The following is a 72,089-nucleotide window of genomic DNA, read 5'->3' as shown; positions in this document are numbered from 1 at the left end:
CTGCGTTGAACCGCCGACTTGCTGGGCGGCCCTCACCCCCGCTGCTGCCCCGTCGAGTCGCCACGCCACTGCTCGTTGAACCGTTCCTGCAGTAGCAGTGTTCCGACCTGCCACTGTGAGCTGCTTACGAGCTGCCGTCTTGTTCACCTCCGCCATTATCGACCCGTCGGCCGCCCCGATGCCTCTGAGACGCCGCGACTCTCGGGCTACAAATCGTCGCCTTAAGCCCCTACTACCGTTGAGAACCTTTGCCTAGCCCCGCCGGGTGCTCCGCTAGCACCGGTCCTTCGCATCACCGAGCCTCCTTTTGCTTGAAGCTGCCGAGGCCGTAAGCCCGTAACTGGTCGGCGCCCCCGTTGAACCGCCGCTACTCTCCGCCTCTGTGGTGATCCAGAGCCTCTGGAGCGGCTTATACTATTGTTGAGTCGCCACTCCGGGTTGCCTCCATCGCTGCGCCTTGATTGAGCTGCCTGGAATCGCCACACTCCTCTGTCTTGCTGGGGGATTACTCGAGCCACCTCGGTCCGCCACGGGCAAGCCACCCCGCCTTGGAGCTGCTTCACTGACCCGCCGGCGCGGTCTTGAGCCGCCCCGCCGGCTGCGTTTTGCTTTATGCCGCCCCTGCTCGAGGGCACCTTGCACCTTGCCGCCTGATGTTGAGCTGCCGTGGTTATCTGCCCATCTGGATAAGAAAAAACAACAAGAAGGGCCGGGTTGGACGAACATAAAGATCAAACGCAATTCAGGAACAACACTGAAAAGTTATCTATGGATGTTACATACAGATTATCTGTCGTCCCGGCGGATCAGGTGATATCCATCTAAGTCTACTTTATTAGTATATATTATTTTTCTTCGAGAACAATTAATCTCGTTTGTGTAAATTCTTATGCAGAATTCATAATTGCAAAGGAGACCATCAAACTATGGCCCTTGCATACATCGATGGATCAATGGAGAGGGTCATCTATAACCCGTCGAGATTCAACATATTTCAGCAATCCGCTGTTAAACTATATGCCGGTTCATATCACGGTCAAATATGGAGAGTCTCAAGCCAACTCCTCGATTAGTCTTAAGACTCGGGGGCTATGATGACATGACTCAGTAAATGTTGCCAGTTTGAGCAGATTCAAGAACCCCGGGTCATTGGAGGAAAGATAACCTCGTCCCGGAGACTACTGCCATATTGATGACAATTTAAAGGCCGCCAGAAATTGCCGGCTCAAAATGAAGGATTCCGGTTTAAAATCCGGCTCAAGGGAAATCTATTTCCCACAAAGCTCTGAAGCTCTCAATATCCGGTTCAAAATTCTGGCTCAAGAAGAATTTGTCTCTCGCGAAGTTCGAGTTCTCAGGAAAAATGGAAGGTTGCCAAAGAGAACTTGTTGTCATGATACGCGGTTCAAATATGGGTATCCTGCCTTACGGGCTCATCTTATTGGTCACTTGGGGGCTTCCTGCTCATTGAGCATAGCTGTGAATATCCCTCTTGATCCGGCGCAATGCCACACTTCAAAAAAGGTCACATGGGGGCTTCCTGCTCATTGAGCATAGCTGTGAATATCTCTCTTGATCGGATCAATGCCACACTTCAAAAAGGTCACTTGGGGGCTTCCTGCTCATTGAGCATAGCTTTGAATACCCTCTTGATCGGCTCAATGCCACAGGTCACTTGGGGGCTTCCTGCTCATTGAGTGTAGCTGTGAATATCCCTCTTGATCGGCTCAATGCCACAGGTCACTTGGGGGCTTCCTGCTCATTGAGCATAGCTGTGAATATCCCTCTTGATCGGCTCAATGCCACAAGCCATTTGGGGGCTTCCTGCTCATGGAGCATAGCTGTGAATATCCCTCTTGGTCCGGCTTATACGCCCTAAAGCACGTGGGGGCTTCCTGTTCAAACATAGGTGTATTCACCAAAGAGAACATAGCGTTACTACCCTCGTGAGCTGGCATGGAACACCAGGTCTATTCACCGAAACCTTACGAGTTCTCCTGCTTTGTAGAAACTGCCACTCCGCCCAGGTAATCCCGGAATGGCAAGCTGAACTCTTGACAGTCAATCTTACATAGACCCTGAACTTGTCAAGGTTAAAATGGCGGTCATGTGAGGCCGGATTCACAAAGTGTAAAAGGTTAACTCAGTGGTTTGGCGGCCCCATGAAAGCCTTGGAGCTTTAGGCTTGGCGGCCTATGAAAGCCTCGTTTTCTCGATTTTGATTCGTTATCTTTTTCTGAGCATTTTTTGGATTCATGTATTTATGCCATATTAACATATGGCTTGAGACAATTCAGGCCATGAAGACTTCATCCTTATGGATCATACTTGAGCATATCTAGAGTTTTGATAACCCGGACTCGCTTTGCACTATAAGTCGCCAGTATATGATAATAGCCCAACTTGGCTGGATTTTCATGATGATATTGAATGATTGAGGTTTTCATACCGGATTATATTATTCAAATAGCCAACATGGCTGGATTTTTATTATGGTTATCAATAACCAGTATTATGATAAGGTTTTCAAAGTCGCTTTAGCACAATGGCTATTATTTATCAATGGATATGATTTATTCTATGATGAAAGGAATAGTCCCGAGTCGCTACAAGCTTACGACCCGGCACTTGGGGGCTACATTATTCAAGTTGAGATTACATAAAATATGTAAGTCCCATGTCACTGCCAGCATGCACCATGGCACTTGGGGGCTAATGCAAGATCATTCTTTTTACTTGCCTTATTGAATACCCGACTCATCACATCGTAATGAGCGGGCCCTTGGGGGCTACCAATTGCTCCTATCAAAAATTCAAGGTACACAAGTCTTAATCCATTATATTGAAAGGTCCACTACTCAGTTGGTAAAGTACAAAGCTCTTAACCTTGTGGACGTGGGTTCGAGCTCCGTGGTGAGGGTTACATCATATGATATTATTTTCAATGAATTACATATAAAGTCCCAGCTCAGTATTATATTACTAAGCTGGCCCTTTGGGGCTACACGTTGCTGCTTGAATCTACATGATGATACATACAAAGTCCTTGCTCATTATTGCATAATGACCCGGCCCTTGGGGCTACACAGGTTGAATTTTTTATGAGCATAAGGCAACTACAAGTCCCAGGTTGCCGCAAGCATGACAACCCGGCACTTGGCGACTACATATGTGGCATATTCAGTTTGGACTAGTGATTGAGGTGAACAACCTGGATTTCTTCAAGGTTGCAACATTTATATTGAAGCAAGTCTTAAGCTGTTACTACGCTCCCTTCTTAATACTTGGGGGCTATGATGACCCACAAGTGTAGGGGATCTATCGTAGTCCTTTCAATAAGTAAGAGTGTCAAACCCAACGAGGAGCAGAAGGAAATGACAAGCGGTTTTCAGTAAGGTATTCTCTGCAAGCACTGAAATTATAGGTAACAGATAGTTTTGTGGTAAGATAATTTGTAACGGGTAACAAGCAATAAAAGTAAATAAGGTGCGGCAAGGTGGCCCAATCCTTTTTGTAGCAAAGGACAAGCCTGGACAAATTTTTATAATGAGAAAAGCGCTCCCGGGGACACATGGGAATTATCGTCAAGCTAGTTTCATCACGTTCATATGATTCGCGTTCGTTACTTTGATAATTTGATATGTGGGTGGACCGCTGCTTGGGTACTGCCGTTCCTTGGACAAGCATCCCACTTATGATTAACCCCTATTGCAAGCATCCGCAACTAAAAATGAAGTATTAAGGTAAACCTAACCATAGCATGAAACATATGGATCCAAATCAACCCCTTACGAAGCAATGCATAAACTAGGGTTTAAGCTTCTGTCACTCTAGCAACCCATCTTCTACTTATTACTTCCCACTTCCTTCCTCTAGGCCCAAAGAATGGTGAAGTGTCATGTAGTCGACGTTCACATAACACCACTAGAGGAGAGACAACATACATCTCATCAAAATATCAAACGAATACCAAATTCACATGACTACTAATAGCAAGACTTCGCCCATGTCCTCAGGAACAAACGTAACTACTCACAAAGCATATTCATGTTCTTGATCAGAGGGGTATTAATATGCATTAAGGATCTGAACATATGATCTTCCACCAATTAAACCAACTAGCATCAACTTCAAGGAGTAATCAACACTACTAGTAACCCAAAGGTACCAATCTGAGGTTTTGGTACAAATATTGGATACAAGAGATGAACTAGGGTTTGAGAGGAGATGGTGCTGGTGAAGATGTTGATGGAGATTGGCCCCCTCACGATGAGAGGAGCGTTGGTGATGACGATGGCGATGATTTCCCCCTCCCGGAGGGAGGTTTCCCTGGCAGAACAGCTCTGCTAGAGCCCTAGATTGGTTCCGCCAAGGTTCCGCCTCGTGACGGCGGAGTCTCGTCCCGAAAGGTTGCTTATGATTTTTTCTCGGACGAAAGACTTCATATAGCAGAAGATGGGCACCGGAGGGCCACCAGGGGGCCCACAAGGCAGGGGCACGCCCAGGGGGTAGGGCGCGCCCCTCACCCTCGTGGCCAGGGTGTGGGCCACCTTTGGTATTTTCTTCGCTCAGTATTTTTTATTATTTCCAAAAAAACTTCCGTGGAGTTTCAGGAGTTTTGGAGTTGCGCAGAATAGGTCTCTAATATTTGCTCCTTTTCCAGCTCAGAATTCCAGCTGCCGGCATTCTCCCTCTTCGTATTAAACCTTGTAAAATAAGAGAGAATAGCCATAAGTATTGTGACATAACATGTAATAATAGCCCATAATGCAATAAATATCAATATAAAAGCATGATGCAGAATTGACGTATCAACTCGCCCAAGCTTAGACCTCGCTTGTCCTCAAGCGGAAGCCGAAATCGAAAAATATGTCCACATGTTTAGAGATAGAGGTGTCGATAAAAAACTAAAATACGAACATGAGGGCATCATGATCATTCTTGTAATAGCAACATATATATATATATATATTCTCATATGATTTCTTATGCTCAAGTAACAATCTATTCACAATGTCAAGTATGAATCAGAAACTTCATTGGGAACTAACAAACTATAATCTCAGTCAATGAAGCAATTGCAATTTATCATAACATGGGCGAGAGTCAATATAAGAGCTTTTCAGCAAGTCCACATACTCAACTATCATATAATCTTCTACAATTGCTAACACTCATGCAATACTTATAGTTATGGAGTTTCAATCGTTCACAGAGAAAGACAGGGGCTTATAGTGTTGCCTCCCAACATTTTACCTCAAAGGTAATGTCAACAATAATAGTTCATGCTAACTTACATCCAGTTGGATATATATATATCAGGATCTTTCCAACATGAGGTGCTTGCCAAAGGATAAAATGAAAAAAGGGAAAGGTGAGGATCACCTTGACTCTTGCATAATGTAAAATACATAAAGTAAAAGATAAGCCCTTCGCAGAGGGAAGCAGAGGTTGTCATGCGCTTTCAGGTTTGGATGCACAAAATCTTAATGCAAAAGAACGTCACTTTATATTGCCACTTGTGATATGAACCTTTATTAGGCACTCCGTCGCTTTTATTACTTCCATATCACACGATCGTATAAAGCTTATTTTCTCCCACATTAACAAGTCATACATATTTAGAGAGCAATTTTTATTGCTTGCACCGATGACAACTTACTTGAAGGATCTTACCCAATCCATAGGTAGGTATGGTGGACTCTCATGGCAAAACTGGGTTTAAGGATATTTGGAAGCACAAGTAGTATCTCTACTTGGTGCAAGGAATTTTGGCTAGCATGAGGGGGAAAGGCAAGCTCAACATGTTGGACGATCCATGACAATATACTTTAACTAAGATGTGAGAAAACATAACTCATTACGTTGTCTTCCTTGTCCAACATCAACTCTTTAGCATGTCATATTTTAATGAGTGCTCACAATCATAAAAGATGTGCAAGATAGTATATTTATATGTGAAAACCTCTCTTTCTTTATTACTTCCTATTAATTGCAACGATGACCAAAACTATGTTTGCCAACTCTCAACAACTTTTAATCATCATAATCTTTATATGTGAAGTCATTACTATCCATTAGATCAATATGAACTCTTTTATATCCTTTTTGTTCTTTCTATTTTCTCAAGATCATAGCAAGATAGCAAAGCCCTCGACTCAACACTAATCTTTATTATATATAGCTCACGGACTCGATTACATAGAGGGATCACAAAGCAAAACTCAAAACTAATTCATACTAAAACTTTATTCTACTAGATCAAAATATTACTAAAAGGATCGAACTAATTAAAACGGTAAAGATAGGAGTGTGATGGTGATATGATACCGGGGCAACTCCCCCAAGCTTGTCAGTTGCCAAGGGGAGAGCCCATACCCATGTGTTTATGTCCTCGGAGGTGGTGAAGAAGGAGTTGTTGATGATGTAGGATTTTTCCTTAATTTGCGCTTGAGAATGGAATTTTGCTCCCTTAGATCATCGATCTCCTGCTCAAGGCTTAATATCCTTTTGCATAGTTCCTGTTTGTTTTCCTGCAAGAGACGAAAAGGGATAAACTCGATCTTGGGTTTCTTCGACTTATCAGGGAGGCTTGACTTTTTGAACTCCACATGCATGTCCCCAGGTTGAGGTAAGGGGACTTCATCTTCATCTGAGCTCGTCTCCTCCTTTCCCTTAGGCTCGTAGTCTTCTTCTTCCTCAGTGGTCCAGCCACAATGCTCCAAGTCCCCGTAGACCTTAGGGTCTGTAAGGTAATCAGCCACATAGCTTTCTCCCTCCGAATCCTGGGATGACATATTGCTCTAATCTGCAGAAGAAACAACTCGAAACAAAGACAGAAGATGTTTGCATGATACGGTGGTCAAAGCCTTCGGGAGATTATATAATGAATTTTTTTACCGACCAAAAGAAGTATTGTGCAAGAAAACGGAGTCTGGAGAGCACACGAGGTGCCCACGAGGCAGGGGGGCGCGCCCAGTAGGGTAGGGCGCGCCCTCCACCCTCGTGGATGCCTCGTGTCCTCCCCGGACTACTTATTTTCCTATTTTCTTAAATATTCCAAAACGGAGAAAAATTGCTATTAGAATTGTTTTGGAGTCGTTTTACTTACCGTACCACATACCTATTCCTTTTCGGAGTCTAAAACGTTCTGGAAAGTGTCCCTTATGTATTCCTCCGGGGTTACGGTCTCAAGAATATTAGTTTCAACATTTATAGGATTACCTGAGATATAATGTTTGATTCTTTGACCGTTCACCACCCTCGGACATGTGCCTTTGAAGTTGTTGATTTTTATGGCACCGGAACGATAGACCTCCTCGATAACGTAAGGTCCTTCCCATTTAGAGAGAAGTTTTCCTGCAAAAAATCTTAAACGAGAGTTGTATAGCAACACATAATCACCTACATTAAACTCACGCTTTTGTATGCTTTTATCATGCCATCTTTTAACTTTTTCTTTAAACAGTTTGGCATTCTAATAGGATTGGGTTCTCCATTCATCAAGTGAGATAATATCAAATAACCTCTTCTCACCAGCAAGTTTGAAGTCATAATTGAGCTCTTTAATGGCCCAGTATGCTTTATGTTCAAGTTCGAGAGGTAAGTGACATGCTTTTCCATAAACCATTTTATATGGAGACATACTCATAGGATTCTTGTATGCAGTTCTATAGGCCCATAATGCATCATCAAGTTTCTTGGAACAATTCTTTCTAGATCTATTAACAGTCTTTTGCAAAATTAATTTGAGCTCTCTATTACTCAACTCTACTTGACCACTAGACTGTGGGTGATATGGAGATGCAATTCTATGATTAACATCATACTTAGCAAGCATTTTACAAAAAGCACCATGAATAAAATGTGAACCACCATTAGTCATGAGATATCTAGGGACTCCAAACCTCGGAAAAATAATTTCTTTAAGCATCTTAATAGAGGTATTATGATCAGCACTACTAGTTGGAATAGCTTCTACCCACTTAGTAACATAATCAACAGCAACTAAAATATGTGTATATCCATTAGACGCAGGAAAAGGTCCCATATAATCAAAGCCCCAAACATCAAACGGTTCAATAACAAGAGAATAATTCATAGGCATTTCTTGACGTCTACTAATATTACCAATTCTCTAACATTCATCACAAGACAAGACAAACTTACGAGCATCTTTGAAGAGAGTAGGCCAATAAAAACCAGATTGCAATACCTTATGTGCAGTTCTATCTCCAGCGTGGTGTCCTCCATATGGTTCGGAGTGACACTTGTGTAGGATCTGTTCCTGTTCATGCTCAAGTACACAACGTCTAATACACCATCTACTCCTTCTTTATACAGGTGTGGGTCATCCCAAAAGTAATGTCTTAAATCATAAAAGAACTTTTTCTTTTGCTGGTATGTGAAACTAGGTGGTATAAATTTAGCAACAATGTAATTAGCATAATCAGCATACCATGAAGCAGTACGAGAAGCATTTATGACTGCTAATTGTTCATCAGGAAAGCTATCATCTATAGGTAGTGGGTCATCAAGAACATTCTCTAACCTAGACAAGTTGTCCGCAATGGGGTTCTCAGCTCCCTTTCTATCAGTAATATGCAAATCAAATTCTTGGAGCAGTAGAACCCATCTAATAAGCCTAGGTTTAGCATCTTTCTTTTCCATAAGATATTTAATAGCAGCATGATCAGTGTGAATAGTTACTTTAGAATCAGCGATATAAGGTCTGACCTTATCACATGCAAATACGATTGCTAAGAATTCTTTTTCAGTAGTAGCATAATTTCTTATCAACTCTTTGTCCTAGAACAGCCCCTACAGCATAATCGCTAGCATCACACATATTTTCAAAGGGTAAATTCCAATCAGGTGGCTGAACAATAGGTGCAGAATCAAAGCTTTCTTAAGTATTTCAAATGCTTCTACACAATCATCATCAAAGACAAAAGGAATATCTTTTTGTAATAGATTAGTCAGAGACCTAGAGATTTTAGATAAGTCCTTAACGAACCTCCTATAAAAACCGGCATGACCAAGGAAACTTCTTATACCTTTAATGTCCGTGGGACATGGCATCTTTTCAATAGCATCAACTTTAGCTTTATCAACTTCAATACCTCTTTCAGAAATTTTATGCCCCAAGACAATGCCTTCATTAACCATAAAGTGGCACTTTTCCCAATTGAAAACAAGACTAGTGTCTTCGCATCTCCGCAAAACTCGATCAAGCTTGCTCAAGCAATCATCAAAAGAGGATCCATAAATGGAGAAATCATCCATGAATACCTCAAAAATCTTTTCACAAAAGTCAGAGAATATAGCCATCATGCATCTTTGAAAGGTAGCAGGTGCATTACATAAACCAAAAGGCATATGTCTATAAGCAAAGGTACCGAAAGGGCAAGTAAAGGTAGTTTTTGATTGATCGTCCGCTGACACAGGTATTTCAGAGAAACCAGAATAACCATCTAGAAAGCAGAAATGTGTGTGTTTGGATAGTCTTTCTAGCATTTGATCAATAAAAGGTAAAGGGTAATGATCTTTCTTAGTAGCTTTATTTAATTTACGGAAATCAATTACCATCCTATAACCTGTAATAATTCTTTGCGGAATCAATTCATCTTTATCATTAGGAACAACAGTAATACCTCCCTTCTTAGGGATGCAATGGACAGGGCTTACCCAATCACTATCAGCAACGGGATAAATTATACCTGCCTCAAGGAGCTTTAGTGTCTCCTTTCTTACCACTTCTTTCATTTTAGGATTTAACCATCGTTGATGATCTCTAACTGGTTTGGCACCTTCGTCCAATTTAATTTTATGTTGGCATAGAGTGGGACTAATGCCCTTAAGATCATCTAGAGTATATCCAATAGCAGCACGATGCTTCTTCAGAGTTTTCAATAATCTTTCCTCTTCCTCCTTTGAAAGGTTAGCACTAATAATAAGAGGATATATCTTCTTTTCATGAAGATAAGCATATTTAAGATTATCAGGTAACGGTTTAAGCTCAAATACGGGATCACCCTTGGGTGGAGGAGAATCCCCTAGGATTTCAACAGGCAAGTTCTGTTTCAAAATGGGGCCCTGTTTAAAGAATACCTCAACTATCTCCCTTCTTTCATTCATAAACATATCATTTTCATGGTCTAGCAAATATTGTTCTAACGGATCAGTAGGAGGAACGGCAATACACTACAAAAAATACACTTCCGTGATGATACGTGTTTGTCATAGTAGGTCGCATTTTTTGTCATGCATGTACATCCATGACGATTTTATGACAGAATCAAGATAGTCATACCTGTGCTGTGGTAGAAGTGTTCCATGACATTACCAAAATTATCATCACGGAAGTGTCCACTTCCATGACGATAAATCGCGCGTCATAGAAGTGCTTTCGTCAAGGGTGACCGACACGTGGCATCCACCGTAACGGAACGCCGTTAAGCTATCGGGTCGGGTTTTGGATCCGATAATCCGTTAATAGCCCCGACCAATGGGGATTTTCCACGTGTAAAATCATCATTGGCTGGAGGAAACACGTGTCGGCTCCTCGTTGGGACAGATGTCATCCATTCATTAGACAGAAGGCGCCTATGATACGTCGACACGTGGCACGGCCCAATAGAGGCCCATTCCTGTGAAAAGCCGGCCCGTTTGACTTGGTCAAAAGGTGGCGGGCCGGCCCATGGAAAGCCTCTTAACGGCATGTTCGCATATAGCCCATTTACAGCCCGCTAACCCAAGGCCCATTACGCCCTATCTGAATTAGGCCCAGTAGCTTCATCTGGGCCATCCAATATGATTCCAGCCCATTTTCACTTCTGGCCCATGTATGGCCCATGACGTCTTCCGGCCCATATGAGGCCCTTTGTAACTCTTAGCCCATTAACGGCCCGTGGTGAAACTGGCCCGCGGTGAACAGTGTATCACTTTATACCCATTAACGGCCCGTGGTGAAACTGGCCCGTAATGAACAGTGTATCACTTTATACCCATTAACGGCCCGTTATTCCGTTGGGCCGTTTCCAGCCCATGTTATCTTTCGTCCTTCTCAGAGCCCATTTACTCTTGGGCTCATTTCCAGCATTTGTTTACTTACGGCCCGTTACTGTCATTTTCTGCTTGTGGGCTAAATTCTGCCCGAGGTTACAGTCGGCCCGTTTTGTGGCCCGTTAATACGTTGGGCCATTTTCATAGCGTCATCAAATACGGCCGATTAACGACGGCCCGTTATGGTCGCCCCATGAACAGACGATTCCAACTCTAGCCCGTTTACGGCCAAAATGCGGTCTGTTATTGGCCCATGTTTGGCCAACCAATCATACGGCCCGTACAAGGCCCATTGATGATACGGCTTGTAGAAGGCCCATTGTGTCTACGACACATAGAAGGCCCATTGTTTCTACGGCCCGTAGGAGGGAAATGGTAACTATAGTAAATATGTAGCCCATGGTTATTGTGGCCTAGTTTTAAAAAGTAGGTTATTGCGGCCACTAGCAAACCGCGGAAAAAGAACTGCACTGACTACAAGCAAAGAAATAAATAAGACAATAAGGAAATAAATAAGCAAGCAACTTACGCTAGGCTATCATGGCTATTACACATATTACATCCACTGGGCATCAAAGTTCGCCACCAGTGCAAATATAGGGAACACAGCAGCATATAAATGCCGCAGCAAAACAAGTCCAGAACTGAAACCACTTCAGAAGAGCTCAAGAAACAATATCCTGGGTACCCATAATGCTGGCAAGATGCTTAGCAAGCTTATTAACTTTCTCTTGTTTGGCGCTGAAGTCCTCCAGCACTTCCTCAGTCCTTCGGCTTCCTGTCGCATAACATCTGATTGATGTCTTTCAACTTGAAGTTGAGACTCAAGAAATCGAACTGATTCAGGCAACGAGTTCGAAGAGCTGGTGCCAGCAGTAGTAGCCAGTAACTCGAACACTACATCAAGACAGGACTTTGGGGTTGTCTCAGTGTCTTCAATATAGTTTTTATCAGTTTTCTTGGAGACCAACAGGGATGTCTTACTACCTTAAACCTTATCTGCATTACTTCCTTTACCATTGCTTAACGGGGTACTCTTCTCCAATATTTTATCCGCCTTCTAAAAGAGAAACAAACAAACACATCACAGGTTTACAATGTAGTATATGAAACTCATTTTGGTAAACCAGTTTAGTAGTAAGGTGGACAGGATAACAGCATGAAACAAACATATATCTATGTAGTATGGTCACTGTATGGTCTATATCATTCTAGTTTATGTTGCCAAATCAAGATAGATACAGTTCGAATCATATCTATTTAAGACAACGCAGCATAGATAGAATATAAGTGTGGGAAACTACACAGCAATAACAACACTTGTAATGTGCATGGCATGAGAACATAACTGTTTATTCAATTGAAACTGAAATCAACATAGAGCAAGTTACAACAGCAAACAGCCAAACACGTTGAAGAAACAGGTTTAAAACATACTTGTTGCGCCATTGGAGTTTTAATTGCATCCTTCAAATTTGAAATTAGTTCGTATGAGTAAATACAGTGATGCAAGAGCAAAGTAGTATGAACCATAGCTACGGAACCTGACCTGAGAACAATTCTTCTTCTGCTTTAAGCATTGACTTGGGGTTCGGAGTGGTGGTCCTCGTGCTTTGGGCACGGCAGTTGCCTTACTAACTGCTCGTGTTTGGGTGCTCTGTGGTGGAGATGGTGCTGCGTCAACAGGAACTGGGTGTCTATCTGCTGGGGTTGGGGTTAGAAGGGGTGTAGCTGGTTCTCTGTCCAACTGGGTAGGGGTACAATCTGCATGAGTGTGGGTTATGTGTGGTAGGGCTGGTTCTTGGGCAAGTACAACCGTGGTTCTATCTGCATCGACAGGTAGCACGATCTTTTCTGAAGACCATGTTTTTACTCCCATAGATACTGCCATCACTCCCTCCAATTGAAATGGCTGATAAACAAGAAAAGTAATTGAATGTACAGACATTGTAAGATAGACAGGTGCAATGGATAGTAGGGAAGAAAACAGGGCATGAAATAATTCACATTTATGTTGTCTAACCAAATAGAATAGTAGGACATAATTTCACATATATGATGGCTAATTAAACAGGATAGCATGACACAATTTCACATGTATGATGGCTAACTAAACAGGATAGAATGACATACTTCAAAATATGATGACTATGTAAACAGGATGACATGATATAACTATACGATGTGTCTATTAAAGGGGTTGGCATGCCATAAATCACAAACATGCCATCGATGGAAACATGATAGCATGATATAATTCACGGATAGAATGACATAATTTAAAATATGATGACTATGTAAACAGGATGAGATGATATAACTATATTATGTCTTTAGAAAATGGGTTGGCATGCCATAATTCAGATACATGCTGTCTATGTAAACATCATGGCATGACATAATTCAAATATATAATTTATATACTAAGGAAGTGAGCAGAAGGCAATCGCATATATGATGTGTCAACTAAGGAGATGGCATTCAATATTGTGTATATGATGTAAAAACTAAGCATTGCAATACAACATATGCATGATATGAGTAATATAACCCTGCCAAGTTTGAGCATACACCTCAGGGGGATAATAGGACCGGTCATCTGCCTCTGAATCCTCCTCTGAAGAGCTATCTGTAACCAGCAAGATATCTGCTTCAGCAGGTAGCATTGTCTGCTCTGAAGACCTTGTTTTCACTCCAGATTTCTCCATCACCAATTCAAATGGTTGATGCACAGGAAGAGCAGTTGAATATACAAACATTGTCGACAAAAGCAATGAGAAATAAAAAAAAGGACGGCATGATATAATTCACATATATGACGCTTGCTTAAACAGCATGGCATTGCATAATTCACATACATAATGCCTTGCAACAAGATAACATTGCATAGTTCACATATATAATGTCTTGCAACAAGATGGCATTGCATAATTCACATATATGGTAATTAGACACTAAACAGGTGGCATTCACACAAAGCATGTCTAAACTAAGCAAATGACATAGCAATGCAAGATACCATACGCACGATATGAGCAACATAACCCTGCCAAGTTAGAGCATGCACCTCGGGGGGGAAATATGACTGGTTATCTGTCTCTGAATCCTCCTCTGAGGAGCTATCGGTAACCAGCAAGACATGCGCTTCGTCAGATAGCATTGTCTGCTCTGAAGACCTTGTTTCCACTCCAGATTTTTCCATGACCGTGTCGAATTGCTGATGCACAGGAAGAGTAATTGAATGTACTAAAATTGTTGACAAATTTAACAAGTAATGAAAAATGATGGCATGATATAATTCACATATAAGATGACTGGCTAACCAGGGTGGCATTGCAAAATTCACATATATGATGCCTGGCTAAACAAGATGGCATTGCATGATTCACATATACGATAAAGAAACTAAATAGATGGCATTGACACAAAGCATGTCTAAACTAAGCAGATGACATCTTTAATGTATACAGTAAGCAATGCAAGGCACCATATGCATGATATTACGAACATCAGGATGCCAAGTTAGAGCGAAGACCTCATGGGGTAAATAGGAGTGGTCTTCTCCTTCTGAATCCCCCTCAGAACAGTTATCTTCCTCTTGATTACGATCCGAAATGGGTGGAGGGGGGCTGCCTTTGCGCCCACCATGGAACGACGTCTGCATGAAATTTTATTGCCACGCAAGGCTCGTCTCTTTTGCTCAACATGATCATTTCCGTTGTGTACAATAACTGGCATGCATAGGAATAAAACATAGTGAGATTATGTAAGGAGTGCATGCACAAATCTAGAGTGATGGTAGCAAACTGTGGATAGACCCAAAACCAATGATAGCAGGCAGATAATAGCTTTAGTTAAAAAATACAGATAATGGCTCCTTTAATGTTTGTTTGCACCCAACATGAAACTCATAGTAGACACCCGAGATTATAGTAGACACATAGTACTGATTGCTGCCCCAATATGTACCCCACAACCATTTAAAAACTCAAGTTTCAGCATTAGTTTGGACCTGACTCGGAGTCTAATAGGTGAACACGACGATAATGTAGCATGTCATCATATTAAGCGACGCATAACGTAAGCAGACACGGAAGAGTGCGACCTGTCTTGCGGACCCGTGTAGTCCTCATGGTCATCTGCTCAGTTGATGATGGTAATGCAGTTGTCGTGGCTGCCGGCGGTGGGGAAGAAGATCTGAGGCGGCGAAAGACAGTCTGGAGAGCGGATCCCTGCTGTGGTGAACCCTTCCGTCGTTGGAGCAGCTGAGTTTGGGTGGAACACAGCGCCGCAGGAGCAGGACAAACCACACAAGGTTTTCTTTGACACATATCTGTAACAGAAGTAATTGAGTAAGGGCTTGTTTGAATTTGAGGATTCTAACAATGCAGGGATAGGAAATAGACAGGAATAGGATAGGAATGCACGTGCAAAACAGAGAATTTAAAAACACAGGATTTCTGCCAATCTATGTGTTTGATTCACAACAATTGGAAGATCACAGGATGCAAAAAAGCATGGTGAGATTAAGTCAAACCACAAGAAAATGTACGGTCATAATGCTATTATGCTACTATCTCTTAGTCTTGTGCTTGATGAATAGGAATATGAAAAGGAGGACAAGTGGAAATTAGAATTCCTACGGTTTTTCTTTCAAGGAGACACTAAAGGAACAAATCCTACAATTTTCATTTGCTCCATTCCTTTGCACCAAATTCATGAAAAGTAGTACCATAGGAAACTTTCCAATTCCTATGTTTTTCATTCACTTTTCCTTTCAAGCACTGGCGATTCTAGTAGGCAGGCTTGAGCAAGGAAAATCCTACAGTAAAAAAATGTTCTTGTGCTACTTCTATTACTTAGGACCCAGGCCACTGCCATACTAGCTCAACTCCCAGGCCCATCGACAAATGCACAGCTCAAACGCGCAGAGATAAATAATGATGGCGTTCAAGAGAGTCCATCACGGATAGCTAAGTTGCCTGGTACCTCACTGCTTGTCATATAGTAGGATAAAATAATCGTATTTTGCCGTTACTACGAGTGCTCAGTGGACAATACATATAACATGTAGAGTAAAAAAGAGATGCAACAAGTGTATGACAATGTTAACCTGAGTGGAATTCTAATAGCATCTCCAATACATGATGTAAAATACATAACCACAAAGTGCTAGATTTAAAATACATCAGCCGCTCATCTCTGAACTTAACTGTCGAAACTGAATTTAACTGTCGAAACTGAACTTAACTGTCGAAACTGAACTTAACTGTCGAAACTGAATTTTGCTGTCGAAACTGAACGCACTAGCAACGTGAGGCTACACGTCGGTCGACTGACTTTTTCATCTCTTGTCAGCCAATTTTGCAGCCATTGGATACGAAATCAAGGGCCTGCCATTCATCTTCAACCTCCACCCCCAGAGCGCCAGCCACCACCGGCCAAACAGCAGCCCCCCGCCGCCCGCGGCCGGCGGTGCGCCGCCCCGCCCGCCCCGAAAACACTCCCCACAGGCGGTCCGCCGCAGTCCCGGCCATCCCTCTAGGCCCCCCCGTGCCGAGCATTTTCTCCGGCGATCCCCACGCCACCGCCCCGCCAACGCCTCGCCACCGCCGGTGACCACCGCCCCCACCCTGAACCCTAAGATAGATAGTTGGGTACCTCTCCGGAGAGCCCCCCTCCCCGCTACGGCTGGTTCTTCCTTCACCCCGGCGAGCCCCCCCCCCCCCACCCCCTGAAAATTGACTGACCCAAAAGTCGATTCAGTCGACTGAAGTGTAGCTAAATCGGAGCAGCATCGTGATACGTCCATTTTGCATCATGCTTTTATATCAATATTTATTGCATTATGGGCTGTTATTACACATTATATATCAATACTTATGGCTATTCTCTCTTATTTTACAACGTTTACCATGAAGAGGGGGAATGCCGGCAGCTGGAATTTTGGCTGGAAAAGGAGCAAATATTTGAAACCTATTCTGCACAGCTCCAAAAGTCCTGAAACTCCACGAAACATGTTTTTGGAATTTCTAAAAAATATTGAGTAGAAGAAACACCGCAGGGGGCCCACACCCTGGCCAGGAGGGTGGGGGGCGCGCCCCCCCTTACTGGGCGCGCCCCCTGCCTCATGGGCCCCCTGGTGGCCCCCCGGTGGCCATCTTCTGCTATATGAAGGCTTTTACCCTGGAAAAAATCGTGGGCAAGCTTACGGGACGAAACTCTGCCGCCACGAGGTGGAACCTTGGTGGAATCAGCTGCTCTGCCGGGGAAACTTCCCTCCGGGAGGGGGAAATCATCACCAACGATCCTCTCATCGGGAGGGGGTCAATCTCCATCAACATCTTCACCAGCACCATCTCCTCTCTAAACCCTAGTTCATCTCTTGTATCCAATCTTGTATCAAAACCACAAATTGGTACCTGTGGGTTGCTAGTAGTGTTGATTACTCCTTGTAGTTGATGCTAGTTGTTTTATTTGGTGGAAGATCATATGTTCAGATCCTTAATGCATATTAATACCCCTCTGATCATGAACAAGAATATGCTTTGTGAGTAGTTACGTTTGTTCCTGAGGACATGGGTGAAGTCTTGCTATTAGTAGTCATGTGAATTTGGTATTTGTTCGATATTTTGATGAGATGTATGTTGTCTTTTCCTCTAGTGGTGTTATGTGAATGTCGACTACATGACACTTCACCATTATTTGGGCCTAGAGGAAGGCATTGGGAAGTAATAAGTAGATGATGGGTTGCTAGAGTGACAGAAGCTTAAACCCTAGTTTATGCGTTGCTTCGTAAGGGGCTGATTTGGATCCACTAGTTCAATGCTATGGTTAGGTTTACCTTAATACTTCTTTTGTAGTTGCGGATGCTTGCAATAGTGGTTAATCATAAGTGGGATGCTTGTCCAAGTAAGGGCAGTACCCAAGCACCGGTCCACCCACATATCAAATTATCAAAGTACCGAACGCGAATCATATGAACGTGATGAAAACTAGCTCGACGATAATTCCCATGTGTCCTCGGGAGCTCCTTTCTAATTATTAGAAATTGCCTAGGCTTATCCTTTTCTACATAAAGGATTGGGCCACCTTGATGCACTTTATTTACTTTCATTGCTTGTTACTCGTTACAATTTATTTTATCACCAAACTATCTATTACCTACAATTGCAGTGCTTGCAGAGAAAACATTACTGAAAACCGCTTATCATTTCCTTCTGCTCCTCGTTGGGTTCGACACTCTTACTTATAGAAAGGACTACGATAGATCCCCTACACTTGTGGGTCATCAATACTCTTTTCTGGCGCCGTTGCCGGGGAGTGTAACGCTTTTGGTGAGTGGAACTTGGTAAGGAAAAATTTATATAGTGTGCTGAAATTTTCTGTTACTTGTCACTATGGAAACTAATCCTTTGAGGGGCTTGTTCAGGGTATCTTCACCCCGACCAGAAGAGCAAACAGTTGCTCCTCAACCTACTGAACTTTATGAAAATATTTACTTTGAGATTCCTTCGGGTATGATAGAGAAACTGCTAGCTAATCCATTTGTAGGAGATGGAACATTGCATCCCGATTTACACCTTATCTTTGTGGATGAAGTTTGTGGATTATTTAAGCTTGTAGGTATTCCCGATGATGTTGTCAAAAGGAAGGTCTTCCCTTTATCTTTGAAGGGAGATGCATTGACATGGTATAGGCTATGTGATGATACGGGATCTTGGAATTATAAACGGTTGAAATTGGAATTTCACCAGAAGTTGTATCCTATGCATCTTGTTCATCGTGATCATAATTACATATATAATTTCTGGCCTCGCGAAGGAGAAAGCATCGCTCAAGCTTGGGGGAGGCTTAAATCAATGTTATATTCATGCCCCAATCATGAGCTCTCCTGGTAAATGATTATTCAAAATTTTTATGCTCGGCTTTCTCTCAATAATTGCTACATGCTCGATACTTCCAGTGATGGTTCTTATATGCTGAAGACTATTGATTTCAAATGGTATTTATTGGAAAGAATTAAACGCAACTCTAAAGATTGGGGTTCCAACGATGGTAAGGAGTCAGGTATGACACCTAAGTTTGATTGTGTTAAATCTTTTATGGAAACTGATGCTTTTCGTGGATTTAGCGCTAAATATGGACTTGACTCTGAGATAGTAGCTTCTTTCTGTGAATCTTTTGCTACTCACGTTGATCTCCCTAAGGAGAAGTGGTTTAAATATAATCCTCCCACTGAAGTAAAAGTAGTTTCACCTATTACAGTTGAAGAAAAGACTATTACTTATAATGATCCTATTGTTCCTACTACTTATGTTGAGAAACCACCTTTTCTTGTTAGGATAAAAGATCATGCTAGAACTTCAACTGTGGTTCGTAAGAGTAATACTAGAACATATACACCTCCTGAGCAAATTAAAGTTGAACCTAGTATTGCTATGGTTAAAGATCTCTTGAATGATAATATAGATGGGCATGTTATTCAGTACCTAGGTGAAGCTGCTAATATCGCTAAACCCGATGCTAAGATACATAGACCTGTCATAGGCATGCCTGTTATTTCCATTAAAATAGGAGATCATTGATATCATGGTTTATGTGATGTGGGTGCTAGTGCTAGTGCAATACCCTATGACTTATATAAAGAAATTATGCATGATATTGCACCCTCTGAAATGGAAGATATTGACGTTACTATTAAGCTTGCCAATAGGGACACTATTAAGCCATTTGGTATTGTTAGAGATGTTGAAGTCTTGTGTGGGAAAACTAAATATCCTACTGATTTCCTTGTACTTGGTTCCCCACATGATAGCTTTTGTCCTATTATATTTGGTAGACCTTTCTTGAATACTGTCAGTGCTAGGATAGATTGCAATAAAGATACCATCACTGCTGGCTTGGGGGATTCGGAACATGAGTTTAATTTCGCTAAATTTCATAGACAACCCCGTGATAAAGATTTACCTAGTAAAGATGAAATTATTGGTCTTGCTTCTATTGTTGTGCCTCCTACTGATCCGTTAGAACAATATCTGCTAGACCATGAAAATGATATGTTTATGAATGAAAGAAGGGAGATAGATGAAATATTCCTTAAACAGGAACCTATTCTGAAACATAACCTTCCCGTTGAAATTCTTGGGGATCCACCTCCACCCAAGGGTGATCCTATGTTTGAACTCAAACCATTACCTGATAATCTTAAGTATGCCTATCTTGATGAAAAGAAAATATATCCTATTATTATTAGTGCTAACCTTTCAGAGTAGGAAGAAGAAAGATTATTGAACACACTGAAGAAGCACCGTGCTGCTATTGGATATACTCTGGATGATCTTAAGGGCATTAGTCCCACGTTATGCCAACACAAAATTTCAGTTGAGAAAGATGCCAAACCAGTTAGAGATCCTCAACGACGATTGAATCCCAAGATGAAAGAAGTGGTAAGAAAGGAGATACTAAAGCTCCTTGAGGCAGGTATAATTTATCCCGTTGCTGATAGTGAATGGGTAAGCCCTGTCCATTGCGTTCCTAAGAAGGGAGGTATTACTATTGTTCCTAATGATAAAGATGAATTGATCCTGCAAAGAATTATTACAGGTTATAGGATGGTAATTGATTTCCGTAAATTAAATAAAGCTAATAAAAAAGATCATTACCCTTTACCTTTTATTGATCAAATGCTAGAAAGACTATCCAAACATACACATTTCTGCTTTCTAGATGGTTATTCTGGTTTCTCTCAAATACCTGTGTCTGCCGAAGATCAATCTAAAACTACTTTTACTTGCCCTTTCGGTACTTTTGCTTATAGACGTATGCCTTTTGGTTTATGTAATGCACCTGCTACCTTTCAAAGATGTATGATGGCTATATTCTCTGACTTTTGTGAAAAGATTTGTGAGGTATTCATGTATGATTTCTCCGTTTATGGATCCTCTTTTGATGATTGCTTGAGCAACCTTGATCGAGTTTTGCAGAGATGTGAAGACACTAGTCTCGTCTTGAATTGGGAAAAGTGCCACTTTATGGTTAATGAAGGCATTGTCTTGGGGCACAAGATCTCCGAGAGAGGTATTGAAGTTGATAAAGCTAAAGTTGATGCTATTGAAAAGATGCCATGTCCCAAAGACATAAAAGGTATAAGAAGTTTCCTTGGTCATGCTGGTTTCTATAGGAGGTTCATTAAGGACATTTCTAAAATCTCTAGGCCTCTGACTAATTTATTACAAAAAGATGTTCCTTTTGTCTTTGATGATGATTGTGTAGAAGCATTTGAAACACTTAAGAAAGCTTTTATCACTGCACCTATTGTTCAGCCACCTGATTGGAATTTACCTTTGGAATTATGTGTGATGCTAGTGATTATCCTGTAGGTGCTATGCTAGGGCAAAGAGTTGATAAGAAATTGAATGTTATCCAGTATGCTAGTAAGACTCTTGATACTGCCCAGAGAAATTATGCTACTACTGAAAAAGAATTCTTAGCAGTCGTGTTTGCATGTGATAAGTTTAGACCTTATATTGTTGATTCCAAAGTTACTATTCACACTGATCATGCTGCTATTAAATATCTTATGGAAAAGAAAGATGCTAAGCCTAGACTCATTAGGTGGGTTCCCTTGCTCCAAGAATTTGATTTACATATTATTGATAGAAAGGGAGCTGAGAACCCCGTTGCAGACAACTTGTCTAGGTTAGAGAATGTTCTTGATGACCCATTGCCTATTAATGATAGCTTTCCTGATGAACAATTAGCGGTCATTAATGCTTCTTGTATTGCTCCTTGGTATGCTGATTATGCTAATTACATTGTTGCTAAACTTATACCACCTAGTTTCACATACCAGCAAAAGAAAAAGTTCTTTTATGATTTAAGACATTACTTTTGGGATGATCCACACCTTTATAAAGAAGGAGTATATGGTGTTATTAGACGTTGTGTGCCTGAGCATGAACAGGAACAGATCTTACGCAAGTGTTACTCTGAATCCTATGGAGGACACCACGCTGGAGATAGAACTGCACACAAGGTACTGCAATCTGGTTTTTATTGGCCTACTCTCTTCAAAGATGCTCGTAAGTTTGTCTTATCTTGTGATAATGTCAAAGAATTGGTAATATTAGTAAACATCAAGAAATGCCTATGAATTATTCTCTTGTTATTGAACCGTTTGATGTTTGGGGCTTTGATTATATGGGACATTTTCCTGCCTCTAATGGTACACACATATTTTAGTTGCTGTTGATTACGTTACTAAGTGGGTAGAAGCTATTCCAACTAGTAGTGTTGATCATAACACTTCTATTAAAATGCTTAAAGAAGTTATTTTTCTGAGGTTTGGAGTTCCTAGATATCTTATGACTCACGGTGGTTCACATTTTATTCATGGTGCTTTTCGTAAAATGCTTGCTAAGTATGATGTTAATCATAGAATTGCATCTCCTTATCATCCTCAGTCTAGTGATCAAGTAGAATTGAGCAATAGAGAACTCAAATTAATTTTCCAAAAGACTGTTAATAGATCTAGAAAGAATTGGTCCAAGAAACTTGATGATCCATTATGGGCCTATAGAACTGCATATAAAAATCCTATGGGTATGTCTCCTTATAAAATGTTTTATGGAAAAGCTTGTCATTTACCTCTTAAACTTGAACATAAAGCATATTGGGCTATTAAAGAGATCAACTATGATTTTAAAATTGCCGGTGAGAAAAGGTTGTTTGATATTAGCTCACTTGATGAATGGAGAACCCAAGCCTATGAAAATGCCAAGCTATTCAAAGAAAAAGTCAAACGCTGGCACGACAAAAGGATACAAAAGCATGAGTTTAACGTAGGAGATATGTGTTATTATTCAACTCTCGTTTAAGATTTTTTGTAGGAAAACTTCTCTCTAAATGGGAAGGTCCTTACGTTGTCGAGGAGGTCTATCGTTCTGGTGCCATAAAATCAACAACTTCGAAGGCACTAGTCCGAGGGTGGTAAACGGTCAAAGAATTAAACACTATATTTCAGGTAATCCTATCAATGTTGAAACCAATATTATTGAAATCGTAACCCCGGAGGAGTACATAAGGAACACTTTCCAGAATGTTCCGGGGCCCGAAAAAGAATAGGTATGTGGTACGGTAAGTAAACCGACTCCAAAACAATTTTAATGGCAATTTTTATCCGTTTTGGAATATTTAAGAATTTTAGAAAGAAAGAAGTAGTCCGAAAGGAACACGAGGCCTCTAGGAGGGTGGAGGGCGCCCCCCCTTACTAGGCGCGCCCCTGCCTCCTGGACACCTCGTGTGCCTCCCGGACTCCGTTTTCTTGCACGTTACGTATTTTGCTTGGTAAAAATTCATTATATATACTCCCGAGGGTTTTGACCACCGTATCACGCAAATATCCTCTGTTTTCGTTTCGAGCTGTTTTTGTCGCGGATCTAGGGCACCATGGCATCACCCTCCTCCAACAATGAAGACAAGGATGCTTGGCTATTGAAGATAGAGCTGAAAATAGAAGAATCGGAAGAGATCAACAAGGATGAGGGGATCAAGAAGGCTATGGAGGCTCAATCTCTGGTAGTGCAAGAAGAAGACATCCCTCAACCCTTACCTAACCTCTTTACTCCAACTGAGATTGAAGCTTTCAGGATGATTGAGTTAGCACGCATACAGAATAAGCATCTCACACAAGAGAATATTTTGCTGAAGGATTATATCACTGGACTAAAGGCATTATCCGCAAGTTGGAGGAGCTTTTACACTCAATGTGCGATTATCCACCATCATCATCACCACCTCCGTCACCTCCGAAGACATAATTACATGGGTATGGGCACTCCCCTTGGCAAACGGCCAAGCTTGGGGGAGGTGCCCCGGTATCGTATCACCATCACACTCCTATCTTTACCGTTTTATTTAGTACGATCCTTTTAGTAGTATCTTGATCTAGTAGATTGAAGTTCTAATATCAAGTAGTTTTGAGTTTTGCTTTATGATCTCTTTATGTAATCGAGTCCGTGAGCTATCTATAATAAAGATTAGTGTTGAGTCAGGGGCTTTGCTATATTGCCATGATCTTGAGAAAGTAGAAAGAATAAAAAAGTTCATATTGACCTTATGTCGGAGTAAATGGCCACGGGTAGCCCAACCGACTACCCCTGGTTCTTCAGAAAAATTATCAGGCCTTTGGGCCTTCAAGCACTCCAAGCTTTTGGGCCGCCTTCCCTGGCCGGCTGCCTCTAAAGCTGACTCCCGGAAGGCGACTTAGCCTCGAGCACCCTCTCCCCAGGACGACTACGGGGTGGCCGACTCCAAGAAGCCGGCCAAGAAGGATGCCGGCTCCTAGCAGCCGGCCAAGATCACAACCACCAAAGCTGTTCCCACATAACGCCGACATGATGGGGTGAGGCCACAGTGCGGCCCACTACCCCCGAAACCCGAGGCGGGCATGGCTACAGGAGGCCGTACGGGACGGCCGTCTCCCGTGCGGCTCGGCACTGTAGCCATGCTAGCCTTGACGTCATCCACGACCAACTCCCGTACGGCCCAAGACTGCGGGCCCCTTCAGCCAGAGAGAGGCGTGAAGGCGGCCCGGCTTTTCCCAGTCGGCCAAGAGCATAGCCGGCCTCCAGAAGCCGGCTACTCCCTTCCTCGAAGCGGGAGCCCCATTAAGGAGACAAGACGAGGTAAGGCTACAGTGATAGCCCCCGAGGCGGCCCACTGTAGCCACGCTTACCTCGACAAAGCCCTCGTCATCAGAGGCGCGGCTACAGTAAGCAGCCACCGATAAGACCCTAGGCGGTGGGGCCGGCCTGTCGACCAAGTAGCCGGCAGCCAGTGGGACCCACCAGCCGGCGGGACCCAGTAGCCGGCGGAGAGGCCGGCGAGCGTAGACACTGACGGCTGGGGCCAGCTCCCAGTTGAATTACCATTGTACCCCCGGGGAGTAGGCCTATATAAAACCCCCGGAGCACCCATGCAAAGGGTTCGCACCCAAGCATAGTTGGCCTCTGAGCATAGAGCTGCCCTCTAAGCATAGCCCACACACCATAGATAGAGAGAAGCAAGAGCTAGCCTTGTTTTTCTTCTCCCTTGATCTCAACAGCTCTAGGAGCGATTGTAGATACCTTTCATCGATCTAGTGATCATGCGGAGACCCCGCAGAGCAGGACTAGGGGTGTTATCTCCTCGAAGAGCCCCGAAGCTGGGTAAGATTCGCCGGCGTGCATGTCTTCGCCTCATCCCGTTTCCAGGCACCGGCGACGTTTTATTGGCTCCCACAATGATAAGCCATCCCTTGGCATATGTCGCACCAACCACCCGACATTTGGCGCCCACCGTGGGGCCAGGTGCACCGTCGTCCGGAGACCTGTTCTGGACGGGAACCCTCTTCCTCCCCCGCGAGCGCAGCCAGCCTGCTGCGCCCGATGGCGTTTGCCTCGACGCGCTGCAAGGCGTCGACGACGCCTGCGCAGCGAGCTACCTCGCCGACCTGCTTGACGTGACTCACATCTCTGACGAGCCTGCGTCTGACACAGGCACCGACTGCCCCGAGAGCCGCCTCGTCAGCCTCCTCGACCAGCTTCACATCTCCAGCGAGCCTGCTGCAGATGTGGAGTCGGTCGGCTCCACCGACCCGATGCTCATCGACTCCGACACCGCGTCGCTTGACGCCTACCCCTCCGACGTGGTGGTATTCGACGACCCCCTCCCTCGAGCTGACAGCGGCAGCAGCGCTGTCACCGAAGTGCTGGTCATCAGCCACGTCTCCAACTCGGGCGAGAATGCCCGCGACACTCAGCAAGCGGCGATGCACAACCTCTCCGTCCCCATCCCGGCCGACGCCGACGCCGAGACCCTGGAGGCACGCCGCCTTGCCCTCATCGCGGAGGGCAAGAAGATAGCCTCGATGAGACGCCTCACCGAGGCCCACCAGCGCGAAGTCGACCGCGCCGCCTTTGGCACGCCGCCGCCTAGCGGCCCTAGCCGAGCCGGCTTCGTCCAGAAGCGCGGCGCAGCCGTTGCCAGCATGCTGGGCGCAGATCGCCCCGTCTACGCCACCCCGCTTGAGAATCTGCGAGCCGCTCAGGCGGCTGCAGAGGAGCTCAATGGGCTGGGAGCCGATGAGCTCCCCTACATGGCAAGACAGATCCAGCAGCTGATCGACGCGGCTGCAGAACGGCACGTAGCCGACGCCCGTGCTGATAGTCATCCCCCGCGCCGGGAGCACGCCGCAATGTCCCGCTCGCCGACTGCAAGCGGCGCGCGCCAGAAGAAAGACAAGGAGCCGGCTGCCAGCCGCAGCCGGACTCGCATCACCATCGAGTGCGACGCGGATGGCCGCCCTCGAGCTGTAGAGCACCAAGGAAACCTGCCTCCTCCCCCGCCTCGAAGAGAAAGACGCCTCACTCCGCCGCCTGTCACACATCCGACTCTTGGCGACCGACTCGGCCGCCGAGAAGGAGTCGGCGAGAATGACGCCCGCCACAGGATCGACCGCCTCGCTCGATCCTTGGCGTTAGAAGAAGAAGACGATGTCGGCCCGCCATGCTTTGGCCCCCGCATCCGCGACGAGCCCTTCCCCAAAGGGTTCTCGCTCCCCAGAGACAAGCCCAAGTACAACGGCTCAGTGAAGCCGGAAGATTGGCTCATTGACTACTCCACGGCCGTCAGCATTGCCAACGGCACCCGGCGCGTCGCCGTGAAGTACGTCCCCCTGATGCTGCAAGGCACGGCGCGCACATGGCTCAACAGCCTCAAGCCCTACAGCATCAACAGTTGGCTGGACTTCACCGAAGTTTTCGTCCGCAACTTCACCAGCACCTACAAGCGGCCTCCCAAGCCTCGCCAGCTCTCCCTCTGCGTCCAGGGGCCCAACAAGTCGACCCGCGACTACCTCACGCGATGGGCCGAGCTCCGCAACTTCTGCGAGGGAGTGCACGAGGTCCAGGCCATCGAGTATTTCACCGCCGGGTGCCGAGAGGGCACCCTCCTCAAGCACCGACTCCTCTGCGACAAGCCGGCTACCCTCGATGAGTTGCTAGTCATCGCCGACAAATACGCCACCGCCGACTCCTCGATGAAGACCGAGCTGCGAGTAGACGCCTCGGAGAAAGTAATTGCTCCGGCTCCCAAGACGCCGGCTGGCGACCCTAACCGGCGCCCCTACCAGAACGACCACAAGCGCAAGGGCCCCATGCCGACTTCCTCCAGTCGGCAGGTGGCCACAGTCGAAGACGAGCAGCCCGAAGAGCGGCCCGCTCCCAAGAAAAAGGGTGGCCGGCCGCCCTAGCAGCCGTCTTTCTCCTACGAGCAAGCACTCGACGCTCCTTGCAAGTTCCACAGCGGCGCGAAGCCGTCCAACCACACGACACGGAAATGCCACTGGCTCACCCGCATCACCAAGGGCGAAGGGATGTTGCCGCCTCCGCCTCCCGGCCCGCCGCCTCCAGCTCCCCAGCAGCCGGCGGTCGGCGCCATCCAAGACGAATTCCCCGAAGAGCACGCCGCCTACGTCGTCTTCACAAGTCAAGCCGACGACAAGCGCAGCCGACACCGGCAGCACCAAGAAGTGAACGCAATCGCCTCTAGCACCGCCGAGTTCATGCACTGGTCGGAAAAGCCAACCAGCTGGAGCCAGGCCGACCACCCAGAGGTGATGCCTTCGCCTGGCTCCTATGCTATGGTCTTGGATGTCACCCTTGCGACGGAGAGGCGAGCTGCCAGATTTTCCCGCGTCCTGATAGATGGCGGAAGCAGTATCAACATACTGTACCGCGATACCATGGAGAAGTTGAACATCAAAGCGAAGCAGCTCATGCCGAGCCGCACCGTCTTCCATGGTATCTTACCCGGCCTGTCTTGCTCTCCAATCGGCAAGATCAAAATGGATGTTCTCTTCGGAGACAAAGATCATTTTCGCCGGGAAGCAATATGGTTCGAAGTGGTGGATTTGGAGAGCCCCTATCATGCACTGCTTGGCCGACCTGCTTTGGCCAAGTTCATGGCTGTGCCCCACTACACCTACCTGAAGATGAAGATGCCGAGCTCGAAGGGGATCATCACGGTAGCCGGCGACTACAAGAAGTCCGTCGAGTGTGCCATGGCCAGCAGCCGGCTGGCCGAGTCCCTCGTGGTGGCAGAAGAGAAGAAGATGTTGGAACGGGTTGTGGCCATGGCCGGCAAGCAGCCGACATTGTCCCCCAACCCCAAGGATTGTGATGCGCAGGGCTCCTTCCAGCCTGCAAAAGAGACGAAGAAGATACCTCTGGACCCGGAGCACCCGCAGAGGTTCGCTGTGATTGGGGCGAACTTGGACAGTAAATCGGAAGGCGAGCTCGTCGACTTCCTCCGTGAGAATCGAGACATCTTTGCATGGTCCCCAAAGGACATGCCGGGTGTCCCGAAGGATTTCGCCGAGCACAAATTACATGTCCGTGCTGATGCGAAGCCGGTCAAGCAACCCCTCCGCCGACTATCAGAAGAGAAGCGAAGAGTCGTGGGAGAAGAGATAGCCCGGCTCCTTGCAGCCGGCTTCATCATGGAAGTGTTCTTTCCAGAATGGCTTGCCAATCCAGTTCTGGTTCTGAAGAAGAATAACAAGTGGCGTATGTGTATAGACTACACGAGTTTGAACAAGGCCTGCCCAAAAGATCCGTTTGCTCTGCCACGGATTGACCAAGTGATAGACTCCACAGCCGGATGCGAGCTGCTAAGTTTTTTGGATGCATACTCAGGGTATCATCGGATCAAGTTGGACCCGGCTGACCGCCTGAAGACTGTCTTCATCACACCCTTTGGAGCTTTCTGCTACCTGACAATGACATTCGGCTTGAGAAATGCCGGTGCCACTTTTCAGCGTTGCATGCAGAAATGTCTCTTGAAACAACTCGGCAGAAATGCCCACGTCTATGTAGACGACATTGTGGTGAAGACAGAGAAGCGCGGTACCTTGCTGGAAGACCTGAAAGAAACATTCGCCAACTTGCGCCGATTCCAGATCAAGCTCAATCCCGAGAAGTGCGTATTCGGAGTGCCAGCCGGCCAGCTGCTAGGCTTCCTGGTCTCCGAACGCGGCATTGAGTGCAACCCCATCAAGATCAAGGCCATCGAGAGGATGGAGATTCCCACCAAGCTGCGAGATTTGCAGAAGTTCACTGGCTGCTTAGCCTCCCTGAATCGTTTTATCAGCCGACTAGGAGAGAAGGCTCTCCCCCTGTACCGACTCATGAAGAAGTCCACTCACTTTGAGTGGAATGATCAAGCCGACCAAGCCTTCCATGAGTTGAAGAAAATGTTGACCACTCCGCCTGTCCTGGCTGCGCCGACTGAGAAGGAGCCCATGCTCCTCTACATCGCCGCGACAAGCCGAGTCGTCAACACTGTTGTTGTGGTCCAGCGCCCGGAGGAAGGCCGAGCCCAGCTAGTCCAGAGGCCGGTCTACTATCTCAGCGAAGTACTGTCCAGCTCAAAGCAAAACTACCCGCACTACCAGAAGATGTGCTATGGGGTGTACTTCGCTGCCAAGAAATTGAAGCCCTACTTCCAAGAGCACCCCATCACGGTCGTGTGCACTGCCCCGCTCGCTGAGATCATAGGCAGTCGGGATGCATCTGGCCGGGTGGCCAAATGGGCCATTGCCTTGGTGCCCTACACGATTTTCTATCAACCCCGCACCGCCATCAAGTCGCAAGCATTGGCCGACTTCCTTGTCGACTGGGCCAAGACCCAGTACTTACCGCCGGCTCCCGACTCTACCCATTGGCGGATGCACTTTGACGGGTCCAAGATGCGCACCGGCTTGGGAGCCGGCATCATCCTCACCTCTCCCAAAGGCGACAAGCTCAAGTACACGCTGCAGATCCACTTCGCCGCCTCCAATAACGTCGTCGAGTACGAGGCGCTCGTACATGGGCTCCGGCTAGCCAAAGAACTCGGCATACGCCGGATCCTGTGCTACGGCGACTCAGACTTGGTGGTCCAGTAGTCATCTGGCGATTGGGACGCCAAGGACGCGAACATGGCGAGCTACCGTTTCCTCGTCCAGCAGATAAGCGGATACTTCGAAGGGTGCGAGTTCCTCCACGTGCCAAGGGCCGACAACGACCAAGCAGATGCCCTAGCACAGATCGGCTCCACCCGACAAGCCATACCGACTGGCGTGTCCCTCCAACGCCTCATCAAGCCGTCCATCAAGCCGTCTCCAGAGTCGGATTCCATCTTCGTGCCGCCTACGCCAGAAACAGCCGGATCCGACTGGAGAAATCCCGCAGGCGGCACGGGGACTTCGACGACTGGCCCGGGGACTGCTGTAGTCGCACCCGGCCCGGGGACTTCAGAACCCGGCTCGGGGACTGCAGCAGTCGGCCCGGGGACTGCAACGACACAAGAAGCGGTGGCCGACTCCAATGCAACACCCAACCCACCCGCCCGAGTCATGGTGGCCACATTAACAGAAGAAGAAGTCATAGCTCCCTCATGGGCCCAGCCCATCCTCAAGTTCCTAGTCAGCAGAGGGCTGCCGGCTGATGAGATCTCAGCAAGACTAGTGCAACGACGAGCCGCAGCATATACAATAATCAACAGAGAGCTTGTGAAGCGCAGCGTCACTGGAGTTTTCCAGCGTTGTGTCGAGCCAGAAAAAGGAGTGGCAATCCTCAAAGACATCCACCAAGGCGAATGCGGCCATCACGTAGCCTCAAGATCCCTCGTGGCCAAAGCTTTCTGCCACGGTTTCTTCTGGCCGACTGCCTTGGAGGATGCTAAGGAAATAGTCAAGAGCTGCAGAGGATGCCAAGTTTTTAGTTCCAAGCAACACCTGCCGGCTTCTGCACTCAAGACCATTCCCCTCACCTGGCCTTTTGCCGTCTAGGGACTGGACATGGTGGGCCCTTTCAAGACAGCCCGCGGCGGCTTGACACATCTACTCGTTGCTGTGGACAAGTTCACAAAGTGGATCGAAGCCAAGTCGATTAAGAAGCTGAACGGGCCGACTGCCGTGACATTCATCACCGACATCACTACTCGGTACGGCGTGCCGCACAGCATCATCACCGACAACGGCACGAACTTCGCCAAAGGAGCACTGGCACGTTTCTACGCGACGCAGGGCATCCGACTGGACTTAGCGTCCGTTGCCCACTCGCAGTCAAACGGCCAGGTCGAGCGAGGAAATGGACTCATCCTCTCCGGCATCAAGCCCCGACTGGTTGTACCACTGGAGCGATCGGCCGGCTGCTGGCTTGAAGAGCTGCCGGCTGTCCTCTGGAGTCTGCGCACTACACCCAACAAGTCAACCGGCTTCACCCCATTCTTCCTCGTGTATGCTGCCGAGGCTGTCATCCCAACAGACATCGAGTTCGACTCGCCTCGGATCACCATGTACACGGAGGAGGAAGCCAAAGAAGCAAGAGAAGACGGCGTCGACCTACTGGAAGAAGGCCGGCTGTTAGCCCTCAGCCGGTCCGCCATCTACCAGCAAGGGCTGCGCCGCTACAACAACCGCAAGGTCAAGCCAAGATCCTTCCAAGAGGGCGACCTTGTGCTCCGGCTGATCCAGCGAACAGCCGGCCAGCACAAGCTCTCGGCCCCTTGGGAAGGACCCTTCGTCGTCAGCAAGGCACTCGGCAACGACTCCTACTACTTGATTGACGCGCAAAAACCAAGAGCACGCAAGAGAGACGACTCCGGCAAGGAGTCGGAGCGACCATGGAACGCAAACCTCCTAAGACGATTTTTCAGCTGAAAAGCAGTATGTATCACGCTACCCTTTTGTATTAAGTACAAACCAACAGGCCCCCCGAACAGTACTCGGGGACTGCCTTTGTTTATCTATGAATGACTAGTGTCATATCCATGAATGTATTATTACATTTCGAATTTTTGTCCGGCACCGGGTTCGACTAGTCGGCCCGGGGACTGGCCGCCTTAAGCTATATCGAAAGTTTTCCTAAAGTCAGAAAAGTAGTGCGCTGGCTCCCAAGTCCTCTCTTGTTGAAAGTCGCAGCTCAAAGAACTGACTGTCCGACTAGCAAGAGAGAAGACAGAAAGGACGCCCACACGAAAAATGGCTAAGGAACAACTAACCCATATAGCAAAGAGACGGCCTCCAAATATGCCTGCCGGCTGTCAAAGCAGCCGGCTGGCCGGCTTCCTAAAAAACTTAGCTTTAGTCCAGCAGAGCTAAAGTACTTCCCCCTCCCCAATCGGCCAGGCACTCCCCGGCTACAGATTGCAGAGCAACTGTTTGACTGGGGAGGCGGCAACCAAGGGAGGGCGGCAAAGGAAAAAGCAGAAGGACAAAGAGCAAAGTACAAGGAAAGACCAAATGCATAAGTTATATATACATAAAGCCGGCAACAGGCCGGCAACAGACTTAAGTTCGAATACACCCAGTGGGTGGAATTGTGCAGACTTAACCAAACATTGTTCAAAAGTAATAAGACAGGAAAACAAAAGAAAGAAGACTAGGGTGCGACATGAAGGCCGAGCTGGTCGGTTGAGGCGGCCTCGCCGGCTGAAGGAGTGGCCGCCTAGCGAGTCCCGGCTTGACCACCTCCTGCGGCAGGAGACGCACTCGCGTGCGACGTAGTGCTGGAGGCGCGGTCAGGCTGAGGCTGGCCGGCTACTCCACCAGCCGGCTCGGCGTCTTCACCCTGCTCCTCCTGATCTTCGCCCTCGTCGCTGGAGTCGATCTCCTCAGCCGAGTCCTCACCGTACACCGGCTCCAGCCCGAACACTCTTCCGGCTGGGCGACTCCATTGTCGTCCACCTCGGGGGCGAAGACGTTGGTGTCGGTGTAGTCGGCGATCGCCGAAGCCCGCCGAATGATGGTCGGCCACGCCGGCTCCAGCTCCGTGTCGGCTTGCTGCCGCCAGGTAGCCAGCTGGTCCAGGTTCAGGCCGGGATACCAGGCCTTGACGAACTCCAGCGCCCGCCTGGCACCGGAGCGAGCCGCCAACGCCTTCCAAGCCTCGAAGCGGCCGACGGCCACCTCCAGCCAGTCGGCGGTTCGACTGGGGGTGCGAGGGACCACCTGGCCGGGCCAGAGGGCGGCCAAGACCTGTGAGCCGGCACGCTGAAGCCGGCGGAGCAGCCGGTGAGCCGGCTGGATGCGAGCCTGGATCGCCAGGAGCTGTTCCTCCAGCGAGCGGCCGACGGTCGGGGAGATCTGAAAGCCGGCTTGCCTCTTCGCTTGGCGACGGGCCTCGATGGCCTGGTTGGCGGCAGTTGAGTAGCCAGGGAAATACTCTGCGCGAAGAGAAGAAGAAGAAAGGAAGAGAAGAACACCAAAATCAGAAAGCAAGCCAAAGTGGCAGATGGCAAGAAAGGACGAAGAGGTAGACGGCTTACCGTCAACCAGGTCCTCGATCTGGCCATAGCCGGAGACCAGAGTCTGCCTGGCCTCTGCCCAGCCGGCCGCCTCCGTCTCGAACTCGGCCTGGAGAGTGGCCTCGCGGTCCTGCGCCGCCTTCAGTGCCGCCTTGTGGCTTTCCTCCTGGTCGGCCAGCTTCTTGACCAGGCGGTCGCGCTCCTGCACCAAGGCGGCGAGCTCCGCGTCCTTGGCACGAAGAGTAGTCTGGGACTCCCCCAGCTGTGCCCTCAGACTGGCGTTGGCCGCTGCAGAGACGGCAGAAGAAGAAGAACAATAAGAAATCGTCAAGGAAGATCCGAGCCGACTGCTCAGCAGTCGGCCCGAATCTCGGGGACTACACCCAATGGGTGCGCTGACGCGCCCCCACATGAGATAAAGATCAAGCCACGTACCCCGGCTCTCAGTAAGGTCGGCAGTCTTCTGAGTCAGCTCCCTAGCCTGGGAGTTGAAGGCGGCTGCTCGAAGGTTGTGGTAGTCCTGCAAGATGGACAGAAGACCAAAGTAAGAACAAAAACAGCAAAGGCAAATCCTCCAAGAAGTTCCAAGCCGCCTGCTCAGCAGCCGACTCGGAACTCGGGGACTACACCCAGTGGGTGCGCTGACGCGCCCCCACGGAAGAAATCAAGATCAAGGGAAGAAATCAAGTTCAAGAAGAAACAAGACGGGAATACTAACCCGGATGGCAGCCCGCGTTGCGAGGAATTCGTCGGTGAACTGCCTCAGTGCCGCGGCTTGGCTTTGGAGCCGGGTCCGGACGTCTTGTGTAGTCACGTTCACTATGGCTGTCCCTCCGCCTGGCGTCCACCCCGAGGTAGCGCTGGCCGCCTCCGCGTCTCGGGCCGACGAGCTGGAGCCCACGGCCGGCTGTGGCTCCGACGCAGCCTTCTGCGGCTCCGACGCGGCCTTCCCCGAACGCCGGCTTGGCGGAACCCGGACCGCCACCTCAGCCCCCGCGGCCGGCTCGCCCTCCACCGACTGCGCAGGCGGCGAATCAGGCCGGCCGCCTTGGGCCGCCCCAGTTGGCTGGGTCGGCTCCGGCCCCTTCTCCAAAATGATGACGTCGTCGCCGCTTCCTCCCAGCCCCGGCTGGGAACCGCTGGCTCCCCCTGGCGAGGGCTCCACATCCCCAGGCGCCATGACGCGCAGGGGGGTGACCATCAAGGCCTCCCCTGCCGCCGCCGCGGCCTCAGCCTCTGCCTGGGCCTTGGCTGCGGCCTCGGCGAGCGCCTTCGCCGCCTCTTCCTAACGAGCCGCCTGGGCGGCGGCTGCCTTCCATGCCTCCGCCTCCAGTGCCTCCTGCTCCTCCCGCACCTCCCGCGCGTTCCTTTCCGTCGCCTCCTGGAGGTCGGCGCGGGGGTCCACGCGGCGGGTGGTGCTCCCAGAGCCCCTTGGTGACTCGACGACGGAGCCGGCGGCCGCCCGCTCAAGAGACAACGGAGCTCTGATCGTCGAAGAAAAAGACGAGAGTTCATGAACCACCAAAGAAAAGAAAGAAAGAGAGTACATAGAGAAAGAGAGCTTACGCCGACACGGTCTGCGGCTGCTTCACCACTTTGCGGAAGCGAGCCGCCTTCGCGGCCGCCTCTTCCCGCCTGGTGGCTGCCGCCCCGCCCCTGGGCTTCTTCGTTCGGCTGCCGAACAAGCCCTAGGCGGCGCGACGCTTCTGGCCTCCACCCCGAGCAGGCTGCGCGCCGGAGGAGCCCGCGCCGCGTCCGGATGCCGGCTGGCGGCGCGGGACGGCTTCGGCTTCATCCTCGTCCGGCCAATAGTCAAAGGTAGCAGTGAACCCAGAGCCGCCTTCTTCGCCGCCGGCGTGGCCACTGGCCAGCTCGACGGCGTCGTCCATATGGACCGCCCCCAAGTCGGGGTCCTCCAGGTCGTGTTCGGTCCGGTCGGGGACGAAGCGACGCTCCGCGTCTGACCCGCTGGCCGGCCGAAGCAGAGGGCTCTGTCGAAGAACAAGCCGACTAAGTCAGAGTCGGCCAAGAGATACTCGGCAACAAGGCTGAGAGAGAGAGAAAAAGAGACAAGGGGAGCGTACCGTAGGCGGGGGATTGGCACGGCTATATGGCTCCTTGCCGAATTGCAACTCTTCAGAGAGTTGGCAGTTTGCGAGGTAGTTCACCATGTAGGCGACCTCGTGGCGCGGCATCTCCTTGGTGCACATTCGGCTCGGATCGAGCTGGCCGCTCATCTGACAGATCAGATGAGGCCGACTCTGGAGCGGAAGAACCCGGCGCGTGACGAACGCGGCCAGGAGGTTGGGCCCCGTCAGGCCCTCCGACTGGACCATCACCCGCAGTCGGACGATGGCAGCGTTTCCTGCCTGCGATAGCGTCACAGCCCGGAAGGACCACTGGGGCAGCCTACCCGCCGGTGGGCCGGCTACGTAAGCCGGCAGGTTGATGTAGTCGCCCCATGGAGCGATGTTCCGCACGTAGAAGTACGACTTCTGCCACTTCTTCACCGATTGGATTAGCGTGATGAAGGGGAAGGGGTTGTCGGCGCCCAATCTCCGCGACGCGATGAAGGCGCCAGTATGAGCCGGCACGCCCTTGCTGCGCGTGCCCAGCTTCGACTGGAAGAGCTCCCCCCAGAGCTCAAGGGTGGGGAGGACGCCGAGATAGCCCTCGCACAGGGTGACGAAGGCAGACAGTAGCACCACCGCGTTGGGGGTGAGATGGTGCGGCTGGAGCTGATAGAATTCGAGCCAGGAGCGGAAGAAGGCGCTCACTGGCAGGCCGAAGCCGCGCAAGAAGTGCGAGCGGAATACCACCCGCTCGCCCTCCTACGGCCTCAGCGAGATTTCCTTCGCCGGCGCGAGGCGGACCTCCACTTTGTCCGCGCCGGGCAGCCGCCGCGTATCGCGGAGGAAGTCGACGTGGTCGTCATGGACGATGGAGCCGTCCCAATCCCCGCCAAGCTGCTCTACGTGGGGAGGTGTAACGCCCACGATGCGGCTATATCTCCCACGTGTCGAGGCACGACTTAGAGGCATAACCGCATTGTGGTTTTGTCGCAAAAAGGGTCATCTTCACACAATCCCATGTAATGAACAAGAATGGGATAGAGAGTTGGCTTACAATCGCCACTTCACACAATACATAAATAAATCATACATCATTCAGAGATACACACATAGGTCCGACTACGGAACCAAAAGGAAAGAAGACAACCCAACTGCTAGATCCCTGATCGTCCCAACTGGGCTCCACTACTGATCAACATGAAAAGAAACAACACAACGAACAAGATCTTCATCGAGCTCCCACTTGAGCTCAGTTGCGTCACCTGCACTGGCATCGTCGGCACCTGCAACTGTTTTGGAAGTATCTGTGAGTCACGAGGACTCAGCAATCTCACACCCGCGAGATCAAGACTATTTAAGCTTGTAGGAAAGAATGGGGTAGTGAGGTGGAGCTGCAGCAAGCACTAGCCTATATGGTGGCTATCATACGCAAATAAGAGCGAGAAGAGAAGCAACGGAACGGTCGTGAACTAGCAATGATCAAGAAGTGATCCTGAACTCCTACTTACGTCAAACATAACACAAGAACCGTGTTCACTTCCCGGACTCCGCCGAGAAGAGACCATCACGGCTACACACGCGGTTGATGCGTTTTAATTAAGGTCAAGTGTCAAGTTCTCTACAACCGGACATTAACAAATTCCCATCTGCCACATAACCGCGGGCACGGCTTTCGAAAGATAATACTCTGCAGGGGTGTCCCAACTTAGCCCATTATAAGCTCTCACGGTCAACGAAGGATAAACCTTCTCTCGGAAAGACCCGATCAGTCTCGGAATCCCGGTTTACAAGACATTTCGACAATGGTAAAACAAAACCAGCAAAGCCGCCCACTGTGCCGACAAATCCCGATAGGAGCTGCACATATCTCGTTCTCAGGGCACACCGGATGAGCCAGACGTCGGGTTGGCATAGACCCTGGTTGCCCAGGGGGCGCCGGACATCGCTCGGTTTGGACCAGCACTCCAAGGAGAACTGGCCCGGGGGGTTAAAATAAAGATGACCCTTGAGTCTGCAGAACCCAAGGGAAAAAGGCTTAGGTAGGCAACTGGTAAAACCAAGGTTGGGCCTTGCTGGAGGAGTTTTATTCAAAGCGAACTGTCGAGGGGGTCCCATAAATCACCCGACCGCGTAAGGAATGCAAAATCAAGGAACATAACGCCGGTATGACAGAAACTAGGGCGGCAAGAGTGGAACAAAACACCAGGCATAAGGCCGAGCCTTCCACCCTTTACCAAGTATATAGATGCATTAATTAGATAAGGGATATTGTGATATCCCAACATAAAGATAATCCAACATGGAGCAATCTTCATCTTCACCTGCATCTAGCAATGCTATAAGAGGGGCTGAGCAAAAGCGGTAACATAGCCAAACAACGGTTCGCTAGGAAGGGTGACAAAGGTTAGAGGTTCATGGCGATTTGGGAGGCATGAAAATAGCAAGTGGTAGGTAGCGCAGCATGGCAATAGAGCGAACAACTAGCATAGCAAAGATAGAAGTGATTTCGGGGGGTGGTCATCTTGCCAGAGATCCCGCAAGGAAGAAGAACGAGTCCATGAAGAAGACAAACGGACGGAGTCGAACGAATCCTCACAACTCCGGAAAGAAACCGAAGCTAACGAGAGAAGCAACCCGGAAAGAAACAAACAACATAGTAAACAACCACCACATACACATGGCATGATGCAAAAACAAATATGATGCATGTCCGGTCTAAATATGCATGGCATGGCAAAGTGCAACAAACAATACTACAAGTTAAGTGGAGCTCAATATGCAACGAGTTGCATATTGAAGAAACACCACATTTAATTATTTAGTTCTCTCTCGTTTATGTACCCAACAATATTAAATGTTGATTAACATGGCAAGAGGTGAGACATAAGTAAACTACACATTTTAGGCAATTTAAATGAGTCCGGAACAACAAACAACAATTTCCGGAAAATCCCATAAGCATATTTTAGATTTGGTACTGTTCTGCCATAAACGCAATTTTAATATTGTTAAACAGAAAAATTAAGTGCACCATGTTAAACTAGGCATTTTTCTACCCCATTTACATATGAAGTTTATTAAAATCCGAGTTACGGTTATTTAGTTATGAATTAAAGCATTTAGCATGTTATTTGAACAAAATTTAATCAAACAGCATTTTAAACAATTTTAACATGGGTGAAATTGGCATATTATTAAACTACACAAAATTCTAAGCAGTTTACATGTATGACATGTTTTATTTGGATGCATGGTTAAATAGTTATTAGCAGTTTAAAATAGGGGCATTTCTATAATAAGCATGTCCAGGATTTAAAGACAAAATCACATCACAGGAAAAAAACAAGTCACGGGCCGAATCTAGCTGAACTGGGCCAGCTACTGCGAGCGCTGCACATGGGTGGGCTTCGGTGGGTGTCTCACCACGGGCCAGATCTGGCTTGCTGGTGGAGAGGGGGCGGCTGGGCCGGATGAGGCTGGGGCGGCGCTGGGCCTTGGTCAACGCTCACGAGAACGAGCGCAGCTGCTCGGTGTTCAGGCGCGCGGGACGAGCAGAACTCCTGCTTGAAGAAGAGGAAGCAGACGCCGCGGGAAGCTGGACTTGGCGAGGACAGCTCCCTGGTGGCGATGTGCAGCTCCAGTACTTGGCGCGGCGAAGGAGGAGCGGATCCGGGCGTGGGGAGCTCGTTCCCGGCGGCAGAGAGGGAGATCCGGCGGGAGAGCTCGAACGGTGGCGGCGGGGTCCCTGTGATCCACGGAAGAGAGACCATGAGAGGGGGAGAAGAAACGAGATGGGGAAAAGGAAGGAGAGGGAAGGGCGTGGGGCGCCGGAGCACTCTTTCGGGGAAGATGGCGGCGCGGCTGGGACTCCGGCGAGGACGAGGCAGAGCAGCGGCACTGGGCCTTGGCGAGGCAAGAGGAGACCCACGCGCGGTCAACGCGCGCGAGCGGCCGCAGCGCTCCAGGGAAGACAACGCGACCTCGCGCCCGCGTCTTGAACGAAGCAGAGGCGCGACGCGGCGGGGCTGCGGGGCACAGGGAGGCGCAACTCCGATGGGCAGGAGGTCGCCGATGTGCCCGTTCCCTACTGGATCAAAGCGGGGGCGGGCTGGCGGAAGAGCTGCAAGCTTCGAAGGGGCATGGCCATGGCGGACGGGCGAGGACGATGGGGAACGAGGCTGGGCTCGGGCAGGAGAAGCCCTCCTGCTCGAGGGGCTTGGCCTCGGGCGCGATGGCTACTGCTCCGCGGCTGTGGGCACGGGGACGAGGAGGTGGGAGGTGGCAGGGAGCTCCTCTCCCTGTCTCGCGACGAGGGGAACGGGGAGGACTACGTGGGCTGTGGTGGTTGGATGGATCGGGAAGGAGGAGGCTGGTAGGTTGGGGATGGATCCCGAGGGGGAATTTTGGAGTGGCGGCGGCCGAATGGGGATGGGACAAGGCTCCTAACTTCTAGGGTTGGACCTCGAGTATAAATAGCAGGGAATTAGGTTAGGGCTAGTCCCTCCGATCAAAATCAACGGTCGAGAAAAATAGGCTATGCGCGTCGAACAAACAAAACGGTGATGTTTTGTAGATGTTAGGGGATGATCCGGACCCAACGGTAACGAAAGTCCGGTTCGGGTTCGGGACAAATTTCGGACGCGCGCGAGGGGGCGATGCACTGTGCAAAGAGGGACTCCGGTTTAAGCAAGAGGGAAAACGAAGAACGAGGTTGGTCTCGGAAGGGTCAGCGGAAGCAAGGGGGAACGCGACAACTACGATCGGATGCATGTTTGAAAAACAATGACGGATGCAAGGTGATGATGCAATGATGAATGCAACACACAAATAAAACACACGGCGCACACGAAAACATGGAAGGCGTCTGGAGCGTCCGTCTCGGGGCGTCACAACACTCCACCACTACAAGAGGATCGCGTCCCGAGATCTAGGATGGCACCGGAGGGAAACGGAAGATGAGGAGAAGAGGTAAAACTAAATTGCTTCTTGAAAAACGAGTGAAACCACGAACCTTGAGAGGTTGAAAACTTGAAAGAAGAATACGACAGAGTTGAACAAAATTGAGAAGACTCTAGAATAGAGAAACAAGGAACACCATGTGAACTTTGGAGTTTGCACAGCTATGAATGACGAGAACAATGGACGAGAAATACATGCAAGCACTCCGGTTGAAACGAGATGTACAAGGAACGATAATGATCAAATACGATAATGCTCTGGTTGGAAAATGGAAGGGGGGGTACAATATGGACTTGGCAAAATGAAAGCACTTGGATGAGACTCCGGTTAGAAGAGGAATGATAGACACCAACACTCCGGTTAAAACAAGATAAAGAAGGAATGAGAATGATATAATTTGGGCAGCACTCCGACTGTAAATGGAAAGAATTGGACATGATCTTGACAAGATGAGAGGATACTCGATGAAATTAACAACACATTGCCTCAGGAACTAAAGAAAGAATGGCACAAGGGGTAAGAAAGATTTTAGACAGCACACCGGTTGAGGAAGGAGACGAAACTTGATAAGATGAGAGAACTCGAGTGAAAACACGACACTCCGGCTAAATGGATAAGAAAGGAAAAATTACATGATCTTGACAAAACAATATGATTGGTCGAAGAGAGCAACATCACAATGCCTCCGGGACAAACGAATAGAACATAGATCGTCAGAATAAGAGAACGGAGAAGGAAATGACAACACCTTCCACAAATGAATTTGGAAAGTATCCTTGCAAGAAGGTTAGAACAGAGTTGTTGGAAAAAAACAACAACTAAAAGAATAAGCTTGTAGTGGGCTTATGGAAAACTTCTCAAAATAGAGGCGAAATTCTGCCACTACGGAAACAACTAATATAATTGATAACACCAACGAGATGAAAAACTTCTTTCACCAAGAGGATAGGAGAAAACTTGAATCATTGATAAGCACCACAAATAGCTACATTCCTTAGGGAAGGCTATAGGTGAATTATAACCCAATATAACTCCAACAAAAAGATTGATTGGTTGAAAAGATCTCTTGTACGAAACAGAACATGATGGAATTTAAATATGTCACCCTTGAAAACTTGTGAATCATGAAACGCGAAGGGAAATTATCAAGAATGACATAACACCACCTCAAAAGATAAGGTAGAACGAATTGCACTTCGGAATGCAAGATGAAGAATGCTTGAACTCCTCAAGACAAAACATGTGTTGAGCACCATGTTTATTTAAAGTATAGCTTGGCGTGTCTTAACTCCGAGAAAAATCTTGAAGAACAATTGAAGAATGAAAGGAAAACTTGACGAACCACCATGTAGAGCCTCCATGAAGAACTCCGGTAATATAAGAATGATCAAACGAAATGGAAACTTAAAAAGAACTCCGGGAGAAGCCTTGCAATGACTAGATGAAGCTTTGAAATGATATAATTGAAATAACTTGGAGCTCCGGAAAGAAAAGATGAAGAACTTGGAACCGAGAGTTTTGATGAATCTCCGGAATAAGGAATTAATCACTTGGATGAAACAATAATAAGAATTACATTATGCTTAGCCTTCACCAATTTAAATTGATGACAAGCAACAGATCTTGCATACTACTTATTCTCGTAGAAAGGATTAACATAGATATTGCGCAAACTTGGGAAGGCCTTCATCGAACCACCGGTAGGATTGAAACAACAAATAAATTGATACGATGACGAAAGAAGTGAAATCTTGAACGAACCACCGTAAGAATTGAAAATGAATGAAGAAAAGAGAACGAATCACCGTAAGAATTAAAGAACGCGCGAAAATACTCGAGGGAATTTGATACATGAGAACGAATAGGTCACGAGCTGACTAGAGGATACTTGAACGATGCACCGGGATAATATGGAGATGACCTAAGAGACATCAATTTAGAATAATTGGAGAATGAAGCTGAAAAACTTAGAACGAAGAAATCTTCTGAAATGATGGCCTTCGGAGAATCAAACTGAAAAGACTCATGAAATGCTCCGGATGGTTATGAAAATAATTGCGCGATTGGAAACAATTTGAGAGGATGGCAACAAGTTAGAACCATGAATCTTCAAGAGAACGGACCAAGATTTAAGAGGAATTCTTCTTCAGTCTTCAAATGTTGAGAATGACGATGAGAAACACCACCATGAATTATTGAGGCACTCCGGAACAATGGATAATAAAAATGATGAACCATCGATGAAATAATTTGAAAGATCTTGGAGAAAGACATATGACTGATGATAATTCATTCTTACGTCAAACTTTGCAATGAATTTGAGAATAACTCCGTAAAAATTAGAAGAGTCAGGTAAGATCCTGGGAAAAGACCTGCGGGTTAGGGCCCACTCAAAAGAAACACCGTTGGAAAGATTGCTTGAAAGATAGAATACACCGGTTGAATTAAATGGCTTGAATAAGGTAAGACCTCGAAATAGCTTGAGTAAATTGAGAATGGAAACACGAATCTTTAGAGATATCTTCAGCACTCCGGAACAATTGAATAGCAAGCGGGGAATGATTAAGAGATATACCGGCATGAGAAAGCATTTGAAAGGAGGAAAGGGCTATAATCAACACTGTAAGCTTGAATTGGATCCACCGGAGAAGAAAAAGAACGAGGAATAATAAACTTGAAGAACATCTTCATGAGAACCACCGGGTAAGAACATTGATTGAAAAGAATGAAGAGACTTTGCATCAATAAAAAGGATACTTGATTAATAAATATGAGTCCCTGAGGAAAAAGGGTGGGAGGGCGAGAAAAACAAAGGCAGCTTGGGTCGGATGAAACGAACACCGTTGAGAAAACTTAGAGTTGATCTTTCGGATGGGGAGAATGATGGGATCATCTTGAAGAGAAACACACCGGTTGGAAATAGAATTAAGATGGCAATGTCGATGATCAAGAAGGATTAATATTCACATAAAAAATATGAGAACACCACTTAGAATAAGGTATGGAATCAACACTTGTCATTGAAGCAACTCGAATACCACAACTAAAACAAAACAAAGGAGTTGGCTTGCGGAATAAGCCGGAACAAACATATGATAGAGATTTCATCCGAAGTTTTCGTGGTGGGGCCCACACGGGATCGATCGTACAGCACCATCATGTACAAGGCAGTGCACATGACATACGAAGCGTCCTCGAGTCGGCATAGCCAAGGACTCTTTAAGACACTACGAGACCACTGTAAAACCAACCGTGGAAAGGCGGACCACTAGACGTCGAACCCCAATCTCATATCATGCATCTGTCGGAAAGAAATCCTAAGGGTACTTGAATTCCCACTTATAAACTCCCGAAACTTTCTGGTTATGCAATCTGGTGTTGGGGATACAAGGGACACAAAATATATCACCCAAACTAACAATACCTAGATCCAGCTATATCCATCCGTCAACACATAACCAAGAAACCTTCGGAAATCGTTTACCTCAACCTTCGAAAAACATCCGTTATACAAGTTATGGCAATACTCCCGAACTCCCGCCCCAGTACTGGGTGGCGTCGCGGTGATCTCACCAACAACTGCATAAAAGAGATTTCGATGTCAGCGAAACTCAGGTATTCCAGAACTGCAACGATAAAATTGTGACGACAACACCTCGGAGCTCAACTCCCCGGGACACTGCCACAACCCCTAAATGTCAGGAGGCACCAAGAACAATGTTCTCGTCACAAAACCATCAGAACGATTCCAAGGTACCCGCGTGATCCTAAAATTTTTTTTAGTGAAATTTGAGGAGAGAATAGTCAAAACATCTACGTCAGGAGACCTCACCAGAGCGACGAAGGGACTGAGGAGTAAAAAGAATCCTACTCTCCGATATATATAATCCTAAGACTCAAAACATTTTGTTCTAGACTCAACAACGCCAGCGATTCGATCAAGCAGGGGCTCCTAAGTCGGGGATGGCTCTGATACCAACTTGTAACGCCCACGATGCGGCTATATCTCCCACGTGTCGAGGCACGACTTAGAGGTATAACCGCATTGTGGTTTTGTCGCAAGAAGGGTCATCTTCACACAATCCCATGTAATGAACAAGAATGGGATAGAGAGTTGGCTTACAACCGCCACTTCACACAATACATAAATAAATCATACATCATTCAAAGATACACACATAGGTCCGACTACGGAACCAAAAGGAAAGAAGACAACCCAACTGCTAGATCCCTGATCGTCCCAACTGGGCTCCACTACTGATCAACATGAAAAGAAACAACACAACGAACAAGATCTTCATCGAGCTCCCACTTGAGCTCAGTTGCGTCACCTGCACTGGCATCGTCGGCACCTGCAACTGTTTTGGAAGTATCTGTGAGTCACGAGGACTCAGCAATCTCACACCCGCGAGATCAAGACTATTTAAGCTTATAGGAAAGAATGGGGTAGTGAGGTGGAGCTGCAGCAAGCACTAGCCTATATGGTGGCTATCATACGCAAATAAGAGCGAGAAGAGAAGCAACGGAACGGTCGTGAACTAGCAATGATCAAGAAGTGATCCTGAACTCCTACTTACGTCAAACATAACACAAGAACCGTGTTCACTTCCCGGACTCTGCCGAGAAGAGACCATCACGGCTACCCACGCGGTTGATGCGTTTTAATTAAGGACAAGTGTCAAGTTCTCTACAACCGGACATTAACAAATTCCCATCTGCCACATAACCGCGGGCACGGCTTTCGAAAGATAATACTCTGCAGGGGTGTCCCAACTTAGCCCATTATAAGCTCTCACGGTCAACGAAGGATAAGCCTTCTCCCGGAAAGACCCGATCAGTCTCGGAATCCCGGTTTACAAGACATTTCGACAATGGTAAAACAAAACCAGCAAAGCCGCCCGCTGTGCCGACAAATCCCGATAGGAGCTGCACATATCTCGTTCTCAGGGCACACCGGATGAGCCAGACGTCGGGTTGGCATAGACCCTGGTTGCCCAGGGGGCGCCGGACATCGCTCGGTTTGGACCAGCACTCCAAGGAGAACTGGCCCGGGGGGTTAAAATAAAGATGACCCTTGAGTCTGCAGAACCCAAGGGAAAAAGGCCTAGGTAGGCAACTGGTAAAACCAAGGTTGGGCCTTGCTGGAGGAGTTTTATTCAAAGCGAACTGTCGAGGGGGTCCCATAAATCACCCGACCGCGTAAGGAACGCAAAATCAAGGAACATAACACCGGTATGACAGAAACTAGGGTGGCAAGAGTGGAACAAAACACCAGGCATAAGGCCGAGCCTTCCACCCTTTACCAAGTATATAGATGCATTAATTAGATAAGGGATATTGTGATATCCCAACATAAAGATAATCCAACATGGAGCAATCTTCATCTTCACCTGCATTTAGCAATGCTATAAGAGGGGCTGAGCAAAAGCGGTAACATAGCCAAACAACGGTTCGCTAGGAAGGGTGACAAAGGTTAGAGGTTCATGGCGATTTGGGAGGCATGAAAATAGCAAGTGGTAGGTAGCGCAGCATGGAAATAGAGCGAACAACTAGCATAGCAAAGATAGAAGTGATTTCGAGGGGTGGTCATCTTGCCTGAGATCCCGCAAGGAAGAAGAACAAGTCAATGAAGAAGACAAACGGACGGAGTCGAACGAATCCTCACAACTCCGGAATGAAACCGAAGCTAACGAGAGAAGCAACCCGGAAAGAAACAAACAACATAGTAAACAACCACCACATACACATGGCATGATGCAAAAACAAATATGATGCATGTCCGGTCTAAATATGCATGGCATGGCAAAGTCCAACAAACAATACTACAAGTTAAGTGGAGCTCAATATGCAACGAGTTGCATATTGAAGAAACACCACATTTAATTATTAATTCTCTCACATTTATGTACCCAACAATATTAAATGTTGATTAACATGGCAAGAGGTGAGACATAAGTAAACTACACATTTTAGGCAATTTAAATGAGTCCGGAACAACAAACAACAATTTCCGGAAAATCCCATAAGCATATTTTAGATTTGGTACTGTTCTGCCATAAACGCAATTTTAATATTGTTAAACAGCAAAATGAAGTGCACCATGTTAAACTAGGCATTTTTCTACCCCATTTACATATGAAGTTTATTAAAATCCGAGTTACGGTTATTTAGTTATGAATTAAAGCATTTAGCATGTTATTTGAGCAAAATTTAATCAAACAGCATTTTAAACAATTTTAACATGGGTGAAATTGGCATATTATTAAACTACACAAAGTTCTAAGCATTTTACATGTATGACATGTTTTATTAGGATGCATGGTTAAATAGTTATTAGCAGTTTAAAACAGGGGCATTTCTGTAATAAGCATGTCCAGGATTTAAAGACAAAATCACATCACAGGAAAAAAACAAGTCACGGGCCGAATCTAGCTGAACTGGGCCAGCTACTGCGAGCGCTGCACACGGGTGGGCTGGGCCGGATCTGGCTTGCTGGTGGAGAGGGGGCGGCTGGGCCGGATGAGGCTGGGGCGGCGCGGGCCTTGGTCAACGCTCACGAGAACGAGCGCAGCTGCTCGGTGTTCAGGCGCGCGGGACGAGCAGAACTCCTGCTTGATGAAGAGGAAGCAGACGCCGCGGGAAGCTGGACTTGGCGAGGACAGCTCCCTGGTGGCGACGTGCAACTCCAGTACTTGGCGCGGTGAAGGAGGAGCGGATCCGGGCGTGGGGAGCTCGTTTCCGGCGGCAGAGAGGGAGATCCGGCGGGAGAGCTCGAACGGTGGCGGCGGGGTCCCTGTGATCCACGGAAGAGAGACCATGAGAGGGGGAGAAGAAACGAGATGGGGAAAAGGAAGGAGAGGGAAGGGCGCGGGGCGGCGGAGCACTCTTGCGGGGAAGATGGCCGGCGCGGCTGGGACTCCGGCGAGGACGAGGCAGAGCAGCGGCACTGGGCCTTGGCGAGGCAAGAGGAGACCCACGCGTGGTCAACACGCGCGAGCGGCCGCAGCGCTCCAGCGAAGACAACGCGACCTCGCGCCCGCGTCTTGAACGAAGCAGAGGCGCGACGCGGCGGGGCTGCGGGGCACAGGGAGGCGCAACTCCGGTGGGCAGGAGGTCGCCGATGTGCCCGTTCCCTACTGGATCAAAGCGGCGGCGGGCTGGCGGATGAGCTGCAAGCTTCGAAGGGGCATGGCCATGGCGGACGGGCGAGGACGATGGGGAACGAGGCTGGGCTCGGGCTGGAGAAGCCCTCCTGCTCGAGGGGCTTGGCCTCGGGCGCGATGGCTACTGCTCCGCGGCTGTGGGCACGGGGACGAGGAGGTGGGAGGCGGCAGGGAGCTCCTCTCCCTGGCTCGCGACGAGGGGAACGGGGAGGACTGCGTGGGCTGTGGTGGTTGGATGGATCGGGAAGGAGGAGGCTGGTAGGTTGGGGATGGATCCCGAGGGGGATTTTTGGAGTGGCGGCGGCCAAATGGGGATGGGACAAGGCTCCTAACTTCTAGGGTTGGACCTCGAGTATAAATAGCAGGGAATTAGGTTAGGGGCTAGTCCCTCCGATCGAAATCAACGGTCGAGAAAAATAGGCTATGGGCGTCGAACAAAGAAAACGGTGATGTTTTGTAGATGTTAGGGGATGATCCGGACCCAACGGTAACGAAAGTCCGGTTCGGGTTCGGGACAAATTTCGGACGCGCGCGAGGGGGCGATGCACTGTGCAAAGAGGGACTCCGGTTTAAGCAAGAGGGAAAACGAAGAACGAGGTTGGTCTCGGAAGGGTCAGCGGAAGCAAGGGGGGAATGCGGCAACTACGATAGGATGCATGTTTGAAAAACAATGACGGATGCAGGGCGATGATGCAATGATGAATGCAACACACAAATAAAACACACGGCGCACACGAAAACATGGAAGGCGTCTGGAGCGTCGGTCTCGGGGCGTCACAGGAGGCATGGCGAGAGCTAGCATGGCGGCGGAGGAGTGTGCGGTGGAAGAGCGCGGCGGCGAGGCGCTGTCGCGAGAACGAGCGAGGGAAGAAGACGGTGGAAGTAGGAGGAGCGTGCGAGGGCCTGCCGCCCTCCACCTCCCCCTACTTATAGCCTCACGAGGCCGAAGAGGCCGGACGTGGGGGGGAGGCGTGGGATTAACTGCGCCCACTCCCCCCACGGCTCGCGATTATAGCGCATAAATGCGAGCCGAAACCGCCGCACGGAACGTGCGGGCGGTTTCGGGATGCAAAGGATCCGCGCCTGGGCCAGGGCGCGGACGTGGCGGGCCCCCTCCCTGCGGCAACGTCCCGTCACGCGCGTGGGCTGGCAGGCTATCCGGCCACGTGGTTCGCCAACGGCCCGTGGCCGGCCCGCGGCCCGGTGCACATGCCAGCGGGCTCCCGCCCTCCGACTCCAGAAGATTTCGACTCAGGCGGCGCGCCTGACCAAGGCCGGCTCCCAGCTGCTGGCTTGTCAAGAAAGGAAGCTGATCGAGCTTCTCAACCCCTACTCCACCTCGAAGCCCAATCAGCTTCGGAGACTACTGTCGGAGTAAATGGCCACGGGGAGCCCAACCGACTACCCCTGGTTCTTCAGAAAAATTATCAGGCCTTTGGGCCTTCAAGCACTCCAAGCTTTTGGGCCGCCTTCCCTGGCCGGCTGCCTCTAAAGCCGACTCCCGGAAGGCGACTTAGCCTCGAGCACCCTCTCCCCAGGATGACTACGGGGTGGCCGACTCCAAGAAGCCGGCCAAGAAGGATGCCGGCTCCTAGCAGCCGGCCAAGATCACAACCACCAAAGCTGTTCCCACATAACGGCGACATGACGGGGTGAGGCCACAGTGTGGCCCACTACCCCCGAAACCAGAGGCGGGCATGGCTACAGGAGGCCGTACGGGACGACCGTCTCCCGTGCGGCTCGGCACTGTAGCCATGCTAGCCTTGACGTCATCCACGACCAACTCCCGTACGGCCCAAGGACTGCGGGCCCCTTCAGCCAGAGAGAGGCGTGAAGGCGGCCCGGCTTTTCCCAGTTGTCCAAGAGCATAGCCGGCCTCCAGAAGCCGGCTACTCCCTTCCTCGAAGCGGGAGCCCCATTAAGGAGACAAGACGAGGTAAGGCTACAGTGATAGCCCCCGAGGCGGCCCACTGTAGCCACGCTTACCTCGACAAAGCCCTCGTCATCAGAGGCGCGACAACAGTAAGCAGCCACCGACAAGACCCTAGGCGGTGGGGCCGGCCTGTCAACCAAGTAGCCGGCAGCCGGCGGGACCCACCAGCCGGCGGGACCCAGTAGCCGGCGGAGAAGCCGGCGAGCGTAGACACTGACGGCTAGGGCCAGCTCCTAGTCGGATTACCATTGTACCCCCAGGGGGTAGGCCTATATAAACCCCCCGGAGCACCCATGCAAAGGGTTCGCACCCAAGCATAGTTGGCCTCTGAGCATAGAGCTGCCCTCTAAGCATAGCCCACACACCATAGATAGAGAGAAGCAAGAGCTAGCCTTGTTCTTCTTCTCCCTTGATCTCAACAGCTCTAGGAGCGATTGTAGCTACCTTTCATCGATCTAGTGATCATGCGGAGACCCCGCAGAGCAGGACTAGGGGTGTTATCTCCTCGGAGAGCCCCAGGCACCGGCGACGTTTTATTGGCTCCCACAATGATAAGCCATCCCTTGGCATATGTCGCACCAACCACCCGACACCTTATAGAAAGTAATGATTTCACACATAGGAAGTATGAGGCATAAAAGTTGTTGAGAGTTGATAAACATAGTTTTGGTCATCGTTGCAATTAATAGGAAGTGATAAGGAAATAGAGGTTCACATATAAATATATTATCTTGGACACCTTTTATGATTGGGATCACTCATTAAGTATGACATGCTAAAAGAGTTGACGTTGGACAAGGAAGACAACGTAATGGTTTATGTTTTCTCACATCTCAGTTAAAGTATATTGTCATTGACCTTCCAAACAAGTTGTGCTTGCTTTCCCCCCTCATTCTAGCCAAATTCCTTGCACCAAGTAGAGATACTACTTGTGCTTCCAAATATCCTTAAACCCAGTTTTGCCATGAGAGTCCACCATACCTACCTATGGGTTGAGTAAGATCCTTCAAGTAAGTTTTCATCGGTGATAGCAATAAAAATTGCTCTCTAAATATGCATGACTTATTAGTGCAAAGAAAATAAGCTTTGTACGATCTTGTTGTGGAAGTAATAAAAGCGACGGACTGCATAATAAAGGTCCACATACAAGGGGCAATATAAAGTGACGTTCTTAGCATTAAGATTTCGTGCATCCAACCCATAAAAGCGCATGGCAACCTCTGCTTCCCTCTGCGAAGGGCCTATCTTTTACTTTATGTTTTTGCTTTATGCTTGAGTCAAGGTGATCTTCACCTTTCCCTTTTTCATTTTATCCTTTGGCAAGCTCCTCGTGTTTGAAAGATCATGATATATATATCCAATTGGATGTAAGTTAGCATGGGCTATTATTGTTGACATCACCTAAAGGTGAATACGTTGGGAGGCAATACAATAAGCCCCTATCTTTCTCAGTGTCTGGCTAAAACTCCATAACCACAAGTATTTCGTGAGTGTTAGAAATTATAGAAGACTACAAGATAGTTGAGTATGTGAACTTGCAGAAAAGCTCTATTGATGACTCTTTCTGATGTTATGATAAATTGCAATTGCTTCAATGACTGAGATTATAGTTTGTTAGTTCTCAATGAAGTTTTTGAACCATACTTGACATTGTGAATTGGTTGTTACTTGAACATGAGAAATCATATGATAAAATCTATATATATTGCTGTTATAAGAATGATCATGATGCCCTCATGTCCGTATTTTATTTTTATCGACACCTCTATCTCTAAACATGTGGACATATTTTTGGATATCGGCTTCCGCTAGAGGACAAGCGAGGTCTAAACTTGGGGGAGTTGATACGTCCATTTTGCATCATGCTTTTATATCAATATTTATTGCATTATGGGCTGTTATTACACATTATATATCAATACTTATGGCTATTCTCTCTTATTTTACAAGGTTTACCATGAAGAGGGGGAATGCCGGCAGCTGGAATTCTGGCTGGAAAAGGACCAAATATTGGAAATCTATTCTGCACAGCTACAAAAGTCCTGAAACTCCACGAAACATGTTTTTGGAATTTATAAAAAATATTGAGCAGAAGAAACACCGCAGGGGGCCCACACCCTCGCCAGGAGGGTGGGCGCCCCCCCCCCTTACTGGGCGCGCCCCTGCCTCCTGGGCCCCCTGGTGGCTCCCCGGTGTCCATCTTCTGCTATATGAAGGCTTTTACCCTGGAAAAAATCGTGGGCAAGCTTACGGGACGAAACTCCGCCGCCACGAGGCGGAACCTTGGCGGAATCAATCTAGAGCTCCGGCAGAGCTGTTCTGCCGGGGAAACTTCCCTCCGGGAGGGGGAAATCATCACCAACGTCATCACCAATGATCCTCTCATCGGGAAGGGGTCAATACCCATCAACATCTTCACCAGCACCATCTCCTCTCTAAACCCTAGTTCATCTCTTGTATCCAATCTTGTATCAAAACCACAAATTGGTACCTGTGGGTTGCTAGTAGTGTTGATTACTCCTTGTAGTTGATGCTAGTTGGTTTATTTGGTGGAAGATCATAAGTTCAGATCCTTAATGCATATTAATACCCCTCTAATCATGAACAATAATATGCTTTGTGTGTAGTTACGTTTGTTCCTGAGGACATAGGTGAAGTCTTGTTATTAGTAGTCATGTGAATTTGGTATTCGTTCGATATTTTGATGAGATGTATGTTGTCTTTTCCTCTAGTGGTGTTATGTGAACGTCGACTACATGACACTTCACCATTATTTCGGCCTAGAGGAAGGCATTGGGATGTAATAAGTAGATGATGGGTTGCTAGAGTGACAGAAGCTTAAACCCTAGTTTATGTGTTGCTTCGTAAGGGGCTGATTTGGATCCACTAGTTTAATGCTATGGTTAGGTTTACCTTAATACTTCTTTTGTAGTTGCGGATGCTTGCAATAGGGGTTAATCATAAGTGGGATGCTTGTCCAAGTAAGGGCAGTACCCAAGCACCGGTCCACCCACATATCAAATTATTAAAGTACCGAACGCGAATCATATGAACGTGATGAAAACTAGCTCGACGATAATTCCCATGTGTCCTCGGGAGCTCCTTTCTCATTATTAGAAATTGTCCAGGCTTATCCTTTGCTACATAAAGGATTGGTCCACCTTGATGCACTTTATTTACTTTCATTGCTTGTTACTCGTTACAATTTATTTTATCACCAAACTATCTATTACCTACAATTTCAGTGCTTGCAGAGAAAACCTTACTGAAAACCGCTTATCATTTCCTTGTGCTCCTTGTTGGGTTCGACACTCTTACTTATCGAAAGGACTATGATAGATCTCCTACACTTATGGGTCATCACATCGCAAGCAAGAGCGAGAGCAGCAGCGCGAGCAAGAGCAATAGCAAGAGCAGACCAGGCAGGGAACCGAGAGCAAGAGCAGAGCAGCAGCGCGAGCGAGAGCTAAAGCAGCAGCAGCTCCTACTGATGCGGACGTCGCTGCCGATGGAGCAACGCCGTGGAGGAAGTGGCCGGCGACGACGCCGTGGATGGAGCCGCGTCGTGTTGGCTCGGGACCGAGCGCCGACAGCACCGTGAGATCGAATCAAGAAGAAAATGCGGCGATTAGTGTACAACCTCTTGGGTGGTGCCGATTAGGCCGCAGCTTCATCCGAGGAAACAGTGATGATGATGCTCTTCCGGTGGTGCAGGTGAATACGGTGGTGTGGGAATGGAGGTGGTGCGAAAGACGAGGGGAACGTCGGGGCAGCTCCTTGGAGGTGGAGGATGGGGTGGCTGAACCGGCGGGACGACGAGATCGACGACAGATCCTCATCTGGTACGGTGGATGAGGGACGTCGAGGTGTTGTTGTGGACGACATCGTCGGGGAAGAGGCTCCGGCTGGGTGGCGGACGGAGCAGTGTGTGGGGTTTCGTCGCGGGTTTTTGCGGCCTCGGTGTACGAATGGGTGGGTGGATGGGATGGCAGTGGGGAACCATGGCTTAGGGACGCACTTGTCCAAAATGTGGGGTAAGTTACGAAAGTACCCCCACCGATTTGAGGCGGTTCTTTCGGTTCAGGGGATACCACGGGCATTTCGCGTGTCGGGATTTCACAGGAGGTGGGAGTTTTCGCGCGCGTTGTAATTTCGGGATAGCAAGGCGCGGGTTGAGATGGAGGGAGTTGTCGAAGCATAACGAGACAAAGATATATCTTAAATATTTTGGACTAACAAGGCGCGGGCTGAAGAGGTGGGAGTTTCGCAGCACGATAGACAGAGACGCTAGCTTGAATTTTCGGCATAACAAGGCGCGGCTTGCAATTTCGGGAGAACAAGCTTAACGTGTACCCCCAAAAAAGACAATTTGCACCTCAACACGCACAACACACACACAAACACCATTTAGACTAGAGTATGGTACACGTGCATTGCACGCATGAGATTTGGCAACCAAATTATGAATAAATACCACATTATAGCATGTAAGCTTTGAGTCATATATGCATGATGTAGATGTTCGTTTAATTCTTATAGTTCATTTCATTCAAAATCATCTGGTTTTTATAAGAAAGCTAATCTATTTTAAGATACATGGAATTGTGCGTTGTAAGACATAAAGTAAAAACAAATAATGACAAATCATGTAGAAAAACATTTGGGCAATTCTGATACGGAAGATTCTAGAACAAAGAAGAAGTGCTTGTGTTTTGATGTTTGTGCATTATGCTTAAGTTCAACCATGGGGTCTTCTAGATTATACATGTGGCGAAATCTGGTGGAATCTAGATGATATCCAACGGCCAGTAGTGCTCAAATTTGCCATCTTTGGACCATCGAATTCGCCTCATGCAACGACCATCTTTCAAAGTTAAATTTACCCGCACACAATATAAAATAAAATATAATATAACATATATATATATAGGGGTATAGATATAGATATGTGATGCGAAAGCCACCCATCATCTCCAATTAGAATAGTGTGTCCATGCACGGATGCGACATGGCCAAATGATGTCTGCCATCGGTATCTCAAATTCAAATCAGTCTGACCTTGTTCAATGTGTATACATTACAACATGCTCGTTTCCAAACCACACCGCGCAGATCTCCGTTATATTCATGCATGCATGGGTTTCAAATATCAGGATCTCTTATTCAAATATTTGAATTCAACTTTACATTGATTATGACCTCACCTAGTCTTTTACACCCACACAGTCGTCTTCTCTTTATAATTGTACCACTAACTTTCTCTTGTGCATGCATGCACGCACACTACCAGTCGGCATTATCCATCGCACACATGCAATCTTTTTCTTCAGGTCGGTCTCTCATGAAGGCACACACCCACACACATCCCCCTCTCCATCATATCGGGCATTCTTTATATCTCACGCGTGCATGTGCAACGATCGATGTTCCTCTATGTATGTGTGTATATAGCTAGGTCTTTCATAGTTTTCCACACAAACCGATCAATCGATATATCCAGTGAGGTCTCACCCTCTTTCCCACGTCCACATCGATCAATCTATAACTCTCTATGTAGGATTAACATATATAGCTAATACACCCACATTAATTATATATCTAACGTCCCCCTCTCATCATCCATGCCTTCCGCTTCATCTCTAAGACGCGCGCACAATGGCGAAGACAGGGGCAGTAAGGGCCCTGCACCCCCCTAACATCACTATATATCGAGGCTAATATGAATGTGATCATTAGAAAATTGCTGCTAAAAATAGTTTAAGTTCATGAATTGAACCTCCTCGTAAAGGATTAGCAATGCTTGGCCCCCTAGCTCATTTATTTTTCATGGCTCCACCACTGCGCGCAACAGCACACGTTCTCGCCCCCTCTCTCTAAATATCGATCTCGCACTTGTGCATTCCTTCATAGTCTCCCTCCACTCGGCCCCTCGCACCATCTTCTAGCCCCCCACCGGATTTTGCCACATGTACAATCTAGCAGACTCCATGGTTGAACTTAAGAATAATGCACAAACCTCAAAACAACAGTGGTTCTCTTTTGTTCTAGAATCTTTCGTATCATAACTTCCCAAACTTTTTTTCTAGTTGAATTGCCATTATTTGTTTTTACTTCATGCTTTACAACGCACAATTACATGAATCATAAAATAGATTAAGGGCTTCTTTGATTCAAAGGATTCTCAAAGGAATTTTGGAGGATTCTAATCCTTAGGAATTTTTCCTATCTTGGTTGTTTGATTCGTAGGATTGTAAACCATAGGATTTTTTCATATGATTCATTTGCACTAGATTTCATAGGAAACATCCCATCCAGTCAAACCTCTTTGAAAGAATTTTGCGTTTTTTCTATGCACAATCAAACACTCATACAATCATGTAGGATTCAAGACGACATTCCACTATAATCCCATGTTTTTCCTATTACCGCCTTTTGGAAATCCTACGAATCCAAGAGGCCCTAGCTTTTTTATAAAAACTAATTGATTTTGAATGAGATGAACTATAAGAATTAAACAAAGGTCTACATCAGGCATATATGACTTAGAGCTTACATGCTATAGTGTGGTATTTATTCATAATTTGGTTGCAAAATCTGATGCGTGCAATGCACGTGTACCTTACTAGTACTTCGAGTATGTGCAAAACATTTAAATTAGAATTCCAATGGCACGCTACATTCATGAAGCCACATGGCACATGTGGAGATGTTGTCGCGACCTCCTTGTGTGGATTGATCACAGTGACGTGCTGCTGGTTCCAGAAGAATGTACTCGTCCTCCCTGAGCCATATTGTCGGTACATGCACGAAGCGAAGATGTGCACGCACGCCACGCACGCACTCATTCCCTCGCACACACACGAGGCTACACAGGCGGACGCAATTTTGTACCAAGATCCACCCCATGTGATAATTTGACGCGTGTAAAGTCGTTCACTTCATTGATGGTCAATTAATACAGCGCATGCAAATTGAGTGGACGTGAGGGCGGAAGAAAGACATTACTACTCCACTTCGTGCATGCGAGTAGTTAAATCATGGGTTGCTAGTAGTACTTCCATTGGTCTCCTTCGTATTTTGTGTCAATTTTTGACAGTAACATAATATTTACGCATTTGAGCAGTGTAGTCTACTTGAAATTTATGTTCCGCTAAACTCATCGGGCGCCGTTTCAGGGCTCGAAACCAAAACCATCAATTAATCTTTACCTTGTTCCCATCCCATTCGAAAGCCTTCTCACACCTACTAGTACGTACCAAACCTGAACGTGTTCCCACTATGCAGGTATTAGTACTAGTGCTAGTACTTAGGTTATAAAAAGGGGAAGTACCTAACTGTTGAGGATATGACCATTAGAGTCACCCGCCCAGGAGGGGCCGGGTTACGTCATAATGATCATCACGTGAAGCCCAGTACCAGGCTGGACATGGCGGATCAGTAAATGGGCTTAAGACCCGGAGGCGGCTTAAGGCCCGTAGTGATAAACCGTTGTTATGGCAAGACTTGTAATGTAAGGCAAGAGTAGTTAAGAGTCTGAGCCGGATACTGTTATAAGCCGGCCGGGACTCTGAGAGCCGCTGGGCGTTAACCTCTCTATATAAAGGGACGACCCGGTGGCGGTTCAGGACGAGAGACAACAGATCGAGAGCCAGGCATAGCGATTAAGCTCCCTGGTCATCGAAACCCTAAGTAATACCACCTCAACTGGACGTAGGCTTTTACCTTCACCGTAAGGGGCCGAACCAGTATAACCCTCGTGTTCCTTGTCCCGCTTAACCCCTTTAAGCTTACTAGCTGCGATGGCTCCACGACTAAGTCCTTGCACGAGGACATCTGCCGTGACAATTCCACGACAGTTGGCGCCCATCGTGGGGCCAGCGCATGGTGGATTTGAGATCTTGAAGGGCAGCTTCGAAGGGCTCAAGGGATACGCTATGGGCCGGATGACCAAGAGTCGTCGCGGCAACCTCTACATCGATGATGCAAACTGGGGCCCCGACGCCGGCTCAATGGAGTACGGGTACCGGGTCCCCTTCGGCGGAATCCATGTCTTTATTGGCAAGATTGGTGAGCCGGGCCTTGAGCCGGACCTCTGCGCCGATCTCGTCGAGACGGCTCAGCGTGCACGACCCGCCCGAACTCTACCTGCCTTGAAGCGTGCTTTCGTGGGATGCGTCCATGCAGGACTCTCTGAAGGATCTGGATCTGGCGAGGAGACGGCCGCTCGCTCTGACGGCGAGTCATCCACAGAGGAGACCGACTCGTTATACCAACTTCAAGATGGCAGGCTCAGGGTTTGTTCCGATGGCGACAATATTCCGGACCCCTTTGAGCCGCCGAGCCGGGTTGGAATCTTCATGGCTGGCGCACAACCTGTTCAAAACCCCACTGCCGGGGCAGGAAACCATGTGCCCTCGCCGGCTCAGGTGCTGATGGATCTCATAGACAAGATGACGGCCCTGTTAACCGCTACGGTCGCCCCGGCGGATCAAGCTCAGCATGACGCGGAGGTGGCACAGTTAAGGTTGGATCTAGCAAAGGCCAAGGAGGATCTGGCGGCGGAAGGGATCAGGATGGCTGCAGAGAGGGCGGCTCTCGATGCCCAGACTCAGCTGATTCAGGCGCAATCTTTCCGGCTCACGAGGGATCAGAACGCGTCCAATGAGGTCATGAGAAAAAGGCATCAAAAGGCCCAATCTCGACTCCCTCCGGTTTACGATCCTCGAAACCTCTTCAACACGCCTGGTGCAGGGCCCAGTAACCCGCCAGAGATCACGGCGCCCGGGGCTGGAACGTCAATTCAGCCCCAAGTGATGGGGCCTCCCCGGGTGAACGCCGCCCCGCCTCAGTACGTGCCAATACCACCGGGTCATTATGCCAACCCGTTGGAAAACATGGTCGCCGTGGCAGCGCGACTGGCGGCTCTCCCAATCGATGGCGACTCTCCGACGGCGGTTGAAACCAGCCGGGTTAGAGAACTCCTTCAGACGGCTCTGGCGCAACAGGAGGCATATTCATATAGCCGGGACAGGATTCATTCAACCCCTCGTCCGGGCCGGAGCCCGAGTTATAGCAGACACATGGTCTCAGCGACCGGCTCTAGCAATGTCCGGCGCCGTGACTTGCCTCCAGGCCACGACCCGGTTCATAATGGAGCTTTTAACGCGGTAGACCAAGACAGAGCACGACAAGAGGCGGAACAGGCGGCTCAGTTGACGGCTTACCAGCCACTCCCGGCTTATCCGACGGCTTCCATCGACGCGGGTATACCTACGAGGACCGGAGGTGTTCCTTGTTTCGTGCCGACTCTCCGTAATGAACGTCTGCCCAAGGATTTCAAGGGGCCTAGGAAGGTGCCTAATTACACGGCTGATTTGCAACCCAGAGCATGGATCGCGAGTTACGAGATGGCTATGGAGTTGCTGGAGGTCAGCGAAGCGGCAATGGCCAAGTACTTCACCACGATGTTAGATGGGACTGCCCGCACTTGGTTGAAAGGACTGCCACCAAACTCTATCAGGTCTTGGGCTGAGCTAAAAGCCCGGTTCATCCAAAACTTCAAAGATACATGTAGGCAATCTATGTCAATTGTGGATTTGACTAACTGTAAGTAGCAGGAGGGTGAGTCTACAACCCATTGGGTTCGCCGGGTTAAAGAGATAATACATTCATGTGATAAGATGGATGCGGGCTCTGCAGTCTTAATGTTAGAGCAGAATTGTCGTTTTGCGCCCCTGAAGATGAAGCTCGGGCGGCTCAAGCGCGATTGCAATGATATGGGTACGTTGATGCCGGCTCTGGTCAAGTACGCCGACTCTGATAGTACCAAGGATCCCGCGTCGGATGATGAAAGGACGGGGAAGGGAAAATGGAACGGCAATGGCAAGGGCCCCGAGCATGACCCGGCGAACCAAGGAGGTAACAAGCTTAAGGCCGATGGCAGTATGGAATTTGTGGCCAACGCCAATTCACAGGGTAACAACCACCGGCGCAAGGGGAGACCACCTCCCCGAGCCGGCGGGTCAAGCCCGACGCTTGAACAATTGCTGAATGAGCCTTGTCCAAGGCATGGCTCTAGGGAAAAGCCGGCCACTCATCTATGGAAGGACTGCGCAATCATGAAGGCCTTTAAAAATTCCAATGCTTTCAATAGCAACAGTGGCCCGGGCGGCGGCTCAGGCACTGGCGGCTTTCATGGCCCGGGCGGCGGTTCAAATTCCAATTCTCAGAATGTTCAAGGGGGCTTTAATCAGCAGTCCAGCCAGGGTCATCAGTAGCAGCAGCAGGAGGGTACCAGACTAATCCAAAGCAGCTCAATGGCGGGTAGTATCATGTGTTTACTACCAGTCTGTGCAAGCGAGAGCAGAAGCTCCATAAAAGGGCTGTGAATGCTGTTGAGCCGGCGGTTCCACATTATCTAAGATGGTCTGAGCAGCCTATTGTGTGGAGTAGGGAAGATCATCCTCCCCGGGTTGATAATCCGGGTCACCTGGCCTTGGTGGTGGCTCCTCAGGTTGGGGGGTATAAGTTCACTAAAGTACTCATGGACGGAGGCAACAGCATCAACATCCTCTATTATGAGACCTTCCGTCGTATGGGCTTAACTGATAAAAACCTCAGCCAGTCCAATACTATTTTCCATGGCGTGGTGCCCGGCAAGTCGGCATATCCAGTAGGTAAGATCGAGCTGGAAGTGGCCTTTGGAGATGAGTACAACTACAGGGCGGAGAAACTAACCTTTGAGGTGGTTAAGATAAGAAGTCTGTATCATGCTTTATTTGGGCGGGCGGCTTACGCCAAGTTCATGGCACGGCCGTGTTACGTGTATTTGCAGCTCAAGATGCCGGGTCACAATGGGACCATTACGGTTCATGGCAGCCGAAGGATAGCCTTGGAGTGTGAGGAAGGTGATGCGGCTTATGCTGAATTTGTTTGTGCAACAGAGAAGTTGAAGTTTTACAAGGACAATGTTGACCCGGCAGATATGACGTCTTTGAAAAAGCCAACCACGAAGCATGAGCCGGTAATGAAATTTAAGTCAGCTGATGAGACTAAACTTGTTGACTTTGTTCCAGGTGACTCATCTCAGCAGTTCAGCATCAGTGCCAATTTGGATCTGAAATAGGAAGGCGCGCTCATCGAGTTCATCCGTGAGAACAAGGACATCTTTGCATGGAAACCTTCTGACATGCCGGGTGTACCTCGAGAACTCGCTGAGCACACTCTCAATATTGATCCGAAATTTAAGCCGGTCAGGCAATTCCTCCGGCGGTTTAATGAGGAGAGGCGGAAGGCCCTTGGTGAGGAGGTGGCCCGGCTCTTGGCGGCCGGGTTTATCGTGGAAGTTTTTCATCCAGAGTGGTTAGCTAACCCGGTGCTCGTGCTCAAGAAGAACGGCACCTGGCGGATGTGTGTGGATTACACGGATTTAAACAAGGCCTATCCGGCTGATCCTTTTGCTCTCCCCCGTATTGATCAAATTATTGATGCTACGGCGGGTTGTGAACGCTTAAGCATTTTGGATGCTTATTCCGGATACCATCAGATTAAAATGGCAGTTAAGGACCAGGAGAAGACGGCGTTCATCACTCCCTTTGGAGCCTTCTGTTATGTGTCTATGCCTTTTGGGCTCAAGAGTGCACAGGCGACTTACCAGCGTTGTGTGCAGAATTGTCTTCATAACCAGATTGGGCGCAATGTTCATGCTTATGTGGATGATATCGTGGTTAAATCCAGGGAGAAGGAGACCCTGGTATATGATCTTAGAGAAACCTTTGGTAATCTCCGGGTTTACAAGATGATGCTTAACCCGGCCAAGTGTGTTTTTGGTGTTCCCGCAGGCAAGCTCTTGGGCTTTCTGGTTTCTCGCAGAGGCATTGAAGCTAACCCGGAAAAGATCAAGGCAATCACCTCTCTGGCTAAGCCGGCGTGCATAAACGACGTCCAGCGTTTGGCGGGCCACATCGCTGCTTTGAGCCGGTTTATAAGCCGTTTGGGTGAAAAGGCCATGCCACTGTAACAGTTGATGAAGAAAATAGATGACTTTATCTGGAATGATGCTGCTAATGCTGCTTTTGAGGATTTGAAGAGACAGTTGGCTGAGCCCCCAGTCCTTGTTGCTCCTTTTGACAAGGAGCCCTTATTGTTGTATGTAGCCGCTAACACACGAGTCGTCAGTGTGGCTGTGGTGGTGGAGCGTAAGGAAGAGGGTAAGGAGTATCCGGTTCAGCGGCCGGTTTACTACGTCAGCGAAGTACTCATTGAGTCCAAACAACGGTATCCACATTGGCAGAAGCTTGTTTATGGGGTATTCATGGCAGGCCGAAAGCTTAAGCATTATTTCCAAGGTCACCCTATCACTGTGGTTAGTTCTGCTCCCCTAGGAGATATCATCCAAAACAGAGAAGCCACAGGAAGAGTGGCTAAGTGGGCTATAGAACTTGGGCCTCATGGTCTGAAATACGTGCCACGCACTGCTATCAAATCTCAAGCATTGGTAGATTTTATCAACGATTGGACAGAGCTGCAGGTGCCTGAAGAGAAACCGATAATACATACTGGACTATTCACTTCAACGGGTCTAGGCAATTGGAGGGCTTGGGGGCTGGAGTTGCATTAACTTCCCCTCGAGGTGACAAGTTTTGCTATGTGCTACGGTTGATGTTTCCCTGTACTAACAATGCGGCTGAGTACGAGGCCTTGCTCCATGGTCTTCGGATGGCTAAGGAGATGAGCTTGAGCCGGGTAAGGTGCTTTGGCGACTCAGATTTATTGGCCCAACAAGTGTCAGGCTAGTGGGATTCCAAGGATCCTCTCATGGCGGCTTATCGCCGCGAAGTTGATGCCATTGCTGGACATTTTCAGGGTTACCAAGTAGAGCACATCGATCGCAGGAAGAACGAGGCAGCTGATGCATTAAGCCGGCTGGGCTCTCAGCGAAAGCCGGTGCCGCCTAATACTTTCTTGGACATTTTGCATAACCCTTCTGTTAAGTTGCCCACAGAGGAAGACTTGGCTGTTCCTGAGCCGGAGGCACAGTTGGTGGCGGCTCTCCGCATTACCCCAGACTGGACAGTACCATACTTGGCTTACATGACCCGGGGAGAATTGCCTGAGGATGAAACTTTGGCCAGACAAATAACCCGGCGGTCTAAGTCAATGATAATTATCAATGGCGAGCTACATCATCGCAATGTCACTGGAACTTTCCAGCGTTGTGTTTCACCTGAGGAAGGTCAAGAGATTTTACGTGAAATTCACGAGGGGGATTGTGGCCATCATGCCGGCTCAAAATCCCTTGTGGCCGAGGCTTTTCGTCATGGTTTTTATTGGCTGACGGCTCATGCTGATGCAGAGGATTTGGTCAATAAATGTGACGGTTGCCAGAGGTTCTCGCGGCGGGCTCATGTGCCGGCTCAAGAATTGAGGATGATTCCAATTACTTGGCCATTTGCAGTCTGGGGGCTTGATATGGTTGGGCCATTTAAAAGGTCCAAGGATAAGAAGACCCACCTCTTGGTGGCGGTTGACAAATTCACAAAGTGGGTTGAGGCAGAGCCAGTTAGTAAGTGTGATGCAGCCACAGCGGTTCAGTTCATGAAAAGGGTGATATTTCGCTTTGGCTTTCCACACAGCATTATAACTAACAATGGCACCAATCTTTCTAAGGGCGCCATGGAGGAATTTTGTCAATGAGAGCATATTCGGCTTGATGTTTCATCTGTGGCTCACCCTCAATCCAACGGCCAGGCTGAGAGAGCCAATCAAGAGATCTTAAAGGGCATCAAGCCCCGGCTTTTGGTCCCTTTGCAACGGACGCCGGGTTATTGGGTGGAGGAGTTACCCTCCGTGTTATGGAGCATCAATACTACTCCTAACAGGTCTACGGGTTACACGCCTTTCTTCATGGTTTATGGAGCGGAGGCGGTCCTCCCTAGTGACATCCGTCATGACTCGCCTCGAGTGGCGGCTTATGTTGAGGCGGATAATGAGCGGGCGCGCCAAGATGCTCTTGACTTGTTGGATGAACAGCGTGATGTGGCAGCGGCTCGCTCGGCGATTTACCAACAAGACCTGCGCCGCTATCACAGCCGCCGGGTTAAGTCCAGAGTCTTCCAGGAAGGTGATCTGGTGCTCCGGCTCATCCAAGATCAAACAGATGCACACAAGTTATCCGCGCCTTGGGAAGGGCCCTTTGTGGTCAGCAAGAACTTGCACAACGGGTCATACTACCTTATCAATGTTTGGGAGCACAGAGATTCACGTAAGTCGGAGGAAGAGACCCGTCGGCCGTGGAACATAGCTCAACTTCAGCCTTATTACACTTGAGCCACCGGCTCTCATAATGTACATATTTCTATATACATGTATATATTATGATAAATAATAAAGCAGGACCTCTGTCCTTTTCTCCTCCAAAGGTAAATGTGTTATTTCCATTACAACATTACATGGTCACTTGGAGGTGGATCCGGTTTATGATCGCATTCGAATCTAGCCGTTAACAATATGGTCACTTGGGGGCCTCCTGTTCAAACATAGGTCGTATTCGAACCAAAGAGAACATAGCTGTCGATACCCACTTGACTGGCAAATTGCCGAGCTCATTGGGGAGTTTTTTGATCATATTTGAATCATAGCTCAACCCCCTTTTGGGAACCGACGTGGATCGTATTCGAATCAGCGTCGTTAAACAACTCTTAAGGTCATTCGGGGGCTTCCTGTTCAAACATGGGTCGTATTCCAACCTAAGAGAACATAGCTGTCGGTACTGTCGTGGAATTGTCACGGCAGATGTCCTCGAGCTAGGACTTAGTCGTGAAGCCATCGCTACTAGGAAGCTTGAAGGGGTTAAGTGGGACAAGGAACACGAGGGTTTATACTGGTTCGGCCCCTTACGGTGAAGGTAAAAGCCTACGTCCAGTTTGCGATGGTATTGATTAGGGTTTCGATGACCAGGGAGCTTAACTCCTATGCCTGGCTCTCGATGAGATGTTCTTGTTCCTAAACCGCTACCGGGTCGTCCCTTTATATAGGGAGGCTGACGCCCAGCAGCTCTCAGAGTCCCGGCCGGCTCATAAGAGTGTCCGGCTCGGACTCTCAACTATCCTTGCCTTACACTACAAGTTCTAACATAATAATGATTGCAACTACGGGCTTTAAGCCGTATCCGGGTCTTAAGCCCATCTTTGGCCCACCGTCTTCAGGCTTGGCGCCGGGCTTCTGGCAATGACCATATTAGTAACCCGGCCCCTCCTGGCGGGTGACTCTAAGGTCTATATCCTCAACATTAGGCCCCAGATTGATTTGAGCCGGCTCATGTCAATCTTCCATTCCTTCGACAGAAAACCTCCGGCTTACAATTGCGTGAAGGCCATAACCTGGCGTGACGTCATCCTCCGGACTCCTGATAATCCGCCATGACGTCATCTTCCATTAAGCCCGTTTTTTACTCCGCCAGATCCGCAACGGATCTTTTTCTTTACTGTCATCCCGAAAATCGAGGCGTTTCGTGGGGAGATAACCACGCCGTGGTCTCCTTGATTCTCGCGCCCACTTATGAGCTCGCCTTATAAATAGGCCGGCCCGAAGGGCTCTCAGCCACTTCTCTCTCCTTCATCTTCTTCCTCGCGCCACTGCTCCCCTGCCCGAGTTCTGCTACTGTCGCCGTCGTCGCGCCCCCGGTCTTCGTAAACCTTGGCCGCTGCATCACCCTGACTCGGTCCAGACAAACGGCGGCAACCTCCGCTCCTCCTCAGCTCCGGTGAGTCCTCGCCACTCCATTGGGCAGATCCGCACTAGGGCTTCATAGTTCTTCCTCTGTTCTTCGTAGTTCATCGCGGCTCTCAGTAGATTTGAATTTTACTGCCCCTTTTTGATCTTAGCTCTGTATAGATTTACTGCGGTAGACGTTGAAGACCCATTTCTTATGCAAATATCCCTCTTTTTACTGCATAAGAGCCTTGTTCAAGCTCAAGAACCTCCTCTCGTCTGTTTCTAGGTCTAGAAACTTTTCTTTTACCCGACCATTTTGATCCAAATTTTTTACTGCGATGTATGAAACCTGTTTACCACACTTAGTAAAAAACTGCAATCATTGAATCTCGGCGGTTTCCAGTTCCGGTTTAAAGAAAGCACACGCCGTAGAACCTTCCGGCTTAACTGTGATAAGGCCTGTAGACAATCAAATTACTCTCAATCCCTCGGCGGCTTAAATAGCCCGATGCACTTAAATGTATACCATTAGTCCCCTTCATAAGCCGCCACCTTGACATTGAACTGTAGATTTCTTCCGGCTCATAATTAACCCGGACGTTTTTCCTTTTATCATAGACTGCCCACTTTCACCATGCCTCCCAAAGCTCCCAAAGCCTCCATCACTTGCAACTGGATGAGGTCCAATGTCACCAATGAGACCCTAGCGGATTTTGTTAAGTCTGGATATCTGCCCAAGAAAGACATCATGTCCTACCGTGCCCCTGACCCATCAGAAGAGAGACCACAGCCAAAGGACGGGGAGGTAGTGATTTTTGCGGATCATATGAGCCGGGGCTTCGCACCGCCCGGTTCAAAGTTTTTCAGGGACGTTCTGAATTTCTTCGATCTGCGGCCTCAGGACATAGGACCCAACTCAGTGTCCAATATCTGCAACTTCCAAGTGTTCTGCGAGGTTTACCTTGGAGAAGAACCTAGTCTGCTGCTCTTCAGAGAGCTTTTTTACTTGAACCGTCAGAACGAGTGCGCCAATGGGCCAAGTCTAGAACTAGGCGGCATCTCCATTCAGCGGTGAAGAGACTGTCTTTTCCCTTATGCCGAGCCGCCGAGCCACCCAAAGGACTGGAACATGACTTGGTTCTATTGCCAAGACACGTCACCGGCTGATGAAAGTCTGCTGCCCGGCTTTCGCCCATCGCGTCTGGAGTCCACACACCCACTGTCAGACAAACTGACTCCGGCGGAGCGCCAGCCTCTGCTCCCCACTATCAACAAGATCAAGGCTCTCCTGGGCAATGGTCTGAATGGAATCGATCTGGTCCGGGTCTGGATCTCGTGGCGGGTGATCCCATTGAGCCGCCGCCCCGGCTTAATGTGTGAGTACACGGGCCGAAAGGACGACCCTTAGAGACACAGCCGCAATGATCTTCCTGAAGACGTCGCAGAGGAGATGACCAAGGCTCTTTTAAACGAGAGCCTGGCAGACTGCGGAAGGACCAGGTTAGCCCCCTTCTGCAAGACCAACCCAGCCCCAGCGGTAAGCCGCCAATCTGATCATCCTATCTTCTTCTGTATATAACTTTCATCTGAATCGTTTGAAGAAATCATCATTGTATTTTTCAGGCTGACGACAAGTTCTGGCGGGTCAAGTATGACCACGAGGCGGCCAAGAAGGTGAGAAAGGTGAAGAAAGCCGCCAAAAAAGCCGCTCCCCGTAAGAAGGGAAGTAGGCCAACTGCTTCGGAGCTGATGCAACTAAGCGACAGCTCCGAGTCAGAGGTAACCCCTGTACCTGTAAGCTCTTTGTTATGTTTTATTGTTTATCTCTGTCCGCCTTACCAACACTTGTTCATCAACAGGATGACACCGGAGCCAGTAACCCGGTGGTTGAAGAGGTAATGTCACTTTCCTCCGACTCGGAGCCCTTGCCAAGGCTGAAAGTCCGAAGGGTAACCCGGAAAGTAAGCTTTTCACATCCTTTAGCTTATCAAGATCCTGAATTTATTTTGAAGCGACAGGTTCATGAGAGCCAGCGTCACACCCGGACCAACAAGGACACCGACCTCTCCTCCGGGTTACCTGACGCATCAAGGAAGCGCCGAACTGAGGTTATTTCCCACTTGTACCCGTTTCATCCGTTGGCGGGTGTTATACATCAGCCACTCAATTCTTCTGACTCAAATTATCAGGAGACCTCCCCCTCTTCCGGCGACTCTATGCAGTCAAGTCTGCCGGCTTTCAAGACCGTGCCCAGGTAATGATAACCATCTCACATTGTACCTTTGCCTTCACTTACCCTATTGTGTTTAATCTTTTTGTCCTTTCAGTGCCCAGGCCAAGATCACCAAGAGGGCGAAGAAGTCCAAGCCGGTCGATGAGCCGGACTTGCCTGAGCCAGAGGTAGCCGCTCAAGAGCCGCCAGCCGCCTCTGCACCTGAGGCCGCTGCCCCAACTACCAAGGCAGCTACAGAAGCTTCTGTTAACCCGGAGGCCTCCAGCTCAGCTCCACCAGCAGACGACCCGGACGTGGTAATCACCCGGACGGAGTTCGTTGAGCCGGGGAGACCTACCGTGCTAGCCAAGTGCTCCGCTAAGGGGGAGTTGCTGCAGCCCCACCGGGTGAACCTGGACCTCTCCGACTACGCCAACCTGAGCATTGGAGAGCTCGTCTCTGGCTACATCAGCCAAGTGCACAAGAGCCGGGACACAGAGGTTGCCATGGTGAACCAGATCCAGCAGAAATCTGAGGTATCATTCTGCTGTCCTCTTACTTACTGCATAATTACCTTTACCATGCTAGCCCCCAAGTCGACGACTTATGATTGAATATGTTGTAGACTTAGGTTCCGGCTTACTCAATTGAGCCGGCAGTTTGTAGATAGATACGTTCAATATGCATTAGCCCCCAAGTGCCAAGTGTCTTTGCTTGGAAAGCGCTTGGGACTTTACATTTGCATAGTAACTGTTCATGCCATAACCCGGAAATCTATACAGGTTGCTGGCAAGAAGCTTGAGGCTGACCTTGCCGATCTCAAGAACCGGCTGAAGATGCAAGAGATGGAGACCCGGAAGGCAAACGCCAAGTTTGTATCCAGCATCGCCGCGCAAGAGAAGCGGAAGACAGAGTTTGACGCTGAGCGGAAGGCATGGCCCGAAGAAAAGGCCGCATTGGTGAACCGGGCTGAACAGGCGGAGAAGACTCTCGCCGAGAAGACCGCCGAGCTCTCCGGCCTAAAGCGCCAGGTGTCCCAGATGGTGGCCGCCATCTTCGGTAAGTCGCCTCACCGGTTTCATCAAGTTTAGAATTTTTATATCTCATAATTCATCCTTGTCGGCGGCTTATCTGATTCTGTTAAACAGGTCCCAGAAGTGCCAACCTGAATCAGAGTGTGGTGACCAAACTGAAGGCCGTATACACCCTGGTGGAGCAACTCTACACCGGGTCACAACGTGCCCTGGCTGTGGTGGCCCTCTCCAACGAGGTGCCGACTCACCTAGCAGAAGTCCTTCGCCGGCTCACCGTTCTGCCTCAACGGATCCAAGAGCTGCGACGGGCCTCTGCAAGAGCCGGAGCGATCGCTGCGCTGAGCCGGGCCAAGGCGTTCTTGCCAGAGATAGACCCGGCGGACATCGCCCTCGGCTACCCAAGTCTGAAGGAAGACGGCACCGCCTTTGATTAGAAGGACTTCGCAGCTTGCGTGAAGGCCGTACGCCTGGTGGCCACTCTCATTGGCAACGATACAGATCTAACCAAGTATCAGCCGGGCTACGACGCAGAAAATCAGAGGATCCCTACTCCGCGCTATGAAGCCCTCAACTTGATCCCGCCGGCTCGTCAGCACACTTTCGCCCCAGAGATTGACCCGGCCAGGTTAATTGACGAGGAAGCCCAATTCGAAGCTCTCAGCGGCATCGACTGGAAGTCATCAACTTTCCAGGTCTTGGGATCAGCCGGAGGAGAAGAGAGGAACGAGCCGGAGACCTCAACTCAGCAAGCGTTCTAACTCAGCTGGCGGCTTATCAATCAATGCCTCACCTTTTTGGACTCAATGAGTCTTTGTAATAGAGTAGGACCAACAGTTTATCTTTGCCGTGCCATCGTGCACGCCTTGAATGTTAAAGTCTGATGAAGTTGTTTCCTTTATGTTTCTCCGGGTCATAATCAATCCGTTGCTTTCCTTAATCTCAAAATAGTTGCTGTTAACCATCCTGCATAGAAGGGCAAATCACAAGTCTCGAGGCGGCTTACCGCCCTGAGAATCATAAGTTTTAGATATATAACCCGGAATATGAATAAAAAAGGACTGGTCTTCAATTATATCCTTAATACAGCCGTAAGAACATACTTAGCGGCCTGCAAGCATACTTCCGTTTTACCGAAATTCCGGTTTACCTGTCTTAATAACACCCATTGTGTTCAGCTAACACTATAAACCAAAGTTAAGCCGGCAAAGTGAGACCCGGCCGTACACACGTTGAAATAATCAGACAAAACTGACTATAAAGCAGAAGAACTTAGGGGCTTCCGGTTCGAATACGACCAGAGACCCGGCCCAAAGGGGTTATGCTAAGATTCGAATACGATCATATAGCCCCCAGTGGGTGTGGCGATGCCAATCAAGAGGGTACCGACAGCTATGTTCTCTTTGGTTCGAATACGACCCATTTTTGAACAGGAAGCCCCCAAGTGATTTTAAGAATTGTTTAACGACGCTGATTCGAATACGATCCACGTCGGTCCTCAAAGGGGTTAAACTAAGATTCAAATATGATCAAAGAAAACTCCCCAATGGGCTCGACACTTTGCCAATCAAATGGGTATCGACAGCTATGTTCTCTTTGGTTCGAATATGACCCATGTTTGAACAGGAAGCCCCCAAGTGACCTTATTGCTTACGGCTACATTCGTATACGATCATAATCCGGACCTCCTTCAAGTCATCATGTAATCTTGCAATGAAAACAACACGTGCATATTTGGAGGAGAAAAAAGGACAGAGGTCCTGCTTTATTGCTTATCATAATATATACATGGCCGAGCGAAATATGTACATCACGAGAGCCGGTGGCTCAAGTGTAGTAAGGCCGAAGCAGAGCTATGTTCCACGGCCGACGGGTCTCTTCCTCCGACTTACGGGAATCTTTATGCTCCCGAATGTCAATGAGGTAATATGACCCGTTGTGCAAATTCTTGCTGACCACAAAGGGCCCTTCCCAAGGCAGGGATAGCTTGTGCGCGTCTGTTTGATCTTGGACGAGCCGGAGCACAAGATCGCCTTCCTGGAAGACCCGGGATTTAACCCGGCGACTATGATAACGGCGCAGGTCTTGTTGGTAAATCGCGGAGCGAGCTGCGGCCACATCACGTTGTTCGTCCAATAAGTCAAGAGCATCTTGGCGCGCCTGTTCATTGTCCGCCTCAACATAAGCCGCCACTCGAGGTGAGTCATGACGGATGTCACTGGGGAGGACGGCCTCTGCCCCATAAACCATGAAGAAAGGCGTGAAGCCTGTAGACCTGTTAGGAGTAGTGTTGATGCTCCATAACACGGAGGGCAACTCCTCCACCCAACAACCCGGCGTCCGTTGCAAAGGGACCAAAAGCCGGGGCTTGATGCCCTTCAGGATCTCCTGATTAGCTCTCTCAGCTTGACCATTAGATTGAGGATGAGCAACTGAGGAGACATCAAGTCGGATATGCTCTCGTTGACAAAACTCTTCCATGGCACCTTTGGATAGATTGGTGCCATTGTCAGTTATAATGCTATGCGGAAAGCCAAAGCGGAAAATCACCTTTTTCATAAATTGAACCGTTGTGGCTGCATCGCACTTGCTAACTGGCTCAGCTTCCACCCACTTTGTGAATTTGTCAACTGCCACCAAAAGGTGGGTCTTCTTGTCCTTGGATCGTTTGAAAGGCCCAACCATATCAAGCCCCCAGACCGCAAAGGGCCAAGTAATTGGGATCATCCTCAGCTCCTGAGCCGGCACATGAGCCCGTCGTGAGAACCTCTGGCAACCATCACACTTACTGACCAAGTCCTCTGCATCAGCATGAGCCGTCAACCAATAAAAACCATGACGAAAAGCCTTGGCCACAAGGGACTTTGAGCCGGCGTGATGGCCACAATCCCCTTCATGGATCTCACGCAAGATTTCTTGACCTTCCTCAGGGGAGACACAACGCTGAAACGCCCCTGTAACACTGCGATGATGCAACTCGCCATCGATAACGATCATTGACTTAGCCCGCCGGGTTATTTGCCTGGCCAAAGTTTCATCCTCAGGCAACTCGCCCCGGGTCATGTAAGCCAGATACGGCATTGTCCAGTCTGGTATGATATGGAGAGCCGCCACCAGTCGTGCCTCTGGGTCAGGGACAGCCAAATCTTCCTCTATAGGCAACTTAACAGAAGGGCTATACAGGACGTCCAGGAAAGTGTTAGGCGGCACCGGTTTTCGCTGAGAGCCCAGCCGGCTTAAAGCATCCGCCGCCTCATTCTTCCTGCGATCGATGTGTTCCACTTGGTAACCCTGAAAGTGCCCAGCAATGGCATCAACCTCGCGGCGATAAGCCGCCATGAGAGGGTCCTTGGAATCCCACTTTCCTGATACTTGTTGAGCCACCAAGTCTGAGTCGCCAAAGCACCTTACCCGGCTTAAGCTCATCTCCTTAGCCATCCGAAGACCATGGAGCAAGGCCTCGTACTCAGCCGCATTGTTAGTGCAAGGAAACAGCAACTGTAGCACATAATGGAACTTGTCACCTTTAGGGGAAGCCAACACGACTCCAGCCCCCGAGCCCTCCAACTGCCTGGACCCATAAATGTGGATAGTCCAATATGTGTTATC

Source organism: Aegilops tauschii, chromosome 2 (genome assembly GCF_002575655.3).
Source record: "Aegilops tauschii subsp. strangulata cultivar AL8/78 chromosome 2, Aet v6.0, whole genome shotgun sequence".
In the NCBI taxonomy this organism is placed as follows: domain Eukaryota; kingdom Viridiplantae; phylum Streptophyta; class Magnoliopsida; order Poales; family Poaceae; genus Aegilops; species Aegilops tauschii.
The sequence above is the reverse complement of the archived record's forward strand: the minus strand, read 5'-3'. Positions refer to the sequence as shown.